The sequence below is a fragment of the Toxotes jaculatrix genome, chromosome 12 (assembly GCF_017976425.1).
Source record: "Toxotes jaculatrix isolate fToxJac2 chromosome 12, fToxJac2.pri, whole genome shotgun sequence".
NCBI classification, from domain to species: Eukaryota; Metazoa; Chordata; class Actinopteri; family Toxotidae; genus Toxotes; species Toxotes jaculatrix.
Window position 1 is genome coordinate 12,163,902 of NC_054405.1, and position 60,948 is coordinate 12,224,849.

At 41.7% G+C, this 60,948-nt stretch overlaps 3 protein-coding genes across 5 annotated transcripts; 1 reads left to right on the forward strand and 2 right to left on the reverse strand.

Moving 5' to 3' along the window:
• Positions 1-7,138: 7,138 nt before the first annotated feature.
• Positions 7,139-39,097, reverse strand: ltbp3 (latent transforming growth factor beta binding protein 3). Of its 3 annotated transcripts, none has more exons than XM_041051645.1 (29): positions 38,500-39,097; positions 23,496-23,774; positions 23,225-23,388; positions 23,030-23,135; positions 20,870-20,956; positions 20,598-20,714; positions 20,327-20,482; positions 19,292-19,399; positions 19,144-19,157; positions 18,992-19,058; positions 18,724-18,801; positions 17,653-17,778; positions 17,170-17,301; positions 16,937-17,065; positions 16,638-16,757; positions 16,230-16,352; positions 15,928-16,050; positions 15,621-15,740; positions 15,055-15,183; positions 14,554-14,724; positions 14,304-14,384; positions 13,940-14,068; positions 13,666-13,803; positions 13,442-13,582; positions 10,574-10,702; positions 8,939-9,100; positions 8,734-8,823; positions 8,489-8,617; positions 7,139-8,318 (listed from the first exon to the last, which is right to left on the reverse strand). In XM_041051645.1, the coding sequence occupies exons 1-29, from the start codon at positions 38,735-38,737 to the stop codon at positions 8,167-8,169; spliced, it is 3,738 nt and encodes a 1,245-aa protein (XP_040907579.1). In that variant the 5' UTR covers positions 38,738-39,097; the 3' UTR covers positions 7,139-8,166. The 3 variants fall into 3 exon arrangements, with proteins under 3 accessions (XP_040907579.1, XP_040907578.1, XP_040907580.1); XM_041051644.1 differs by having other exon boundaries at positions 17,653-17,781; XM_041051646.1 differs by lacking the exon at positions 10,574-10,702 and having other exon boundaries at positions 17,653-17,781.
• A 4,316-nt stretch (positions 39,098-43,413) lies between these two features.
• Positions 43,414-47,893, reverse strand: si:ch1073-224n8.1 (zinc finger protein 70). The gene is made up of 2 exons (XM_041052292.1): positions 46,783-47,893; positions 43,414-46,659 (listed from the first exon to the last, which is right to left on the reverse strand). Exons 1-2 carry the CDS (start codon positions 47,492-47,494, stop codon positions 45,692-45,694), a joined length of 1,680 nt encoding a protein of 559 aa, XP_040908226.1. The 5' UTR covers positions 47,495-47,893; the 3' UTR covers positions 43,414-45,691.
• A 3,404-nt stretch (positions 47,894-51,297) lies between these two features.
• LOC121190228 (leucine-rich repeat neuronal protein 4) lies at positions 51,298-54,064 on the forward strand. Its single transcript, XM_041050783.1, has 2 exons — positions 51,298-51,421; positions 52,173-54,064. The coding sequence occupies exon 2, from the start codon at positions 52,181-52,183 to the stop codon at positions 52,913-52,915; it is 735 nt and encodes a 244-aa protein (XP_040906717.1). The 5' UTR covers positions 51,298-51,421; positions 52,173-52,180; the 3' UTR covers positions 52,916-54,064.
• The last annotated feature ends 6,884 nt before the right edge of the window (positions 54,065-60,948 follow it).

A 60,948-nucleotide genomic window follows, 5' to 3' on the forward strand; every position in this document is an offset into this window, starting at 1 on the left:
ATGACAAAACCCCACGCATTGCAGCACATGACAAAACCCCACGCACTGCAGCACAGCACAACACAACACAACATGACAAACCCACGCATTGCAGCACAGCACAACACACCACAACATGACAAACCCACGCATTGCAGCACAGCACAACACAGCACAACACACCACAGCATGACAAACCCACGCATTGCAGCACAGCACAACACAACACAACATGACAAACCCACGCATTGCAGCACAGCACAACACACCACAACATGACATACCCACGTATTGCAGCACAGCACAACACACCACAACACATCACATCACAGCACAAGACAACACAACATGACAAAACCCCACGCATTGCAGCACAGCACAACACACCACAACATGACAAACCTCACGCATTGCAGCACAGCACAACACACCACAACATAACACGACAAAACCCCACGCATTGCAGCACAGCACAACACACCACAACATGACAAACCTCACGCATTGCAGCACAGCACAGCACAGCACAACACAACACAACACATCACATCACAGCACAACATGACAGAACATAACACATTACGGCACAACTCGACAAATCACAACACGTGGCAAGACACAATGCAGGGCAGCACAACACAACACAATACAGCGTATCACAACAGAATACATCAAGCCAACACAATGCATCAGGTTGTGATGCGCTGCACAACACAGCACGACATAACACAACACAACACATGACGTCAAAACACAACACAGCACCGCAGAACACAACAGGCCAAGACAAACATATTACAACACAACGCAGCACAGCACAAGATAACACAACTTATCACAACACAACACAGCACGGCACAGCACAGTGTGGCACATGACAAACATGACAAAACACAACACGACAAAACACAACACATGACAAAACACAACGCAGCGCAGCTCAAAACAACACAGTGCAACACAGCACAGCGTAGCCCAACACAACAACACATCAGGTTGTGATATGCTGCACAAAAAAACACAGCACAACACTTCACAACACAACAAAACCCAACTCATAGCAGCACATTAAAGCACATCAAAACATCAAAACACATTAAGGCCCATCGCAACACAACACAACACAACACATCACAGCACATCACAGCACAAAACAGCACAACACAACACAACATAACACAACACAACGTAACACAACACAACACAACACAACATAACACAACACAACACAACACAACATCAAAGAACATTCAGGCACATTAAATCACATCACAACACATCACATCATGGCACAATATCAAAAAACGTTAAGGCATATCACAACACAACACAACACATCACAACATTAAAACACATTAAGGCCCAACACAGCACAACACAACACAACACATCACAACATTAAAACACATTCAGGCCCATCACAGAACAACACAACACAAAACACATTAATGTCCATCAAATCACGTCACGTCACAGCACAGCACATCACAATATCAAAATATATCACATCACAACATCAAAACACATTAATGTCCATCAAATCACGTCACGTCACGTCACAGCACAGCACAGCACATCACAACATTAAAACACATTAAGGCCCAACACAGCACAACACAACACAACACAACACAACACAACACAACACAACACAACACAACACATCACAACATTAAAACACATTCAGGCCCATCACAGAACAACACAACACAAAACACATTAATGTCCATCAAATCACGTCACGTCACAGCACAGCACATCACAATATCAAAATATATCACATCACAACATCAAAACACATTAATGTCCATCAAATCACGTCACATCACAGCACAGCACATCACAATATCAAAATATATCACATCACAACACCTAAACACATTAATGTCCATCAAATCACGTCACGTCACGACACAGCACAGCACAATATCAAAATATATCACATCACAACACCTAAACACATTAATGTCCATCAAATCACGTCACATCACAGCACAGCACATCACAATATCAAAATATATCACAACACCAAAACACATTAATGTCCATCAAATCACGTCACAGCACAGCACAGCACAATATCAAAATATATCACATCACAACACCTAAACACATTAATGTCCATCAAATCACGTCACAGCACAGCACAGCACAATATCAAAATATATCACATCACAACACCTAAACACATTAATGTCCATCAAATCACGTCACGTCACAGCACAGCACATCACAATATCAAAATATATCACATCACAACACCTAAACACATTAATGTCCATCAAATCATGTCACGTCACAGCACAGCACATCACATCACATCACAATATCAAAATATATCACATCACAACACCTAAACACATTAATGTCCATCAAATCACGTCACGTCACGTCACAGCACAGCACATCACAATATCAAAATATATCACATCACAACACCTAAACACATTAATGTCCATCAAATCACGTCACGTCACAGCACGTCACAATATCAAAATACATCACACCACAACACCAAAACACATTAATGTCCATCACAGCACAAAACACTTCCTCAGGGAAGTTGACCTACAGCCTGCTCAGCTTACTTATGCCGCTTACTGCCACACTGCATATTTCTCTCTCTAATTATGGCCTTTATATTTTTCACCCACCTCTGTTGTGATAAGATTTTGTTCAGTCTGGACTTGGCGTGTGAGGAGCCAGGGGCGATCGTGGGGCGGCTACGGGGTAACCTGGAGGAGGAACCAGAAGAAAAGGTTAGAGATGAGCTAAGGGCTGAATTTGAGGAGGAGCTTAGGGGATAAGCAGGAGGTGGGTCAGGTGCTGACCTGGGTGTGGAGCTTTGGGAGGAGCTGCTGGAGGGGGCTGGGACTGTGACAGGCTTTTTGGGTGGCTCTGTTCTCTGAGGGGAGCTTGAGGAGGAGCCAGGCAGGAATGTGGGTCGGCTACGGGGTAAGCTGGAGGAGGAACCAGAAGAGAAGGTTAGAGATGAGCTAAGAGCTGAATTTGAGGAGGAGCTTGGGGGAGAAGCAGGAGACGGGTCAGGTGCTGACCAGGGTGTGGGGCTTTGGGAGGAGCTGCTGGAGGGGGCTGGGACTGTGACAGGCTTTTTGGGTGGCTCTGTTCTCTGAGGGGAGCTTGACCTCTTGCGTTTTTTCAAGATGATCTTGTGGTCATTAACTACCAGACAACTCCACTGGTCGTCTTCTGGAACTGGAGGGGGCTGGCTGGCTACAACCTGCTTCAAAAAGTCACAACCTTTATTAGCTTTTATTCTAGAAACAGGCCTGATAAATGTGCTGTGCTGCTAGAAGCACCTGCAAACATCTGTATCATCAAGTGTTAAATCTTATAAATAAATCAGCAGCATTGGCTGTATATCTACTGAATATATCTGTATATTTTATCTGTAGGATAAATATGTTTAGACGTTTATATTAATTTAAACTATTCATTAAGTTTAAGAAGAAGCAATAAAACAACAGGAATCTGCTGGATGAGATGTTAACTACTTGCTTTGATTAATTTAGTGTTGGTCATTTGTAACAGTATTTGAAAATGCAACATATATTTTAATAATATCAGCATATGCTGGTAATATGCTCTTAAATAAGGTTGTCTGTGCTAATCTTATGAGGTTTAATAAAGGGTTAGTCAGTCTAAATTGATTAAAAGAGAAAAAAAATACATACATGTTGTGGAGGGGGCTGGCTGGGAGGAGAGCTTGAGGAGAAGCCAGGGGGGAGCGTGGGGCGGCTACGGGGTAACCTGGAGGAGGAGCCAGAAGAGAAGGTTAGAGATGAGCTCAGGGTTGAATTTAAGGAGGAGCTTGGGGGAGAAGCAGGAGGTGGGTCAGGTGCTGACCTGGGTGTGGAGTTTTGGGAGGAGCTGCTGGAGGGGGCTGGGACTGGGACCCTCCGGAGTATTAGCCGTGGCTGCTCGGGCCGCTCGGGGTTTGGAAGGAAGAAAACCTTAAACTGACAATCAGAAACAAACTCAAGCTGTAAACTTCTGCTGCACATCACATGAACATTCACGGTCAAACATGAGGTATGACAGTAAAGTTATGCTGTTGGAGTAGGTCTGAAAGCAGCTGGTCAGATATCAGTATGTTAGTGGTGTAATGTGAATGGAAACTGACACTGTGCTTCTCTTTTTGCCACCAAATCACAGAGCACACTGATATAGACTCAATGTACAGAACGCAGATTTGAATTACAGACTGCCTGTCACACTCATACTGCTGGAAGTCAGAAAATATTTAGAGAAAATCAAAATTCCTTCAGCAAATGTGCTTTCAACCTTGTACAACCTGCTTCAAAATGTCACAACCTTTAGAAAAATGCATACATGTCCTAATATATCCTAAATATTAACAGGTTTATTTCGTTTTGAGTGGAAATAAACCATGGTTTCAAAGGTGAGGCCAAAGGTGTTTACTTTGAAGCACTAATCCTCCTTCAAAACTTTAATAAATCTCCTTCAAACCTGCTGTAAACTGTGCATAGTCACTGTGAAGTCTTCATACAGTAAAGTTTTGTCAAATTTCTGCTAAATTTGATGAACTGACCCTGAAATTTTTTCATTTAACCAAGCTCCTTTCAGACCATCATTTCATTGCATTGTGGAATTTTGGGGATTCTAAGTCCCTCAATGGTAAAATGCATTGCAAAATAAAAATGTATTTTAAAACAAAAAATCTTACATTTTGCGAACTGGGAGCACTGATGTCCATGGTGATCAGTCAGTCGGTCGTTGGCAGTACGAAAAAGACCGTCGATGGAGGTCGTATGTCGCGAAAACGTCGACTGAAAGTCTGAACCTGGTGTTTCTGTATGCTGAGTCTCGGTTTGTTTATGTTTGAATGATGACCGAGATGGAACATTCTGATCTGAAGAGTGTGGATTCATACAACAACATCAGGGTTCAGGCTTAATATTATTAACATTACATTAATACATCAATACAGCTTTTTATTGTGGACAAAGAATAAAGAAAATAGCCCGTATCAGCAAAACATAAAGTTAATTTACTGCACACTGTTCACTTGTCTCCTATCTGAATCTATAAAATCACTCTCTCTCATATAAACGTTAAAAAAAAAAAGCGAAATATTTTTTAGCTGGTCATTTCTGCCTATGTGCTTTAAATCAATTTTCCATAACGTTTTAGCCTTCAAATGTTGTAGGCTATATGTAGACCTTTGTGTACTTTCTCTGAAATCGCTTCAAAAATTATTTTTTCTCGTCCAAACAATAATTAAGAAAGAAAAAAAACGGCACAAGATTTGCCTAGCATAATTTCAATAAACAATATTCAAACAAAATCACCCTAAAAACACACTGAGCTCATAAATTTAAGCCAAAACTGCTGCTTATTTTCCACGGAAATAACGGCAGAAGAGTGCATTAAACACAGATACTTTGAATAAACTATTTTTTTCAGGTAGAAGTTGGAAGTGAATGAAGATAAAATATGTAAGGTTGAATAACATGATGCCTGAAATAACAACAGTAGCACCAGAGGTTGAAATGAAGGCAAACAAATTACAAACAACAAAATAGTAAATAAATAGAAGAAGTGTTGGGCTGTTTAAAGTTCATAACAGAAGAACCTGCCAACATCTGGATCATCTGATTTCTACTGTCTCCTCAAATCAGCTGAGTTTGCCTCATATTTGATAACAATACATTACAACTTATTTATGAAATCTAACAGGAATCAAATGTTCCATAAAATTAAATAACACTAGGATAATTCAGACAAACCAGCCTTTAATAAACAGACCTGATGATGTAAAACACAATTTCAGTAAACACTGAATCATATTTAGCTAAAATCAAGCTAAAAATACAATCAGCTAACAAATTAAAGTCAACACTGTATATTTTTGGATCATCACATGATTTATGAGCAAAATAAAATCTATTTCTAGAAAGGGTATGTGCTTTTTGTTTCACGGAGGGATGTCACAGCTGCACAGTTTACCGTTTCACTACACCATATCGCAACAATTCTTACACAGTGTATAGGATTTATTTTATTAAAAATCTTACTCTGGTTGGAAGATAGAGAAACAAGTGTGAATCTAGTGTGGTCCACCATCATGTGACCCTCCCTGTGCAGGGGTCAGCCACCATAAATCCAATGTCCACCTGTGGGAAACACTGTAACTGTGACATTGTGTTGTCAAGGCTGAACACTGTGTTTAATGGGTTCCTGGTAGGAGCTGTAGTAAAACAAAGAGGCCACAAGATGGCGCTGTTCTTCAGGTAGGTGGTGTTATCTGTGGGCTTTGTTGTGGACTCTCTCACATTTTGCCAGTTTTGCTTTCCTTTTGTAACAGCTGTACTTGTCTGATAAAGCCGAACTAAAATCACACACTCTGCATCTGAACAAAGAAAACCTTTTAAAAGGTTTACTGAAGTTCTGAAAAAAAAAGAAAAAAAAACATCCACCCTTCACTCGTCAACACACCACCGTCAACACACCTCAGAGCAGATAGATTACACACTACTTTCCCCTTTTAAGGGGGAAAGTAGTTACTGTCAAGGCCAGTGAACTTGTTCTGCTTTTTAATCTATTTATTTTAGTTAAGCTCCTTGGTTACTGAGTATCATACCAGTTCAGCTGTTACAGCTGTTTTTTGTATTTTGAAACAACAGCAAATCTTTTAGTACTTTTTTTTGGTGACAACAGAATACAAAAATTAAAGAAAAATGCTTCTTTATGGTGCAGAATAGCTACTTTAAAATATCCATATAATGCTATAAGATGTATGCAAAAAATAAATAGTGCACTCACTTTCAAAAATACAAATGTCCTAACAACCGAAATTTGATAAATAAAAGTTTATGAATGTTACACATTTGGACACTGAAGTAACAAGGAAAAGAGTAAAGAAAAAAGCTAATGTGAGATCTGTGGAAACCCTGCCATATGCTGTTTTTATTTGCTTTTGTTTATACTTGAAATTTAACACTAAATCATCCACAGTACTGGCCCCGATACTTCTTAACCTGAGTGCATGAGAACATGTGCTTCACTGAACGTGTCTGTCTGCTCTGATTTCAGTTTATATCGAACGTCTTCATACTTGCAGCGTCACAAAGTATTCAGACCCCTTCATTTGTTGCACACTTTATTGTGTTGTAGATTTCTTTTTTTTTTTTTTATGAATAAAACTGTCATTTTTACCCATCAGTCTAAACTCAATGCTCCAAAATACAGGAAAAACAAATACATGACCGGTTGGCATCATCTTTTTTTAATTAAATTCTTCTCATCTGAAGAGCGTCTTTGGTTTTCTAAATACTTTGATGCAGCAATTTATGACAACAGGTGTCAAACTTTCTTGGTTTTCTGGAATAAGCAAATATTCCCACTATATTTATTGCTAAGTGCATGACCTTTTTTTCTAGCTTAAAGTCCACTTAGGTGCACATGTCAAATTATACAAAAACTTCAGGTTTCTCATATCAACAACAACATCAGCAAATAAACAGGGGAAGGTCAAGGACCAGGGATTAACAGAAACTGTTAATTCACCTGACAAACTGTACAATAATACAAAATCAGTGTGCGGTTAGAAAATACAATTCAGAGGGAGTCAATTTAGAATTAAACATTAAAGACTTGTGGACGTGGACTTGTGGGAATGTAAAGGGGAATACCTTAACATTTAAAAGTTCTTGTGCCATTCAGTATACAAATATTAAATGGGCTGAAGTAGACAAGTAGAAAACCAGACTGATCTTTGAAACATATTTCCTCATTAAAACGAGGTGGTGGCTTGAGATCAGAGATTCAAAGTAAGAGTAGAAAGATCAATGATGAAAAGTTGGAAAAAAAAATCACAAAAAAGCAAAACTTAAACTTAACAAAAACAATTAAAAAAAACTATAATTACAAAAAAAATGTTTAACAAACAAACATATTCCTTGTCTGTATTGATTATTTCTTTAAATGTGAAATAGGGAGTGACAGAGGAGCTGACAATGATATGTTTTGTTCCATCACATGAGCCATTCCTATGATTTGGCTGTGGATGAGAGCATGTTTTTAAGGTTCACTGCGTACACACAGTCCCATATTTGTACTGTGAGATGGACATGTACGTACAGCATGTGTGGGGTATTTGTGTGTGTTGCATATTTTAGGTATAAACAGAGCGACACACAGAGGTTACCGAGCTCTGCGACGCATGCATGTGTTTGGCCTGCGTGTGGCCACGAAGCCGTGTTTGCAGAAGCACTTGTACGAGCCAGCAGTGTTCACACAGCGAGCATTCTTGCACGGACTGACACGAGCTCCTGCTTCTGCACACTCGTCAATGTCTGAAAAAAAAAAAAATACACAGTCATCAATGAGTGTCAGCTGTAAAACAGGAAACTAAACAGGAAACAAAATGTTGCTCAACAGTGCTAAATACACGCACCACTACCGGCTACTGTATATTCCTTGAAGTGCAATAAGTAAATTCATGAAAAAAAAAGCGAGTGCAAACCTATACAGCGGGTGCGGGAGTGGTCCAGCCTAAAGCCTGTGTTACATTCACACATGGTACCCAGGTAGGAGCGGACACAGCGGCCATTTGCACAGCTACATTCATCTGAATCCTCCTCTGAGCTGTCACCTTTTGTGGACAAACATGGGGTAGTTGTAAAGAGAAAATGTGAGAACTGAAAAAGAGAAGTAAATAAGGGCGACATGTGATTGTATATTAACAGCAAAGATGGTGTAAGGTTCTACCTGGGTTGTAGTTGGCGAAAGCAGCCAGGAAATCCTGCTCCCCATCGGACTCAGTCTCCAGGTGCATCTCACACAGACGACTGAACATCTCTGAACACAAGCAATAAACAAATTCAGATACTATCAGATTTTAGTTCAAAGGAAAGAAAAGCTGCTAGTCTGTAGTCAAAGCTGAGCAGGCCAGTCGGGTCTCCAGCTCGCTCACCTGAGTTTCTGGGTGGACAGGTGTTACACTCGGGCCCCCACCCACGACCGTAGTGACAGCAGCACTCTGAGTAGGTCACCACTATGCCACTTCTCGGCTCGCTGCAGATCAAGCCCTCATCAACCTGCAGGAAACACACGTCCTTGTGGGCTGCAGTGCGATCTGGGTAAAAAAAGAAGGATAAAAAAAAAAACAGACATGAAATTTAAACTATAGTCAAACAATTAAAGGTAAAATGTAGGAATTCAGACACTATCATATTCACACAAAGTTACTTTGATTTGCATTACAGTATAGTACCAGTACCGGAAGCCACATTCAGACAGCCCTGAGTTCTGTTTTCTCAGTAAAACAGTGTTATGCAAGACAGTGGAGAAAGTCCACACACAAAAAAAACCCTCTGATATTTATAATAATACAACTTCAGAACATATACAATGTTTGGCTTGGAGGAAAATCTTCACTTCACACTGTTTGTTGGTTACATGTTACAATATCTCAGCAGCTTTTAGATTATGAAAACCATTTATTCTTAAGTGAAAACCAATAATCGGAGGTAGCAAGAACTAGTAACTAGTACATAAAACATTTCCATCCATTTATTATCTGTGTATGCTTGTTACAGTCGAGACTAAGAGAAGTCAGGAGCCTGTACATGTATGCAGCAGCCAAAATGCACAAGTTGGTCCACCCCATATTACACTAGGTACCTGTAAAGCACACACTTTTTTCAGCTTGCTATGTCATACGATATAATCCCTCTGTAAGTAATAGATACAGTGAAAGAACTAAACTCACTATATTGAAGTTGTATATAACTTACAACTATTAGAATCTACAGACAAATGATAAAGTTAGCAAACTCAAATGTATGTATGTATGTATGTATGTATGTATGGGTTTGTATGTGTGTACTAATATATAGTTAATCTGGGAACCTGATAATTCTCTGCAGTGACAGGTTGATCGGCTGAAATTCTTGTGACCTCTCTGTTTCCAGTGACAAATGAACTGCTGCAAGATGATGATATGAGGAGATGTAAATGTAAATATAAACACAAAGAGAGACTTAGAGTCATATATTTTTGCAGAGCAATTCTGGGCAGAATTATCAAAGGTCTGATTTCCTTTGATCAGTCTTTTGTGCTCTGTCCTTACTTGTAAAACATGGGTGCTAGTGGTCATTTGTTATCTGCTGGTTACAAGACTTCAACAGTGGCATAACACTTGTAAAAATGAGCTCAGGTCATTCTCCACTAAATGAGCAGTTTTCAATTTCCATGTCTGTCTTTTCTCTACCAGAACAAATCAGTTTTATTATCTACATAAGATAAACAAAAGAGACACAAATTGGTTTTGAAAAAGCAAAAACATGCAGGAAAAAAAAATGCTAAAAGTAGTCACTTATTCTCACACTGAACTTTTGTTTTGTGTGCATATTTTTAACAACTACACAAAGTGGCATCTCTCCAAGAATGGGAAACTGTACTGTATAAAGTGGGTAAAGAGACGAAATGATGTGACACAAAGCCAGTACAGGCCGAATGGGGACACAAATTGGGAGGAATTACAACACGAGTGGCAGATGTCGAGATAAGCCAAAACTCATTTGGACCGGACGCTGATTTTACCCACCGTCATAGACGCACTGTTTCAGCGCTGCACTGAAGGTGAGGGGAGGGTCGCAAAAACAGTGAAAGGAGCCGGGCGTGTTCTCACACCTCCCATTCTTACAGTACGAGGGGTCCTGGCACTCATTCACATCTGCAAAGGGCACCACAGACACTGGTTACAGTATGAACATCTGTTTGGGGCCAGCACTTACTGACAGGTGGTGGACACAGTAACAAAAGCGCCTGTGCAGTTTAATTCAATTCAATACAATAATCCTGAAATAAATACTCCCTTTGTGAGACTGTGTCAGACTGTGTTGTTGAAGCTGTATCCTGTGGTGTTTTTGCTCTAAACTGTATCGTATCCTCATGAGTCAGGTTTAAAAAGTAGCAGAAAGTTGAATTAACACCACTCAGACACAATCTCAACAAAAACTGAAAATGTTAGATTTCAATTGCAGCATTTATTGCATTGATATTGTATTGGCTTGGATAATAATGTACAGTGGTTCCTGTTATTGTGTCCATCACCTTTATATCCAGTTTGCCTTCTATTTAGGCTTCTACCATAAATGTCGCATGCAACGTATTTTCTTCACCTGTAATACTGATGAGAAACTGAACTTCAGTCATGCATCGCACTGCAGTTGGTCTCTAGTTGACATGCAACCACACTGCGCTACATGCAAAAAGGCTGCAGGGAAAAACAGGAAGCTTTTGTTGCAGCAACACATCAACTGAGGAATCGTAATCTGTCACGATGTTTGCAGGCAGTTTGCAGAGAAAATGAATGATAAGGCCGTGTAGATCTGTGCAGCGGAGTGAAATTCAATGGACTGATGAGGGACATTGGCTCAGCTTTGCTGTTCAGTGCTTTTGTTCTTCACTTCACTGTCTTTTTCTTGGTTTGTGTGTCTTTCTTGGAGACTGAATAAAACCAAATCTGGTGTCATTACACTGAAACATTCTGTAAATAATGAGTGAACAGTGATCTTCCTTATCATAGGTTTTTAGAAGACATGTTCATAATTAAGATCTACTGGGTTTTCCAGCTCTTCTGTGTGTCCTGCTGTTCCAAATCCAGTTAGAGGTCTAGGTCAGCCCAGAACAAGCCATATTCACATTCATTCAGTCCCTTCAAAACAGCTAGGGCTTTGTGGTGAGTGCACAGTTATCACCAAACCATTTTTCTTCTGTCTGCATTATTACAGTCAACGTGAGCTGTTGGCTCTCCTGTCACCTGGATTCAGCAATCCTCCCTTTCATGGGACAGAACCAGTCTTAACTTGGAGGCACTCATCTTTGTCCCAACTGTGCCACACTGTGAATGCAAACATTGGAAGTCACGGACTAAAAGGTCAAAATCATCTGCAAATAAAAGCAATGGTGCCTCACAGTCACCAAACCAGACACTTTCCTGACCTCGGCTCAGCTGTGTCCATAACTATGGCAAACAAAAGAGTTGACAAGGACACAAGAACAAGTTGAAAAGAGAACAAAAGGATTTCCACACAGAGCTTCCTACAAAATACCTCTGGCAACACGGTCATAAAAAAGTCATTCGAAAGTCATTCTTCACCGCCACTGGATAGTACTGTCTCTCTATCTGCCTCTGCACGTCCTGCAGCTGCAGCTTTCCTTTGTTTAAACAGGGCACAATTTAAGTGCACGTCCCCGACCTCTGGGAACGAGGAGGAAAATTTTTCATTCCAAGATTAACACAGAGTTCTCCGTCCTGACGCAGTGACTGGGTCAACCTGGCCTGTCTGGTATCTGATGCAGCTCAGCATCACATGGCAACCAGCTGACAGCCCAGTTTCTCTTTTCATCCTAACAACCAGAACACTGGTTCCAGCTTTTTTTTTATGAAGAAACAACTTACTACTACTCCTTTGTTCCAACACAGCGTTTGGCCAACAACACCCGCACCACATGGATTCTGAACAGTACACCATTCCTCCATATCACGTCTGTCAAGGTACCATCCATCACCCACCAAGAGGAACCCAGCTGTGTGGCAGGCATCTCCACACTCTCACCCTCTCACAGTTCATGAGGGGAGCGACCAATCCTCACAAAAATCTTCATGTACTTTGGATCAAAGTAAGCACTTTCAATCAGGGGCCACTTGTGGATGTAAATAAAGACGTCTCCTTGCTAACAACTAATGCACCAGCAAATCAGGCAGAAATGACAGTAACTACTCACCTAGCATTTATAGTAGTTAACAGAATTTGTAAGCCTTAATAAAGCCTGAGCTACTCAGTTTGGGGGTATAAGTGCAGCACTTTAACATCACTATTTGACTCCAGCATTCATATGTAAAAAAAAAAAAAAAAGCTAAAATAAATACAAGGACTGAACTGCATAAACAAACACATCACGTGACAGAGGATACAGTCTGTATATTTTATTTGTCCGCTCACTATCTGTGGGTTAGACCTTGATTTGAAAGGCATGTTCACAATTGGTTTACCTTAGACAGCACAGAGATGTATTAATTCATTTCTTTCTTTCTATTTTGTCCATTTTAGCTCAGAACAACCACAATACAACTTTCAGCATCATCATCCTGCTGTCACTGTTTTTATATGTAAACTGATTCACTGTGCGCACATAAATTGTGAACTTCTTAAATTGTGATTACAAAACATTATGAGCGTTATGTTTCATCTGTTTGTTCAGTGTGATTTATCTGCCGAGAGGCTTGTGGATTCCTTAACCTTCTTTGGCACTAAAATCAGCTTTGTCTCACATACACTGCCGCCCACGAGTGCAGACAGCTAACACTACGATTTCTTTGCTGTGCTTTTCCCAGAGTAATCCGCTGTTTCCTACCGCTGCCTTGTTGCTTTTCGTAAACCTCTCACAGCTGAGGGTCTGCACTCACCAGCCTGTTCCTCAGGAGTCACACAACTGTTACGATCGGTGGCCAGGGTCCAGGGCGGAGAGCAGATGCAGTAGTACGACCCTGGAGTGTCCACACAATGCCCATTCTTACAGTTGGCTGGGTCCTCACACTCATCCACATCTGTACAACAAAAAGGTCAAATTAGTGTTCAAGGTAATTCCTCTAGTAACCAGATAACTGGGAGAAGATAATAGTTTACTCACCTGCTACTGTTGCCATTACACACTTCTTCTTGTTGGAGTCTGGAATCCAGGGTCGATTACAGATGCAGTAGAAGGACCCCTCTGTGTTGACGCACTGACCATTAGTACACTGAGACTCGTCGTGGCATTCGTTCACATCTGAGGGAGAACATGCAACCAGAAGGAGAAACATTGTTATGAGGCATCTACAAAACCGTTCTGCCTTAAAATGCAAACAGAGCATTGGTGAGAACCTTCTGAAGTGTTATTCTGTGGTGTGTATCCTGTCACTCACCAATGCACTCGAGAAGGTTGCCGTCATAGTAGAAGCCCTGCTGACAGTAGCACTCATAGCCCGGCAGCGTGTTCTCACAGTGACCTTTCTTGCAGATTTCATCAGCAAACAGAGAACACTCGTCGATATCTGCAGACAAGGAATAGTTTATTCTCAGTTGCAAACTAGCAGCTGAGGGGTTCATTATGGGAAGTGCTGTTCGATGCAGGGAACCAATCTCATGAGTGACCACAACTGTAAACATCAGGAACTAACAGGTATTGTGATCATGTTAATGGGCATTTTCATGCAAACACAAGAATATTTAAGCACTGTGTAGCCCTGCTGTGTGTTGATATGGTGACCCATGTTACATAATATGTACCATGGAAGGCAGGTAGGCTGTACTGGAGTCCTTGTTCATAGTAGAGACCTTGCCCATTTGGACACAGGAAGCGGAACTCATCTGGGTAAAGAAGACCAGGAGGAGTTAAAATCATCATCATGCATTATCGTCCAGCCCTTTAACACGCTATATATTCAACTCACCGAGCTACAATAACCATCAATAACCTACTGTATGACCTGAATGTGAGTTTATTTGCATGTGTGAGCACAGCACAATGTAAATGTACCTGAGTGGGAGACAGGACAGGGATAGATCTCACAGTGGTCTCCCCATCCCACTCCAATGGAGCAGCAGCACTCCTGCTTGGTGACATTGGTGGCCAGGACGCTGTCGCAGAACACAGTGTCATCGAGGTTCAGGTAGCACTCCTTCTTCTCATCTGTCAGCATTCGAACCACTGCGGTAGCAAAGACGGTGATTGTTAGGGAAACAGAGGATTTGGCGCACAAATCCAGTGACTGGACTGGATCTTACATGGGCTTGCCAAGACGGCCTTTCTTTTAATTCACTGCTTTAAAAATTTGGGACTTGGTTCATATAGAATACAGGATCCGGTAATTTGTGACTATTGACTATAATTGTTTATCTTTTAGGCCTTGAGGTTTAGTTTGAATTCAGAACTGAAATATTCTGGGTCTGGAGCATGCAGGAATCAAATGTTCAGGCCTGGTTAAAGCTCTGGGATGAATGTGAGTCTGCTGTAAAGCAGAAATGAGAGCAGGCTTACCCTCACAGCTGTGTTGGTCCTCTGAGAGGACGTAACCGTGATTGCAGACACACAAGTACGAGCCCGGTCTGTTCTCGCAAGAGCCGTAGGGCTGGCAAAGACTTCTGTCTTCAGCACATTCGTCGATGTCTGAAATCACACAGGCTGCTCTAAGTATTTGTTTCAATCCAAACACCATCTGAGCTGCAAGCAATTAGATTTTGTGCTTTTCTTTTCTTTTCTTTTTTTGAGCAACTTTCATTTTTTTCACAGTAAAGTGTAAGAAGTGTCTAGATTATATTTGTCCGAGTGTTTAACATGTTGGAAATAGTGAACGGGGGAATGAGAGAGTGGCTTTCAACACAGCCTGGACTTTATTAATGTTATTGCAGTACTTTGTAAATAAGAAAAAAGGCAATGTGGGCCCAAATTACTCTATATTAGTCTATATAAAAAATAAATATACTGGAAATAAACCAAAATCATCAATTCCTGTAATATGTGTTAGTTACTAGTTACTGGCAAAATGGCAGACAGCTCCCTTTTTTCCGATAAAGGTCTGACCTTAAAGATTTGAAGAGACTGACCTTGACACCTCCTGCCTCCGACCAGTACGTAGCCTGTCTGGCACTCACAGCGGTATGAGCCCATGCTGTTGATACAGCGGCCCTTCTGACAGTTTGATGGCCGCTCACACTCATTGATATCTGAAGGAAAGAAAATAATTAAAACAAATAAAAACAATTTAGGAATGTGAAGCATGAGGTGAGCAGTCTGTTCGAACTCAGTCACACTTTATCTGGACATGCTGACTAGTTAACAAGTGACCATAATACACCTGTTGTTTTTAAAGGTGTTAAATAATTGCCTATCAATTTGTTGAATAATTCATGCCTTCACAGTGGCTGCCTTCCTGTGTGCGCTGGTATCCCGGGTAGCATTGGCACTGGAAGGAGCCTTCTGTGTTGATGCAGAGGCCATAAGCACACAGCCTGACATCCTCACACTCGTCAATGTCTGTTTGGGAGAAAGAAAAACAAACACAACCTGTGTGAATCTGCAAGACACAACTACTTTAATGATTAAGGGTTCCTCTTTACATTTTCATTACCAAACAGCCATCAAATCACCCAACTACATTATTAGGCAACTTAGTCAAAGTACTGTCATGTAAAAGTTAGGTTAGCATTACTCACCACTGCACCCTTTGCTGTCTGCAAGTGGAAGGAAGCCCTCGTTGCACAGGCAGCGATAAGTACCAGAGAGGTTCTCGCAGCGCCCGTTAGGACAGATGCCAGGTTTCTGACATTCATTAATGTCTGTTGAAACACAGAGAAAGGATTAAAAGAAGCTAAATCTCAGTGACACAATGACATGTTTGCAGTAATGGATAGATGTTGCTTCAATTCAACTCAACTAAAAAGTTCAACTGTATGTTACTGACTGGTTTTGAAAGGTTGGTTTTAACAAGGCCTGATGATATTTTTCAGCATGATAATTACTAATGTGTAATAATGCCTCAGAGAAACACACCAGACAGAAACTCCGATAAAACCATAAGTTAATAAGTGATGAATTTTGCCGGACAGCAGGGCTGCACTCACCATAGCAAGTGCCGGCGCGTGCCTCGTGACCAGGCAAGCAAGGAACACACTCATAGGAGCCCGGTGTGTTCTCACACTGCTCATTGGGACAGGTGTCAGGATGCAAACACTCATTTATGTCTGGAGCAAAAGGGAAGAAGTTTTACATATCCATGTTTGGATTTGCGCAAGAATACACAAACACACATGTACAGAACAGATGCAAGCATATTATAGCAGCCCACACATAATAAGTGTTTAGCCGGTGGAAAACCTGTGCAGTAATATCCACAATGTCATAATAATCAGCGTCTTTGTACCTTCACAGACCGGATGACGGAGTGACTTGCTCCTAAACCCGCTGTGACATTCACATTTATAAGAACCGGGCAGGTTCACACACTGGCCTCCGACACCACAGATGTCTTGTTTAGAGCACTCATTCAGATCTGCAAAACAATAAGAATAACACCAGTGCAGGATCTGAAAATGTAAAAAAAAACCAAAAAAAAAAACAAACATTATAGCACAGAATTCATTCAACCTAACTTACCTACACACTTAAGTCTGCCATGCTGCACCATGTGTTTATATCCGTGACGACAGTGGCATTTGTAGCTCCCTTCTATGTTGACGCAAAGGCCTCTGCCGTGGCCACACGGCTCTGACTCACATTCATTATCATCTGCACAACGGGAGAGAATAGTGAGAAAGGTACATTAACTCCATATGATGGTACAGATGGAATTGTAACAAATAAAACGTGTGTCTCAAATGTATGCCAAGGGCTACTCCAGATCCAAAGTTAATATTTTTAATGATGATCAACTTTAAACCAATTAAGTTGTGTACGTCTCTCTGTGCGAGGAAAGGTTTGCTTGACATAAACAACAAAAACATACAGAGACTTGCTGGAATCAGAGTGTCTTGTCTCTCATGCATAAGAAACTTCATGAGAAATTTCTTGTCCATAGACACAGCCAACCGTCCCATCCCTGCACCTCCTCTAACCCCCGTCTCTACCATCGTCTCTTACCCTCACAGATGTTCCTCTGCGGGTTGAGATGGTAGCCAGGGTCACAGTGACAGATGTGGCCGTTCAGGCTGTTCTCACACGCTCCGTGACCACAAATGTTCCTGTTTAGCCTACATTCATCTGTCTCTGCTTCAAGGAGGGAACACAGAGTGGACCAGCATCATATATATACATGCATATATATAGATACACAGAGGTATGTGTGCATATATATTATTATTTAATACATATATATGTATAAAGCACTGATAATTTCCATGCCATATACTTAAGTGCCTCTATCTGTAGCCATGTTCACACTATTCAAGTTTTTAATTTACCTCTGACTTCACATCAAAGCCAATGACAGGTGTAGTCAGACATACAGAGACAGGCTGTATTAGATTTCTTAAAGAGTAGTTTCTAATAATCACAAATGAACACACAAGACAGATGTTACAGACTGAGACTGAGAAAGCAGTAGAAGTAGAAAAAAAAATGCAGTAATGTTTTCCCAAGGAAAGACTGCATTATGATTCTGGTCAGTGCTTTTCCCTGATATCTTTTTTTTAAACATATGATAATGAAGTAAGTATCACATAACCTGCTTTTAAACAACAGCACAAAATGTAGTTATGGCAACACTTGTTTCCATCAAACACAAAGAGTGTGAACATAGCCTTAAGGCTGGTTCATGGTTGAATGCACACAATATCCAAAGTGTCTAAGAGAGTCAGTTAACCATTAAAGAGGCTCAGGTCTGAATGGACTTGGCTTAGTGTTAAACTGAGCTAATCTCTAGTTCTGTATTTCTAATACCATAGTAGTAGAAACATAGATTGTCTCAGTGTAAAATAACTTGTGTGCATGTTGTAATAAATTAAGCCAATTACATGGAGAGAGCCAACGTGTCAGTCGTGAGTGGTGGACCCAAAGCTCACCACAGTATCGTCTCTTACTGGGCAATGTGGAAAGCTGGAATTTCCAGTTTTGAGGTGCATGAAGCATGAACCACCGTTTACAGAAGAAACTCTCTATGAGTTTAATGCAGCAAAGGTGTTTGAGTCAGTTTGAGGTTTGCAGGGAACTCACGCAGGACTTTTGTCTGTGTTTCGAAGGGGTCATTGCCTGGGGTCATTCGGATGATTGGCGGAGGGGTGGGTTTAACAACTGAAGGCAGATGAAGCAGACAGACTTTAGGAGGAATTATGACATGTTGAACTTTAGTCCTGATGTTTGTGTCTTTGCCAAGAAAGAAACGTTCCCCCTCCCTGACAGCTGAAGTACACTAAGTACCACAAGCGAACAAATCACTGGACTAGAGTATAAATCTGACTGGTTATATTGGAGGTGTGTTTACCAGGCACACGAGGACCACTGGTGCTGGTGGGAGCCTGCACATGGGTCGTCGTCTCTGGCGGTCTCTCCTGATTGAAAGAGTTACCCAGATCTTACAACCACAAAAATTAACCAGCTATTATCACTGCATTAAAAACAGAAAGAACACCTTACCGGCCGCTTTGGCTCTGAAAGAAAAAGAGACAGAGGTGTATTAGAACTGAGGGAATCACACGAACCGTACAAAGACTCACAAGCAGAAAAATGTTGGAAATGTTTGATGCCTCGGAGAAATCCAGAGTTTCAGCAGTTTTTGACTCACCCTCCTTGTCTGGCTTACGGGGGAAGATGATGGGAGGGAAGGCCACGGTCTCTCTAATATTCTGGAGAAAGTAGCCTTTCCCAGCAGGGCAGATCTTACTGAAGGCCACTGAGCACCACATGGAGAAAGAGGAGAGGATGTTACCTTATTTCACCATGTTGAAATCTCACTCGTTGCAAAACACATGCACAAATTATTTCCTCGACTCTAACGGCACATACAGTCGATTGTGTATAGAATGTATGAACATCCTAAAAACAGTTACTTATTGAAGTGAAAAGGAATACAGCCACTTCCAAAGTGTTATTACAACTAGGCAGCACAGAGAAACATAGACATTAACTATAGTGTGTCAGTAGCTGAAAGGGAACCTGATTTATTGCAGCATCCCAGTGTTTAACTATTAATTAAAAACAAACAGAAACCTCTTTTTAAATAGGTTTCCAAGTTTAAAGGCGCAACTGCCAAATTTATAAACACAAATACAGGGCAACGCATGGAGTGGCCACACCTATCATAGAGAGCGTGTTCCCAGGACTGGCCTCACTGGCCAATCACATCCAAGTTTCAACCCCCACCCTCACACTAAGCCAATGTTAGCTTGAATGAATCCTGCAAGGGGTAGTCGTTGACATGTTGCCAACCCATCGACTGGGGTATCCCATCGAGCTGGTTAGCATGCTAACTTAAACAGGTGTCTCTGCAACACAATGCACAGACGTCTCTGACATGATGTCAAAACTGTCATCTCTTCACATTCTGCTGATAATCTTAATCAAGAAAAGTGAGAAATCCTTCTCATGAGCATTAACATGCACTTGAGCTGCGTAATGACTCGGACTGATCAACTCGGTATATCAAACTTAATCATCCTGATAAAATCATTAATTAAGATTAAACCACCAAAGGGTGAGATATGAACGTTCCATTTTAAAGCAGTAAAAACTCCTTAAGACATAAATTTGTGAATTCTGAACATTTCAGTTTTTGAAAATCATTCGGGCATGTTCTCAGTCTGTAACTCCGTCCACTCACCTGTGCCCACCTGAGGACATCTTTCACAGTAACGGCCCCAGGCTTTGCCCACCGTGCAGCAGCACATCTCCTGGGTGAGGTGGGTTGGCAGCGCGTGCTCGCAGCCCCTGGCCTCAGACGCCATCAGGAAACACTGAGCCTGCTCAGCTGGGGACTCTGGAGACAGAGCAGACGCGTACGGTTGCATTTGGGAACAATCCACCTCGACGGAGCAGATGAGAATCTCATTTTGAAACGAGAACTGGAAAACCCAGAAAGGGCTCTCGCTCACCAACGCATCGATTCCTGTCCAGCACCAACCCAGTCTTGCACAAACATTTGAAGCTGCCCAGCGTGTTCACACAGTCTCCGTTCTGACAGACACCCTGCATGGTGCACTCGTTGATATCTTCAGGGTGGAGAGGTGAGGTGCCAAAAATGAAAAGGTTATTTTGACATCTTTTCAGAATGTACATGATACTGCAGCTTTATCACATGGTAACTGTAGTTTTACAGTACAAAGCTCCTTTGTCCTTGTTATAAGCTACATCCTGTCTGTGTTACCTTGACAGTGAGTGCTGTTGAATCTTTTATAGCCTTGTGGACAGGTAGAACCGTAGTCTTCCACAATGGTCTGTTTGACTGATGCATCTGAGGGAGGAGAAGACATGGTAAAGCACAGGGGGAAATGTATGAGAACAGCATGAGTGAAACACTGTTTATGGAGAGAGATGAGCTGCAGACGGCTAATACAAACCAAAACATATCTGGAAAAGTCCTACCCAATAATCCAGCTGTAGAAGAAGTCTGAACACCTAGTGTAGCAATCGAGTTTAAGCTCCTCTAAGTATTTAGTCTGTATAAAGTGAAGAATTCCCAGTACTAACTGTTAAAGAGTAACCAATATAAGAAAACTTTGCAGGATGTTTAGCCATTATCTCTAAGCACCCGCAAGGTGTTTCCTGAATCCACAACTTAATCTTTGCAAAACTACTTTTGCAAGTTATGCAGTTCCCCATTTATAAGACTCATTGCTTTGACACTACAAGGACACGTAAATCTTGAAGAATGATCAGCAGCCAGGAGGAGGCTGTGATGGCAGGGTTCTCTCCCTGCCTTTGAGGGTTATCATTCTGAATGGGTATTTAATAATTTTTACCTTTAAGTCGTCATATCATTTAAAGAATAAAGAGGCCTATGTGGGTTCAATTATTACTGGAAAACCACCAGTAATAAGGTGGAGGAGCAGATCGACAGTTTTGGATCTACAGTTATTTGATTTTCTTGCTGATATTTCGATGAGAAGATTGATACCACTCGCACGTCCGCTCTATGGAGCGAGAGCCAGGAGGCTTAGCTTACCTAAGCATAAAGACTGGAAACAGGGGAAAAGGTGTTTAAAAACAAAAGCTACAAGTGCTTCTAAAATGGACAAATTTTCACACTGTATCTCCGTTGTTTAATCTTTACAGGAACTGAAGTGTAAAATGACAAGTTGTGGTTTTTGGCAAGAGAGCAAGCAAATCTGTCAAACTACACCTTTAATAGGCATCTTAATATTAGTCTGTAGAAGCAGTTGTCGCCAACTCTTACAAGTGGAACTGGCAGGTGAACTTTGTTTTTCAACCAGTTTTTGCACTAGGCTAAGTTTAACCTCTGGCTGACTTTTTTACTTACAATTAATCGGCCCTTTAACACTTCTTCTTCTCTAATGACAGTTGTTTTTATGAGGACTATACTGAAGTCTAGCTTGTCACAGAATAGACTGGAAAAGTCTTTCATGAGGTTTTAACTCTATAACAATGCATTTTTCTTTCCCTAAAATAGCCTTGAACCTCTAATGGAAGAATGTCCAATTTTCCAAGAGGGAGTAAGAACATGTAAGACAGTTTTATTAGAGAGCTGTGGGAAGACTGTACTTACACAAACATTTTTGGAGGGACAATGAAAAAAAGGCAAGACCATGGCTTACTTTTGTCATTTTCATTAAAAAAAAAAAGGCGCTTATAAATCTGTATGAATGTAACAAAACAGGCAGCATTCTGGGCAGGAATCCAGTTGTCCAAAGACTAACCAGATGCCCAGTATCAGGGTTTTTTTTTTTTTTTTTTTTGTCAAAGGCTGCATTGTCTGAGTCAGAACTGAGAGGCGGAATAATAGCAGAGTGGAAAAACGTGAGTAGCCAACATTTTCTTGAAATTCAATCTTCGGCAATGTGATGACAGTCCTGCACTGGGCAGGCCCATAGGAACATGCTTAAGTAGAGGGTTATTTTCCACATTCTCTTTTTCTGTCTCACTGTCTGTGTGTAATTCCCGTAATTTCTTCCTTTCTTTTTTTCCTCCCCAACTTTTGACACACTCCCTACCCCACCTTACCACTAACTTTCATGTACACATTCAAAACACATTTTTATAGAGGTATGAAGTGATTGTTTTAATCTAGGGCCATAATTTCATAAGGTGGAAGGTATAAAATTGCTGGGAATGCCTGACATTTTTGGCTTGATAAACAATAATTTATTGCCGGGAACACACAAGATGTAGATCAGAGGGATTACTGTAGGAAAGCAATTTGTTGCACTTTTACATCTGAATATAAACACTACAGACGAGTAAACGCAGAGTGCATGAAATCTACAAAGATGGAAAAAGTGATTTAGAGCTCCTTGAAAAATGACTTAAAATGAACGTTTAAAGCAGAGGTTTGCACACTGTAACTCACTTGGTAGTTTGGGGCACTGATAGCACTTGTTTTGTCCCCATGAATTCCCCACGCTGCCGCAGCAATCCTCCTGATTGGTCAGAACAGGAAGTGGGGTGCTATTGCACTGAAGCAGGACAAGACAGAGAAATGTCAGCAGTGAAAATAAATACAGACAATGGTTCAACGTCCATCAGCATGTGACTAAAAACGCACGGCTTGTTTGGGTGTCGTCTCCTGGAAGCAGCGCCCCTTCGGTTTGTGTCTCTGAGGGATCAGACGCGGCCCCGTCTTGTGAGGAGGCTTGACATCCGATTGGTCGAGCGGGTGAATGACTACAGAGGTGTCCGGCGTGTGGCGGACATGCACATTGATCTGCACTGAAAATAGAGAAAAAGTAGAAATCAGAGCAGTGAATCGTATCACAAAATACATTTTCACCATCACTGTGAACCAACCGAGAGACACTGAAGCAAAGGATAGGTACCTTCAGACGAGTGGTGCCCCACTTGTGACAAAGGCAGGGTGAAAACTGAGTGTGTTTGTGTCAGCTGGGTACGTCCTATGCCTGCCTGCTCCACTAATTTCTGGCCGTCTGGCTTCAAAGATACAGGGTAGACAGGCTGCTTGTTGCCTCGCGCCGCCTGAGCTTGATGCGTCTGCTGGAGTGGAAACTGGCAGAGCCGACCAGTGAAGCCCGGCGGGCAGAGGCAGTGCTTCCTTGAGCTGCATACTCCTCCATTCATACATGTCAGGGGACACACAACTGTGGAGGGAGACAAGGAGGAGAACTGTCATGCCCAGACGGGCCAACACTCCCTTAGGTCAACAGTTCATAGCCATGAATCATATCAGATGAGTGGAAGAGGAAAAACTTACAAACATGAGCAATGACAGACTGGAATAATGGATCCATTTATCTGATCACGTGAACATCCTGATGATTTCGTTTTATTAAACATAAATTTGGCAGACAGACACAAAAGTTTGTGGCATGAGCAGGGTCACGTAAAACATTCGCTCTGGACTGTACCACTGTAAAAGTCACACCAGCTTGACGGACTAACAGGTCCCTCCAGCCAGTCAGCAGCAGTGTCTGAGCAGGAAAGCAGGTAAAGTCACTGATGTGTTTAACAGCTTCGCTCTGACATATGGGAAAGATCTGGAAATCTATGGGAAAGCTGCTGGCTGGAGAGACGTTCATGGCATATACAGTATTCACTGTAGTTTTATTGGGTCTCCCATTGTGTTTATTTTAAGTCCAGTCGGTTTTCAAATTCCCACAATAGAACAATCAGAGGAAAGAGAGAGAGACAGAGAGAGACGGAGCGAGACAAAGAGAGAGAGCAGGACTGTGGGGAAAACTGCAAGTAAGTGATGAATCCAAAGAAAGACCTGAAAGAAACCTGAAACCAAACAGTACCCCTTGTAGTACTAATACAGCTAATGAATAAATAGTTGAAGTTCAGCCAGGACCAGCCGGCCAATATCCCTGAGTTTCACTATCACTACCAAAAATATGTTTTTGCTATCTCACTGTTTAACCATGTTTAAGCATATTTTTCAACAAAAACCTTTATCATGCCGCCCGGTTAGCTCAGTTGGTAGAGCATGAGACTCAATCTCTCAGGGTTGTGGGTTTCAGCCCCACTTCGGACGGCACCACCTCCCATGGGCTCACCACCTGTGGGAGGTGCCGTAGGACTTTGGTGCAGCAGCAGTCGCCCCCGCAACCTGGGCCTGGACCCAGATAAGCGGCAGATGATGACATGACATGACAACCTTTATCATTTAATCAAAGTAGCCAAACTCCTTTAATGCTGTAACCATAAACTAACATCCTTAAAACAAAAACCCATACAACTATTTTTAAAAAATGCAGAATAAACCAAGAACTTTATTTCAATCAGTAAATATCTGATTAAAGCTAAAATGAATAGAAATAAATATACAATTATACAACAATATACAATACACAACAACAACTTTCATATTTAATTTTAACCAAACAATTAATCCAGAAGATAACAGATTAATCGAAAATGAAATTGTCAGTCGCAGCCTTAAATCCAATCAAATCAGACACGTACAAGACTTATAATAAAGTACGTGAGAGTAGTGTGTGACAGTTTTTGATACAGAGTGCCATGATCCCATTTCAGTTCAATAATCAGCCCAGCTGCTTTCATAAATGCATTTTATCCAAACAGTTTACTCCAAATTATTCCATCTTGTACTATGGTTACAGTCAAAAGTTTTGCCCAGTCAGCGCAGCTCTCTCTTTCATCGTGGTCTTTCGAGAATTATTTCACCCATCTCCTTGTTAGCCTCTTCTCCTGAGGCTGCATCCTGTTTAATTATATCCTCCTTGTCAAATACAGTAGAAACATCATCTACGCCCAAAGTTGTATTGTTGTCATTCAGTGCAGTGGAACGTTCCTCCTCCTCCATCATGCCATGACCTTGCTAAACATCAGGTGTTACAGCCTTTCTATATTTCCATCATTCATCGACTCTGCATAATCAAGTATCATTAAAATAACCAAAGTGACATGTTCTTGTTGGTCTCTTTGCACTGAATAACCACTTCTGCTTCTGTTGCTGCTAGAATTGCAAAGCAGAGGGTAGTTTACGAGAGAACAGTTCACTCATGGTTTTTTTCCCTTCTGGTACATTTGGTATTTTTCACTATAATCCATGACAGACCTCCCTGACCAGTAAACACAAGCATACATAGCATTTTGCTATCCTGATTTGGTGTTGGCTATTAAGGTTCATGTTTTTCAGTTACACTGTAGTGCCTTTTGGAGCCACACTATGACCATTTAAGATCCACTGAGCACTTTTCCGACACACACAAACTCTCAAAAGTAAAATTGGAGTTTGGATATAGAAAATATCCAAAAGAAAACAAAGGAGAGGAGAGTAGAGGAGAGGAGGCCTCTTTCTGCTGCTGCTGAGCCAAGTGTGCACACATGGAAGTAATTAGCCGCAGACTGCCAGGGAGTCTGGGCTGTGGCGTAATTAGGGGACGAGATCACTTTAAACACAGCAGGGACATCCTTACATAGTGAAAGTCAGGCAGAAAAATTAAAGAACTTCAATAAAACAGCCAACTAGTGGGGTACAAAATTTTAAATGTGAAGCAAGATGGATACTTAAGAGGCCGTCTTCCACCACCTACCACCACGTGATAGTGGTCTTTAACCGCTAGGACTAGGTGCAGGCAGCAACATGCAGAGCAAAGCTGGGAGGCTCAGGAAAATGCAGGTGAGCCGCACAGACTGAAGAAGTACTACTCAACTTTGTTCGACTTCCTCTGACATAAGAGAGTTTCCATGGTTCCGATTTCGTCTCAGTGCTTGATTTAGAATGAGAGGAAACTGGGAAAGATGCGGGGGCTGGAAATCGGCATTGCAGACAGGAAAATAACCTCTTTCCAAATGTGATTACACAATCTAAACCCACATGATGTAGGGAAAGTCTGGGCTGAGGCGGTTGTCTGGCTGGGGAGGTGTCTGAACGAGACCTGGTGCTCTGATCTAGCACAGTCAGGGTCAGTGCCACACTAATGAAACTCACAAACACAAAGGAAGAGCAGGGAATCATGTTACACATTTTGGGTTATGTTTCTGGGCTGGGGACAGGGGTGGGGGTCAGGTTAATGAAACCTTTTGATGTTAGAATAAGCCCAGTGTGATGCCATACAACACACAGTGCTTACACAACTCTGTCGGCAGTCTTGACAGGGTTATTCCAGACTCAAAGAACTTCCATTCAGATGTTTTGGCACAAAGTCTGCACAGGTTTTGTCTAGACTAAAATTATGTCAATTCCACATTAATCATTCAAAGGCAAAGGGAGTGATTTCTGTTGAAAAATAATAATAAATCACTGCAGTTAGAGCTGCCTCTACTAAGTTTACTCCCACTCTACCGCATGCATCGATCCAGCTTTTCTCTCTGATACCGATTCAGATAACTCAACTCAGGAGGTGTGTACATAGAGTACAGCTTCAAAGCTTGGAGAAGAAAAACGAAAAGAGTGGAGGAGACAGTGCCCTCTCACTGAAATTATTTTTATGCGAGGTAACATCAGGTCATCACTAAAACAAAGTCTGCAGCTCATTGCAGAAGGGTACACATTAAGACGACACCGTGTTTCATGTGGACCAGTCAAACTGAAATGTAATCAAACTTTATTTGTGTAGCACCTCGTACAGGTTAGTGCCGATACAGAAGTGCCGATGCTTTACATATGACTAAGTGATAAGACAGAAAAATATATGTTAAAACATAATATAATGATGAATATTTAATAATAATGCCAAAAAATTACTTAAAAACTTAATCAGGTGAGTGTTCTTGTGCATAGTGTGCCTGTGACATTCAGTTTACTGCATAATAATCTCACATTTTATTTATAGAGCACTTTTCAAGATAGTTAAAAACACTTTACACAGCAAGTTAAATAAAAGACCCTATATAAGTAAAATCACACTAAAGCCTTTGTACAGTTAATAAAATCGCAGTGCTTTGTCTGATGTGATTGTTCAGCATACTTTCAAACTGCACACAGAGCTATTGGAAACAGCCATTAGTTGGTCTGCCTAAGTGGAAAAATAGTTCAATTTCCCCAACCTTAATGGCCCCTCTTTTTTCTTTCTTTCTTTCTTTTTCTTTCTTTTTAAATCAGAATTAAGGCCAAAAACTGTATTTTAGCTGCAGTGATGATAATAAACCTTTTGGCAAATCCAATCAAAATCACTGCAGAAGTTTAAACTCATCCTCACACAGGGAAGGTTTTCAGGGGTCATCCCAGCACCACACAGCATCAGACTTAAGATCTCAACAACAGGTGGTATTACTGCTCTTCATGCCCATATTATCCTGATTGTTGGATTGTGTTTAAATTAGTTGTCTCATTTCTGTTTGTTTTCAGAGCTCCAGGAGGTCTGGATAATTTGTATGCCGTAATAATTCCTCTCCTTCACATCTGTCTCCTTCATTTAAGCTCAAGCCATACTGGCTTGAACGCACTGGCTAATGTTTTCTGCAGATCTTGTATGCAAACGGGTGTGTTCGTCTGTGTGTGTGTGTGTGTGTGTGTGAGAGAGTTATTAACTGGAGGGTGTAGTGTCTCCTGGAGAGCCGCTGCGGTTAAGTGACTGCACCGCTTCACATGCTGAAAAGAGCACAAAGCCTTTAAGTTGAGATCATAACATGGATTTTACTTTCCAGTAGACTTTCCCTTTAAATCGTCACCTCTCAGTTCATTAGCAGAATTTATGATCTCAAATCGCTCACCGACTCTCGTCCTCGGTTAGCTTAGCGTCGCAGAGGCAGCCGCCCTCTGTTTTCTACCACACCTTTGTCTTTATGGATCTAACACATTCCTGAGACTAGAGGTGGTGTGTTATTAACAATCAAATGCACCTAAGAGTAATCTGGTGGTCTGAATGAATGTGAAGCATGAAAGGGGCGGACTAGCTGAGTGGTGTGGGGGTGGGACTTGTGGTGTGAAGCAGTTATGGTATCATGAACCTCGTTTTCCACATGGCTTTGTCAAAGAAAATGGAGGAAGTGAAGAACTATCCAGGATCCCATTCAAAGATTACTCATCTATGGCATTTAAATCTGCACAATGACTATTCACGGTAAATAACAATTTGACTGTAGACACACTGTATTGCCATTAACTATATAGCCACATTTTTCCCCATATATGGCTTCAGTTACACTGAGAAAACATTCAGAGTTGACTTTAGCCTTTGCTGCCATGCCACTGAAACCTAATTTAATATTGAACGTCAGCTTGCAGGTACGTTCCAAGACAGTTGGGAAGCATATAATTTTCCCATGCAGCGCTCACTCGGGCTGGAAGAGTGAACTGAACTGAATGAAGAGACCGAAAGAAGGGAAAAAAAGTCTTTGTCTTCAAGCCTTTCTCGTCAAGGTGACATACGAGTGAGAGCTCCTTCTTCATAATGTCATGATTCACCCCATGAGGAGAAAGACAGATCTCTTCACAGCAGGAGAGGGCAGATATCATGTATCTGGGAAAGTGAGGGAATAAAGAGGCAGAGAAGAGAGATGAAAAATCCAGAGAGTAGAGAGTGTGACGTTTCAGTGGGATTATTGTGATTCCCAGACACTTTTTTTTTCCTTTAAGGAAAAACATACTGCACGTTCCCCAGCTGCTAAATAAGCGCCTGGTGTAACTAAAAGGACATACTTAAAAAAAGAAACCATGTATGTCCATGAAAAGACAGATGCCATTTTTCATATTTTAAGAAAATTACAGGTAATAACTGGAAGTGGGAAAATTATACTAGTCTGTCCTGTTTTTTTGCAAGCTGAACAGAAAAAATGTCTTTGCATAGGCATGTATATGTGTGGACTGACAGAAAGAAAGAAAGAAAAGGTTGCCCTCTGGGTGCCCTGTGACCACCCACCCACTCACTCCTGTCTGTCTGGAGATGACGCATCGTCAGCCCCCTCCCTCCACAGCGTCCCTTCAGCCGCAGCCGCACCCTCCTAGCACAAAAACAACAAATTACAGCCCTACAAACCACAGTTGAAAAGCCAGCCCAGCTCACTGAACCGAAAGCTACTGCAGACATCATCTCTCACCATACAGATGATACAATGGCCTGATCTGTGCTTTGTTTTTGGATTTTTTTTTTTTTTTTTTAAACACACTCATATTCTGGCAGAACTGCAAATAACAATTTACCCAGTCGGCAGGATTCAGACAGCGAAATCAGTGGTGATGCTCACTGAGTCACTTTCACTATGATTCAGTCCCAGTCTGAATCGGCCCACTCAGAGATGTAAAAATGGATGCCACAACACTTTTTTGGTCAACAAGCGATCATTTCCATGGTCTCGTCGGCTGACTACGCGCTGTGACACCACCTCCAGTCGTGTTTCCGCAAATGGACTTTTCAAAATTCCTACTATAACTGTGATACATGGTGCAGATTCAGGCTTGTAACACACAGCAGCTTATTACTAAACTCTACATCACTGGAGCATCAGTGGAAGAAATTATCACAAATAACATCAGATTAAACGCAGAACCAAATATATTTTACTCAAACATATTTTCTCACTTTTTATTGGGTCTGGCAACTCAACTGGGCAAGAAAACTATTCCTTTAACTTTTAACTCTCACCAGCTCCAGGAAAAATATCTACCTTTTTGATTAACTAGCGGTTTGACCCCTTGTCTGTTTTGCTGGACACAAAACATATGCTGCACTCAAATTTGGTTTTGTTTACAGTATTCACGAGATGAGTCCATATGAACTGCCCCCTCTTGTGTTTTTCACAACCTCGCAGGTGTAAATTTTCTGAAAGCTCTGAGTTCACGAGTTATGTGTTTGCTGGCATTTTCAGTTATGGCGGAAACCATGGCAGTTCATTTTTCGGTGGCTGGTAAGGAGTCTTTCGGCATCCATGTTGCTGTTGCCTAGCAGCGGTGTTCTCACGATTTAACCACGTGAATGTGAAGAGCATGCTGTGTACACGACTTCTTGTGTCGTAACCACGAGCTCACGAGTTCAATTTGAAGGCAGCAATGAGCTCAACTTTTCCAAGCTTGTTTGTTGGAACTGGATACTTATGGTGCTATATGACGGGGTACATGAGCGCAGTAAAGCTCAACCATATAGTCTTCGTGCAAGCTGGGAAACCAAAACAATGAGCTACAAACGGCTAAAAGCCACACAGAGCTTTAGAGTTGGGTGTTTATTCTCATTGGGTTTGGCACTTTCACATCACAGTCATTTGATTAAATGTTACTGTGAAAAGCTTCACTGAATCTAGGTTTAGAAAGTATTTCTATGAGTATGACTCCCTATATATTGTTTTATTTCTCTCCAGTATCATCATGACTAAACAACATTGGGTCACATAAACTGTAAACACATGCCGGTAGAGCCACTGTTTATAAAGAGAATAGGGGAATGGCTCTGATGGTCTGACGTGCCTCCCTTTACCATCAGGTCCAAAGCAGGAAACCACATCCCCAAATACGCCTACCATCAACTGGCAATGTGAGACCACATACCACACTCCTGCAGCTGAGCCTGACGTTGGGAGTAAATGACATAATCACTGCCCTTTGAAAACAAAAACCTACGTATGCATTCCTCCTCCCCCCTGCAGAACTCTCCCTCAGACCCCCACCAAAAAACTCAGGAGCCTTGGCCTCAGCTATCCAAACAATAGCACCGCCTCCTTTCCAGAGTCGACCACTGTCACCAGAGGCATTCATTACCTCGCACAGTCAGCCTAAAACAACAGTTTGTTAACCCTACAGAAACTGACCAGTGACGACGAGCAGACTCCTCCTGAGAAGATGAAGCCGCCATTGTCAGGGCGCTCAGGATGGATCTCAGCGAGGAGGCTTGCAATTATCCAAATCTAAATCAAACCTGCCTTGCACAATGTGATTTTCACATGTCATGGAAATATGTGGTGCGGTTTCCATAGTTCTTGGGTGGGCACAGATCCAGCATTACCCTGTCACTCCCCTCTGGCAGAGATGTTTGTGGAAAGAGAGCCAGAGAGTCAGACAGGATCTTGGCATAAATATGGATGATGTCACATAATGACTGTCTAAAAGCCTGGGCTATAGGAACTAGAGGGCAGGCAGTCAGGTAGAGGAGTGCTGACAGTGCTCTGCTGAGATTATGTCAGATACCTGCCCTGCGGGATACTCAGCACTCAGCACTGGAGAGCGTAGCAGGTAATGTCTGTAGGCTGCACACTCTCTCAGGCCACGGCAGCAGGCAGCGCTGGCAGAGGCTGTGTTATTCTGTTTACCCTGGCTAATCACTACAGCTACAGGGTCCTGCATGGTGTGGGTGCAGTCCCTAGCGCTCGCATTCCTCTGAGCGGCTTTAAATAACTGCTCCGTTTCTCCCCCCTCGCTAAGCAAATGGGAGGAGAGTGTTAAAGATGGCAAAGAAGGCTGTTTGTTTGAGCTGGATTCGGTACACTACTCTTGAGCACCAAACGCACTTAGGTACACACACATACACACACACACACACGCACCAATGAACACACTGTTCCCTTGTGAGGTTCAAAAAAAGCACCTCTAATTGCTGCTTTGTTTTTCTAAACTTAATTTACTGTGATGCTTTTTGCAACCTGCACAACCAAATTGGCTTTTTTTTTTCACAGAAAGTAATGACATGGAGGAGTCTGATTCATGGGAAACTCCTGGTAAGATCATGTGGATTTCTGCTCTGAATGAGTGTTGTGGTGCAACCTTGACAAATGTAAATACAGAAAGAAATTGCTGTGGCTTTAACCATTTAAACAACCACTCTTCTTTTGGATGTGGTTGTCTTAAATTAAAACAAATGGACAGTTTTAAACCCTTGTGATTGATTTGGACATTAAGTTTTCACATATTTATCACATTGTTGGACTCACTGACTACTTCCATAGTAGGTAGACACTATGTTTTATCTGAAACCAGCTATGAATTGTATCTGGTTTATTTTCCTGATTGGGTGTTCTTTTTTAAAGTCTCATCTATTAATACACACATATTTGTATTTCAAATTTAATTTCACTCTGTGAAAGTTCTACATGCTAATAGTGTGCCACTTGCGAAACACTGGTAAAAGGTTCATGAAAGCAGACCCCAAATAACCCTATGTATTATTTCCCCAGCATGCATAAATAGACAGGGAGAGGTGACAGAATGTGCATCCAAAAATATTAAAGCACATCCTTGACAGGCAGTTAAAGATCAGCCTGCAAACACCCATGATGCACATTTCGCCAAAGGTGAGAACCTTTCTTGATAAATAAACTACACATGAATGTGCATGAGCACAAGCGTGTGTGTGTGTGTGTGTGTGTGTGTTTATGAGGGTGTGAGCATAGGAGTCGTGCCCAACTTTGCCTCTGAGCTCAGTCCAACCTGTGGCAAAAATCCGGAGTGCTGCAGGTTTTTGGTTGCCTGTGTTAGACCGCCTTCTCCAAGGTTTGGCACAAGAGACAGAGGAGTGTGTGGGTAAGAGCAGAGGGCTTTGAAAGGTAAAATAAACTCACCTCCTGAATAGAGAAAAAGCAGAACCTGCTCCTTCGACTGTATTTGACTGACTTGTCTTCATTTTCAGGCTCCCATGGACCTCTGACCCATGCCAAGGGAAAACCAAAACAAACCACTGGACTACTACTGTCACTTCACTCTAAATACAGAACCACATGGGAAATCCTGAAATAGCCATATCCACTTCTCTCGATGCCCATTTTAGGTGAGACAAGCCCAGACTATGATATGATAAGACCACTTCCTGTCCAACACGAGCTCCTGTGCTTTTAGTTATCCCAGAAAAAGACGAGAACCAAGAGCAGCCGGGACGTCTGGAGCCCTATAAAAGATGAGACGCTGTGGAGATGCAGAGGACAGACGAGGCTCATAGGACTGTCTGGTAGCTGAGCAGCTGCTGTCAGTAAGGCTGATAAATGGGATGCTTCTGTGCTAGCAACAGCAGGGAAAAATTAGAGTTGGGTTAATTCTTATTGGAAAGCACTTCAGTCAGAGCAACCAAAGCATGTGTACGGATACTATTTTTATGCAACCACTTTATTTTGAAAGAACATCTTTTGATGACTACTGAAAACATAACTCTTCCTTCGACAAGTAGGCAAAGTGTGAGACAGATGCACACACACACACACACACACACACATATACAACACAAAAACAACCAGTCTCCAAGGAGTGAAACAGCATCATCACATTCTCTTCTTCTCCCTGTCCTACAGTTTTCAGCAAGCTTTCAAGTGCTGAGGATAAAAAAAAAAAAAAGTAAGTTGGATATTTTGTCAGCCAAACACATGGGGATAATTACAAAGGCATTCTTCATCTGCAGGTGAACAGGTTCAGGTTCAACAGAGACATAAGAGGCGATGCAATCTGAGCAACATGCAGAAGTTCATTCAAGATTTTTGCAATTTTGCAATTTACAAATCCAACATTGAACCATTGTTACAAGCAATCCTTTCTTCGTCCTTTACCTCTCCTGGCTCTTTGTGAATGCTGTGCTGCATAATAAATTCAACTGTAATAAACAAAACAAGATGCCCTCATTCTTTTCCCCCTGACATTAACAATAACAATGCCTCTGCCTCCACCACAGCACAGCCTGATGACGACTTCAATAGATAGGATGTGGAATCCCAGAAAGAAGCATATCAGGCTATAAATGTCAACCTCTCTCTGCCTGCCAATATTTGCCTGGGAGGCTTTCAAGTATCCAGGCTTTCATCACTTCTAGGAAGTGTACAGAGAAATGTAGGTCTATCAATGACATGTGGATTCCCTGGAAACCTCTGACCAGAGCATATCTAGTACAGTTGTACATTAATTGCAGAGGAGTTTGCGTCATGCACATTTAAATATGTCGAGTAAGTGTTCAGCTGTTGATGATAAAGTTTCTTAATCTGATAAGTATGCGGTGTATGAATTGTGGTGTCTGCCGGAGCTCAGAGAACATGTGTAAAATAATGGTTACACAGGTAGACTGCTATGATTTTTTTGTGTACCCTGTACATTAAATAGACCAGTACTGAGTCTAACTGCCACTTACTTAACCATGACAGATATTCTATAATCATTGACTGTCTGTCTAACAATGAGTTCAGTGTTAGTGCTCAGTAGGAGCTCTCTCAAATAGGTTATAAAGTACAAAGGTGTCTGTCATTCGGGTGATTTGTCCTCATGTACAGCAGACTGAGAGGATCTGCTCTGCTGAACATCTGGGTGGTCGCCTGTCTGTCTGTCTGTGTGTGTCTCCCTCTGTCTCAGGCTGGGACACCATAATCACACGCTGCTCAGATTAAACAGGTCATAATTTAAATTTATGACCTATTGAAATTTAGATGGTTGAAGTTAAGGAATAAACTATTTTTTTTCTTAATAAAGAAGCTCGTTCCTCTAAGCAAACAACAGCTTGGAACAAGCTTTAATCAATATGGTTATATTAAGAATCAATCAATTAATAATCTAAAGTCTACATGTAAAGAGAAAGGTGTTGCTCATATTAACGTGCATGGAGCATTTTAACGTCTTCCAGCTAACTGTTAAGGTTTTTCAGCACACTAACGCACTGTTTCGGGTCACTCTCACTACTCCCAGGCTGCTGTTTTAAGTGAACAATGTATCCTGTGGAGGAAATGAATGAATGAATGTCTTTACCAAATTTCATGGCAATCCATCCAATAGATGTGGAGATATCTCACTCAGATATCACAAATGACAGAAGAAAAATCAGAAGATCAGCAAATTCCTAATGATTCATCCTCTGGTCACCATGGTCCTACCTCTTAAATCTTTCATTTCATTGTAACTGGAACGCTTTTGGTTTGAGACAGCTGGTCAGAAAAAGTAAACAATGCCAGAACACCTCCTTGGAAGCACAAACATCTGCCAACACTGACATGTTCTCCAGTTTGTTCTCCAGCTGTTTAACCAAACATCAGTCGCTTATCAGAAACTTTTCATTAAATCAATTTGTAGTCCTGTAACGTTCCCTTAGGATTTAGAATGTATGTTTTCTGAGTATCTCAGTGAAGCAGACCGAGGCTATGCAATGTCCCCAGGCCCATTTTTCAGTCACTTCATCATGTTAACCTACCCTGTGAAGGTTAAAAAAAAAAAAGTCATTTTCAAAAACTTTCTCTCTCTATTACTTTCAAAGTTATCGCTATAAAAATGATCCTCGTCTGTTGGCAGAAATCCCGGATCCAGATCACCACTAAAACCTGACTGTTCTTGGCCTGTCCACCAAACGCCAGCCAATTTCCTACAAGTACTTTACTGACTGTGAAAATCCTTGCGCATACTGAAGCACACATACCAAAAAGGTATTTCTGAACTTCCACACACTGACGGGAACTACGTTTCTTTTGAGGAAAAAAGGTTTGGGTTTGGTCAGGTTTGCTCAGCCTCGCTGCGCCGACGTCATGACCGCTCAAATATGGAAAAGTCTTCATGTAGTTGCTGCTATAGCCATAGCCGTTTTAACACGGGAGAGAGAAATTTCCACTTGTCCAAACCACATTCCAGCCCTGACACTGAACATCACACATCTCCTCTCCGAGCTGAAGTCAAACCCACCATCCCCTGCTGCAAAGACAGCGAGCATCTGTTTTCAGACACTCTGACTGTGAAATCCAGGAGACAGGTGACTGTAGAGTAGTTTCACTATCCAGATCAAACGTGAAGCAGCGTGAGATACTCCTGGAATTTAAAATATCTTTTCTTGAATTATTTCCCAACCCCCGCCCCCCCAAAAAAACATGACGCAGCACAACGAAACTGGAGGAGAAGAGGGAGTCCAGGTGTCCAAGTCAACTCTCTGAGTCCACATGGTGTTGAGGAGGAAGAAGAGTACTGTCATGGTGCTACATGGTGCTACATGCTACATGGTGCTGGGATTCAATTGACCTCGATGTTATCCAGCCTGCTCACTTCCACAGGGGAATACCAAAGCTAACAGCTGGAGAGGCTACGTCTCTTTTGAAAAGCTGTGTGTGTGAGATGTCTGTGTGAGAAGCACAACAACCACACAACTTAGAGTCAATAACTTGCATTTGATTTATTCTTACTGACTTCCTCGTTGGCTCTCTGCAGCACACAGATGAAACTGAGGCCCTGCTTAAGAGCCATTTTTCATTGAGGAGTACTGCATCTAAGCTTTGACTTCAAAATCCAAACAAAAAAACACACGTGTGTAATCATCCAGAGCAGCTGGTAAACTCTGGACAAAATCACAGCTAAGAATTGGGGATTTTAAAGTTAGAAGGAACGGCTTGGTTGAAAGTGCCCTATTTCTATTTAAGACAGAAGAGAATGGAAAATAGTTCTGGCACCAATGTGATAACCACAGAAATATGAAGCCGTTGCATCACACGCTGCTGCCTCTGAAGTGCTGTTATCATCTATAATTTATTATTTTAGACTTGTGCTCTGGGGTTCATATCAACCTACATTCAGAAATTTTGGTGAAGCAGAGACAAACAAAGTGACTAATAATTAACATGTGAAGAAAGACTGAAATGACTTGGACAAACATTTATGGCCCAACACCACTGTCCACTACGGTGACGTCATCCCTTATCTTTTGTCTTGTTGAGTATCTTACTCTCTACAGTGAGCGGATAAGAGGAAAGCGGACCAGCAAGAACCAGTTCTGGGCTGGAGACTGACGTAGACTGCAAGGCTCCATGTCTCACCACAGCTGATCTGATACAGCACAGAAAGGCTCCACTCATGCCAACCAGACACTGGAGTCGAGGGGGGAAAAGTATAGATCTTAAGAGAACATTTATATGCCATGTAATGAGCCATGCCTCACTAATTAAAGTGTAATATGGGAACATTTTCCAGCACTGCAGTGGAGGGTAAACCCACCTCTCCTCATCTTAACCACCTATTTATTTGGGAACCAGAGTTTCTACCCACTTGACATAAATCTTAATGCCAAGAATTCATGGCGGACATCAGACACTGGTAATACATTTACATGTAAGATATAAAGAAGATGCCACCTTTTCATAGTGGATATAGTTGGGCTTGTTGTAATCACTAACAGGAGTAGTTGGTATTTCTTGCAGTTCAGACAAAGGCAGTGCAGTTACAAAGACCCTTTACTTGTGTAATGTACTAAAGAACCAATTTAAGAAACAGTATTTGTTCCTTTTGTGATGATCTCTGTTTTGAGAGACGTTTTATTTTACTCCATTACACTAAACGGAGATAAAATGTGTTTTTACTCAACTACAGTTAACTGATCTGACAGCTGTACCTACTGGTTACTTTGCAGGTAAAGGTTTTACATAAGAAAGATATGGTATGAGTACAAAATATGCTGCATTGTTAGAAACCACAAAGCTTCAATTTTAACCCTGAAAGACGCTGTAAGGAATGAATGTAGTAGTGAGAATTTTTAGTAAACGAGCAAAAAGCCACTTTTTACTTAGTTTGTCTTAATACATTTGCCCCCAGTGCCCAGTAAAAACATTATGAATGAGGTAAGTAATAAATCATTCAGTGCCCCTTTAAGCATTTCCTGGAGGTTCATAATGATCATTGGCGATTTCATTGTCTAAATCAACAATTCAAAGTAGTTATTCTCCCTGAATAATGTCTGAAATCCTACAGAATGGGAATTACCATGCAGTACAGTGTGATAATTAGTTAGATTTACAGAGCTAGTGAAGATTTTTTTGATTCTCCTGATAGGTGACTTTCTTTCATACCATGTGATATTTACAGATACCTCCACAAAAAGTCTTTTATGCGCAACAGGCTTCCCTCCACCCCTGCTGGGGCTCTGTAGAGGAAAAAAACCTATAAACCCTGAGGTCTGGGCAGCGGTATTAGTTAATCGCAGCGGCCTAGTTATATCCCCTCATAAATAAACAGCATTGTTTCAGCAGCCCTGCACCGTCACTCACCGACCCTGAAGCCCTGTCCGATGAGCGTGTCTGCCCCCTGCCCGTTCTCCGCGATCAGCGTGGTGTTGTTGCCCTGCTCGCAGGTATCCTGACACTGTCCCTTCAAGCAGATCCGCTTGCAGATGAGAGGAGCGATGACCACCTTGAAGCGCTCCCGTGTGGAGGAGCGCTCCGTGCACCACACCAGCCTGTGGACGCTCAGCCAGATGACAAGCAGATGGGAGATCAGAGAGGGCATCCTGGCATCCTTCACTGCCCTCCACAGAGACCCGGGGACATTAAACCACAAGCTGAGGGGTTCAGCTCCAGCTCTGAAGCGCCTGCTTTGTTACCCGAGGCAGATTTTTGACGTCTCATACGGCGGAGGAAAAAGAAGAAGAAGAAGAAAAAAAGCGCGTCCTCCCTCCTGTTTTCTCTCCTTAAGGAAAAAAAAAATCACTTCCCTCGCGTACCCAAGTGATCCGTCCGTAAAAACGACGCGTTTGGCATCTTTGGAAGTTTCTTGTTGCGCCTCTTTGCTGTTGTTTCAAAAGTTGCCCCCGCTTTTGTGGCTCTTCCTTCTTCTCGCCTGTTGCTTTGGAGAGCTGGAGAGAGTGCGTATGTGGGTTTGGGAGAGAAAGAAGGGAGGAGAGGAGAAGGGGTGAGCCAACCCTCTCTGGAGAAACCTGGCAGCGGGCCAGTCAGGCGGCGCAGGAGCAAAGCTTAAAGTGGTTTCCTTGTTGGTTATTTCTCCTAACACCCCACTACACCACCACCTCCACCACCTCTTCTCCACTGCTGCCCCCGCGCAGACCCCACTCTGCAAATCATAGCTGCACAGCTGCGTGTGTCACTCTGAAAAAAACAAAAACAAAAGCACTGACATATAATATATGGCTGTATACACCTTTGTGTTAGGTGAGTGTTTGTGTGTGAGGTGTGAAAATACAATGTATGAGCATGTGACTGATACATCAATAAACCCTTTTAACGAATGACTCTCCCTGAGGTGACTATGACCTGTGGTTAAAAAAAAAAAAAGAAAAAAGAAAAAAAATCCCTTTGATCAGTTCAGTGTCAGACATTTTCAACATGTGCAGACATTTCTGATATTATATGCAGGTCATTGGGGTCAGTATCAGTAGCTACCCAGGACCTGAGGCTGCAGTTAGTTGGATATTATTAGTTTTTGTCTCATCATAGTTCAGTGTTTAGTTTTTCCTCATAACCAGATAAAAATAAATCAGTGGTGTAAAACACTGTGCGACAACTGTGCCACAGTTTTACAGATGTGTGATCTGTTTATTGCATCCTGTGAACAGAGTCAGTTTATCTGATATCACACACCAGATGTCATTTTATCTGTCGCAGATTTCACACATGAAAAATCATTTGTGCGGCCCCTTGTCAGCATGCCTCAGGGATCACAGACGTTAAGACAGTAGATGAGGGAGATGACAAACTATTCAAAAATTCTTTGTTTGAGAAAAAGTCACAACACTACAACAGAAAAACCAATTTAAACAAAAGGTCCTGTGTTCAGATTAAAGGTAAGGACTTTGACTCTGAAAAATGGTCCTTTCATTGCTTTTATAAATGGAATCATGATCAGTATAACTCACTTGCCTGCTTCTTGCATGGTCACTCAGTTTGTGAGGACGGCCTGCTCTGGGCAGATTTACACATGTGCCATTTTCCTTCCATTTCTTAATGATGGATTTAACTGAACCCCAGGGGATGTTCAGTGACTCGGAAATATTTTTGCATCCATCCCCTGACTTATACTTTTTAATAACCTTTTATCTGAGTGCTCTTTTGTCTTCATGGTGTAATTGTAACCAGTAACAGTGATTAACCAGTGAGCGGACCTCCCACACACAGGTGTGTTTATACCACAATCACTTGAGAAACATTCACTGCACTCAGGTGATCCCTGTTTCACTAATTGTGAGACTGCTAGCAACAGTTAGCTTGGCCTCTGTTGAATTATGTCAGTCACTTTAAAAGGTTTTTTAAAAAAAAAAAATTATATTAATTGTATTGCCCAGAATTCCATTTATAAAAGCAATAAAAGGGGATAAATACACTGATGGTTGGTTTAAACTCCAGCAGTGTATCATGAACTTCCTGTCCAGTTTTGCATTTGAACTCTTATTTTTCAGAGTAGTCAATGATTGTAATAATCAGGTAAATGCAATGAAGCAAAAAGTAAGAATGTCCTTCTGACGTTATTATGGTGTAAGATTACAAGTACATAAAAGCATAATGTAATGAAATAAAGTAAAAAATAATAAGTCACTGACAGAAACAACTACAAAAACCTCAAAACTGGCTTCTGCAGCAAATCCTCTTACACCACTGTAAGAATCTCATGAGCCAGCCAGTGTTTGGTGTGTGTGTGTGTGGGGGGGGGGGGGGGGGGGGAGTGGGGGTCACACGGGCAAGGGGTGAAAGTGAGAAAGAGACAAAGAGAGTTGAGTCACTTCCTCTCCAAAAAGTGAGAGTGTTTACTTTCAGTCGCTGAGGAAATGACTGCATGGGCCCACTGAGAATTCACAGGCCGCTCTCACATTTCTCTCTGCCTCTGCTACTCCCCATCACTGCATCAGCGGCTGCCAAGACACATACACATACACATATACACATACATAATGCAAATACGTTTCAGGTCACTCTTAAACCATCCCTGAGTATTATCAGCACAATGTAATTACTTCCCTTCTGAAAACTGAAGCCTTAGCATTATTCACTGCAGCAGATGACGATGACAGAAATAAACAACTGTATTACACAAGCCAGAGATAAAACAGAGAAGGAACGTTGTCTGTTTGAAGAGGGTAGTTGACATATTTACAGCCTTTACCAAAATAAAAGCATCAGTACCACAAAGTGGAAACACTCCATTACAAGTAAAACTCAAAACACACAAAATGTACTTGAAGTGTCAAATGTAAAAAAAAATTAAAGCTCTCTCAATGCAGTCTTCCAGAAAGGGAAAGATAATACAGGTGACATTTATTCTTTATTAATGAGAGAAAATAATACCAACTCTTTATCTACATCCCATTGTCTTTAAGTGAGTTAAAGGTCACAGTGAGAGGGGGATGTGGGTATAGAAATTTCCATCTGGTCAAAGATGAGAGGGGAATATATTCATCATACTTTAATGCGGTTTAAAATTTTCCATCGACTGCACTGGACCAAAGTTAAATTATTCTAATTCACATCCAATATAAGCTCCATGTGTTACCGCTGCAAGCAGACCCAGCACCCAGTTTACTGCAGGTGAAGTGTATTTTGCAGTAGTATTTTCTGTGGGGTTTCTTTTTTCCTCTATCTGAGGTCACTAAAATAGCTGTTGTGTGACTTGTGTAAATGCACCTTTCTCTCTCTAACCACTGAGGTGATTCACTGTGTCATTTTTCACGCATCATGTGCTCGTACACTTTGTGAACTTCCATCGACGCATTCAGGGGAAATATTGTGTTTCAGTGCCCTGCTCATAACTTGCTTCAGCTTGATGCCGGAGCTCCCATTTGTGGTCTGTTTTGTCGAAACAAGTCTGCATCCTTCTTTGGTTACCTTAATCCAGTTTTGCTGCAGGGAGCAAAATCGGTTTGTGGGCTTGCCGCAGGATGAATCTGAGGGATTCGCAAGATGATCAACACATCAACAAAGAAGAAGAAACACATTTTTCTGTTCCATAAAATCATGAGTATTTTGGGATAATAATAGCTGGTTTTACTCTCTCTCTCTCCAGGCGTTTAAAAGTCATTCAGATGAAACAGTTTGTGAAGGTTAAAATGGGAAATATGTAGATGTATAAAAGCTTTGAGACTTTTGACCTTCCATAGTTTTCAAAAGGCACAAACAAAATACTAGAAATACAAATCAGTATTACTATATATTGATATATATATTGATCATGGTCATTGAAACATATCTATACATCAGTAATGGTAACAGCATTTATATACATATTTATATACAGAAGTCACATTCACCCATTCACACGCACATTCATACAGCACCTATTTCTTTTTAAACTAAGCATACAGTGCTTTAACTAACACACATTCACACACCAATGGGCACATCAGGGGAAATTTGGCGTTTAGGAGCCAGGGACCAAACCATCGACCTTCTGATTAGTGGGCGACCCCCTCCACCTCCTGAGACACGGCCGCCCTGAATATAGTGGTATCAGAGATACTATCTTCTAGATATGTTATTTGAGTTCTGTACTTATACATACCTTTAATTTTAAGCATTTCATATTAGGGAAAAACAGGAAAAGACCAGGACGATCTAATAACCTGAAGCCATTTCTCCATCATATATATACAGCTGGTGCTGCGAAGCATCACAGCACCAGCTGTATATATATATATGGAAGATTTGTAAGTTATATTACAGATGAAATGCCACTAAAGGTTCAGGTGATTTTTTTTTTTTCTCAGATACATCTAACTTGTTAAGCTTCTGTAATCACATCGAAGGCCACCTCAAATAGCAGTTTGTGCGTGTGAAAACAGCTGTCATTACTCAGCATTGAGAGAAGGGTAAGGTGTTATTTGGGATCTGTCTTTGGGCGTGTCCACAGCACCTACGCAGTCTGTTTGGCAACGTTTCAGATGGTGTGGAAACTCTCCTCCAGGGTTAATGTGGTTTTCCTGCCACGAAACAATGAAATGTAATAAAGCTGGGATAGACAGACGGGATTTGATCTAAAATTAGACACTCGTGGCTTCATCTTGGAGCGAATTGCCACATCACTAGGCTATATTACTGCGGTTTTAACTTTTAACTTGATCTCAAGTAATAATCTTCTGAGGTGCTTTTGACTGAAAGAGTAAAAACAGGTTATTTCAAAGAGACCTCTCCTTAATTTCATATATTGAACGGACAGCCACAGAGAGAAAAGGCATACAAACAAGGCCCTTTAATATAGTAACATTTACAGTAGGTAACATGATGAATGTGATGTGAGGGAATATATTTTGAACACAGAAGCATAAAAATGTAATTCACTTCACATTTAACACTGACCTGTTAAGGAAGAATGCCATTTCAGTTTAAACCTACATGCAAAGGCCCCCCTGTATGTATCAGCAGAAAACAATAAATATGATTATCTGGGGTAAAGACTACCTTGGCATACAGTGACATATCTTTTGAGTGCCTTGTAAAATGACTTACACTTGTAAATGTACATAGAGATCATTATAGTAGTATACATGGTAAATGACACCAGAGACCTACAGTATAGCTGAGAAGGCTGAGAAGTATAATGCTCTCCGTTGCTAAACCTGACGCGTCCGTCGTGTCACATCGGGGCGTCGGGAAAAACATCAGGAAGAAAATTTAATAAGATTTTATATATTTACATTGCCTGTTAGCATACTGATGGTTACAAAGCACACTACGTTTAAAAAAAAAAAAAAAAAAAAAGTCAATGTTGCACATTAAACTTTTCCACAAATGTTAACCCTTATTAAACCGGAAAAAATGGCTAAAACTACATTCTTATATACAGAAACACCCAGGAGGCATCGCTGCCAGCGGAGGAACAAATATGCACATGCAAGCACCAAAAGTCTGTCCCCTAGTAATTGCTAGTAACTGGGTGGTAACATTAATATAAGTCCAGAAAGGGAAAGGCTTTCTAGACATACAGTAGCAGCTCGAACGGAATGAGAAGACGTGGTCCATAAGAGAAAGAGAGGATCATGGGACAGTAAAACTGTGTTTAAGCTGTTTCTCTCTGGGTGGATGCTGATGTCCTCTGTCCTATATGTCCTGTTTTTTTGTTTGGTGAGAAAATAAAATGCTCGTACTACTGTTTTCAAACTTAAACACACTTGACACAGGTAACTTCAGCTCGACAAAGATTAACGATTGCGTAACGGATGACAGCTCTGCGCGGTGAAAAGGAGGGATGAGACAGAGCAGAGCAGGGCTAAAGAGGAAGAATAAAACTTGGTTCATGTCTCATCAAGCCACACACTGATGACAGTCAAAACCTAACAGGTAGTAACTATTTTTTTTTCTCAGTTAAATGTTTTTAATTGTATTTTTACAGTTGTTAATTATTAGTTCAGAATAATGGTGGCTTTACAGCAATATTTTAAAATGTGCTTTGGTTTAACAGAAGCACTGGGTCCTTAAAATGTGACTGCATCCACCTGCAGTGTAACAGTCATTGGGAAGAACCATTTTAACAGACTTTTTCATTAAATAATCTCAATTGTAAGTCAAAGAAGTCAGAGGACTGTAAGTAAACTAAAGCAGGAGAGTGAGTACTGAGGTAGACCAGGGAGACACATCAATATCATGTCCACATCAAAATCAGAGCCAGGCGTCATGTGGGATTTTGGTTAATATCGTGAAAGTTTAAATGCCTGACTTTCCTGGTTTTATAAAGGATCAAAGTGGAAAGGATCTAATATTCTGACCAGCTTTAATTTGCAGTTCCAGCTGAGTGAAATGGTGTTGGTCAGTTTCTGTTGTAGATTCATGAATGCTGCGTGTGTGTGTGAAAGCACCAATGGTACAGACCCAAATGTGAACACTTGAGATCAAAGAATTAAACCACAGTACAAGGATATTTGGTTTTGGCCAAAAATACCCAGCTACACAATGTACATGGTTTGTCCTACACATGAAGCATGAACCAGCGCCATGCATCTATTTCTGTTTACAGTATTTGAGCAGCTCAGTGTGTGTCACCAAAAGCTTTTAGAAAGTCATCAGTAATAGTTTGTCCTGACTAATATCCAGGTGCGGGTGATCTTAAACAGCAGCAGCAGCAGCAGCAGCAGCAGGGGGACTCAGCTGATGGTTGAGTGAGTGTTCAAGGCACTTACATTTTTAAAAGTGGGGTTAACAGATCTTGTCCGCTTCTGCCATCAATTCCCCAAATTATTGCTGGGAAGCTGGCAAACCAGCAACTTCCTGTGCCAAGAACAACTTGTACACTGCTGCTGCTGCTGTTTGATAAATGTTTGGGAAAACAAAAGAAAGAAAACTTGCTGCTGACATGAAAACATCAGATATAAACACAACTCAAAGGCTAGGGTTATATGTAGCCTGATTCTTCACTCTAACAGCTGGATGGAACAGAGATGATCTTATCCATCATGTTAAACTACAGAAACACTTTATTCAGCGTTTTATAAGATTACAAACCGACAGTTTCTCCTTTAATCGTCTCCTACACACAGTCCACGACCGAGCTGTCGTCTTCCTCCGCTCCCCACTCCCCAAACCTCATCTGAGGGGACGGAGCTGCTGGATGGAGGTTGTTTATGTCATCCATGGCGTCTGGGTCTGTGTCATCACTGGCAACAATTCCCATGTGACCTCCTTCCTCCCGGTGAGTGCGGATGTGCTTCCGCAGCGCCGCGGGCTCCTTGAAGCTGCGGTTGCAGAAGGGGCAGCAGCACGGCCTCTCTCCGGTGTGGATGAGCTGGTGGTGCTTGAGGTGCTGCAGGCGGCTCAGGCGCTTCCCACAGATGGCGCACACGTAGGGTTTCTCTCCGGTGTGCGTGCGCCTGTGCTTGCGCAAACCGTCCAAGTGGCGGAAACAGTTTCCACACTCAGAGCAAGAGTATGGCTTCTCACCCGTGTGTATGCGCAGGTGGGTTTTGAGAGCTCCCGACTCGCGGAAGCGGCGGCCACAGACTCCACACGGGTAGGGCTTCTCTCCTGTGTGGATGCGGATGTGCTTCTTCAGGCTGGAGATCAAGCGGAAGGTCTTTCCACACTCCAGGCAGTGGTGAGGCCGATCGCCGGAGGGCTCCACTGCTGTGTCAGGGGCCGAAGGTCCTGCAGAGTCCTCAGCTCTGCCCGGAGACACACTGTCTACTCTCCCAGTTCCAGAAGTCCTAGCCAACGCTTTCTGTCCATCTAGTCCGTCCGGCTGCAAGGCACCGCTGCATTCTCGCACAGGCCTTTGGTGCCGCAGGGGGTGAGTAAAGGAACGATGAGAACCTCCCTCCCCAACTTGAACGTAACCGAGGTCACCCACGCTTTGGGATGGCCGCTCTCCGTCACCAATTCTGCTGTCATTACGCAACCCTTGCTCCTTCCTGCTGGGCTGACCAGAGACTGAAGCTGCTCCCTGCTCCTCTTTAATCTCAAACCTGGATGCTCCTCCTGGTCCCTGAGACTGCCTCTCATCTAAAGACAAATCAGAACATGCACAGATGGTTAACATAGGAGCACTACTACACTAAAACACAGAAACAAAGGACACCCACAATATGCAGTGCAACAACACAACAGCACACATTGTGTATTTACCTGGCCTGCTGGAATCGGAGCACATATGAGATGTGTTGGATGTGAAGGAGTCCAGAGCGTGGTTAGTCACAGAGCCATCTGGTTGGATTGAAAGTTGACACATTTTGTAGTCATCTCTTGGCTCAAACCCATGAAGCGATTCATCCACAGCGCCACCGAGTCCCAAGTCTACACCGGCTCCATTCACGCTTCGGGGGTTCTGGTGGTCCCGATCCAAGCCCGAAGTCAGAGAAGCCATGGAAGACAGCGACGGGGCGAAAACCGACTGACTCACTGTCTGAGGGCCCGAGTATGAGATCTGAAGCTGGTCTATGAGCTTCTGAGCGCTGCACAGGCACTCCTGTAAAGTCTTCAACTCCCTCTCTGACACTTCAAGCCGCACTTTGAGTCTTTCGTTCTCCTGCTCCTTGTGCAGCAGCTCTTGTTGCGTCTCATTGAGAACCAGCACCACTTCGCCCAGCAGAGTGTCCACTGCAGCGGACATGGCAGTCTGAATGGTCGGGGCCAGACGCGACTTCAGCGACGTTACAGTCATGTTGCCCTGCGAGACTCCGAATAAAGACTTGTCTGGTTTCCGATCAAAACAGGACTCTGGTCTGTCGGGAATGTTAATTATACTCTGCTTACGATTTCCACTGTGGACCGAGCTGCCGCCGCTATTTGTCGTAGAGGAATCCATGCTACCAGCATAGCCTGTCCTCCTGGAAGTCATTATTAATTAGTTAGCTAGGGTTTTCAGGCTATTCAAACCTTTAATGCGCTACTAAAAAACAGTCCAGGTATCTGAGAGACTGGGCTTTGTTGTTTGTTGTTGCTGATTAAGTGTCACCAGTTACATCTGCCTCGTTAGCACTTTGACTGGCGTCGCCCACAAAAACACAGTAGTGAACTCTAGGCTGGGCCTGGCTCCGCTCGCTAACATTAGCCTAGCTAGCTTTAAAACTAATGACGGCAGTCGGTCAAATGACGCGCCCTTGCAAACGCCGTGTCTCTGCAACAGAAGTGCGCCGATGGTGTTTAACTGTGTCAATTAAGCCCGTACATTATTGTTTAAAGACTCTGATACCACGGCCCTCAGCGGCGACTCACCCATTTCCAGCTTCTGTCTACAGGACTGCACTGTACCGAACTGTACGCTGAGGCCTGTCGCACCGAAATGATGTAAACAAAGCGGCTGATGAGATGGTGATTTTGCCCTGGGTGTGGACTTGAAGGGAGTTTCATCTCCTCTTCAGAGCATTACAAAGGTTTGGTGTCCAATCCCAGGCCTCCAACATTAGTCCCCGGCCCTTAACCTGAACTCAGTCTTCGCATTTGTCTTATGATACCTACCGTAACCTAAACGGTTATCTCTGCCTACTCCTTTGTCTTGGAACCTAATTCTAGCTGTCTAGCCATTTTTATTTGTTGTACAGATGAAATTCAGTCTCAGCTTTTGTGTGGGCACATGTAAAATACATTTACCATTAATTTAATTTATTCCTCTGACAGCCTATTCCGTCCGATCAATTCTCTCCAGTTGGCCGAAGTGAGGAAATAAATAACTGCCGCTCCTTTTCCTTTGTAAGATTTCTGTGATAAAAGTGGTCATTACTTTGCTTACTGTGATAAAAGCACAGTCATAAAAGTGGTCACAAAAGACTCCAATCATTTAAAATTGGATAGTAAGAAACTGATTAATGGTTGTTTTATGAAATAAGTTAGACAAGAATATTTTAATCGACCAATAAATGAGGTCCACCAAATGCCAATCCTGTCTTGAAGCCTTTAATGATTTATTCAGTTGTTTATCTCTTTTTTTAGGCCTTTAACAAATTTATTGTTAAAGTGTCAGGAGAGGAGTCAGTGCACAAGTCTGATGTTCAGCCTGTTTGTCAGCCTGCGAGTCAGTTTTCGGGGTGAAATGTGCTTCATCCAGCGCGGTAGACCAGCAGCCATTTGAGGAGAAAAGCTGAAGTTTGCCCTTTTCAGTTTAAAACTCCACTTCCAGGGTTCATACCCTGTTGTACCCGTAGGCCATCGACCTCTCGGTGGGTTACACAAACTCAGAAACTGGCGGAGGACAGTTTACAGTTTACTCCTCATTGACAGTCAGCAGGAGGCTGCGCTTTAAATTAAGGATGCTGGGGCCAGATAATTTCAGTTTTGGAAACTGACCAAAGGTATGATGAACTTTCCAATGCTTTGCAGATGAACCTCTCATAGCAACGCAATCCATCATGAAAACTAATTGATATCACCCACACCCAGTTACATAAGCGGAAAGTCACAGGCCCAGTCTGGCTCTTTGCTTGATACACCCGGGTCATGTTTTTTCTTTTTCTTTTTTTTTTTTTTTTTTTCAGCTGTTGCTTCTAATTATTTTGTCGGCTCTAGGAGGCAGTATAGACTGCTTCTGTGGAGGACACTGAGGTCAGATAATGAGACCCACATTAAGCCTGATCATTTCCCACTGGAACAGCTCTTTACAAACGTGAAAATACTGAGCACTTGTTTCATTTAAATTAATGGTTTTCTTCATCACTTTATTGCTGGTGGTTCAGAAAGATGAGGTGAATCAAAAAGTGATTCTGTCCCCTGAATGCTGCCTGCAAAATTAATTTAATTGTCACTGAAAATGTGTTTTCCAGAGCCTAATCCCTGCATTTGTTTAAAAATAAAGTAAATAAAGAAAAACCTTGACTTGTTTACACTGGTTTTATGGATCACATTTGGGGGTCAGTGGGCCAAGGCCTACACCACAAGGAATTACAGTTTGGCCTCTGGCTGTTGGAAAAATCACAGCAAATGTTTTACTTGAGAATAATTTGTGAAAATAAATAAATAACTATAAGCAGCTTTTTTCGTTTTACAGCACATGTTGAAAATCGAACACTCATGCTGTTTGTTTCGAAGATTCTTGTTCTGCTATAACAGGACCTTGTAGGATTCATTTGGGCTGCTTCCATTTCATTTATAAAAAAAATAATAATTTCTTCCTTATGCAGTCGTTTTTGATGGTGAAAGCAGACCCTTCCCAGCCAGCCGCTGTGGTTGGGGGAAAAAATGACGTGGTCCATGACAAAGAGGGGGAGTGCATTGTGGGCTTATGTAACAAGCCATCTAACAACTACCACCATCTGCCCGACTTTGTGTAATTTCTAGTGAAATATGTCTTACTCAGTGACTTCATCTGCATCTCTTTAGTAGTTCATTTTGTTTGCCACACCTTATTTGGTCCTCTGAACTTAAAAAAAATGTTTGTGACTCAGTTTGTTCCTGGAAAAACGTAACTGCGGACATTAACACTTCACAGACCTGCTGCTGAGTCACTCTACAGGAGCTGAACAGGTACTTTACCGTGAACACGAATCACTGTGAAACAAGGCCAATATGGAGGCACATTTTTCAGTATTAGATCCAGATATTATACATAATCACAACCCGTATTACACAACATGTAAACATAGCATTACCCACACATATTCTCGACGCACATGTACTGCATGCATCTATTTCACACTTCACACCCACACTCTTCTCTGTATGTACTTAGACCCAAAATGCACTCACTCACCCACAGATAGATGCATATACAAGGAAGAAACAAAAAAAAAAACAACAACTGATAAATATGTGATAAAGATATAAGAAATAAAGATAAATTAAAAAAATGTCATGTTGGGGAAAAATAAGATATTCTGGATATTATACCTGTGAATACACTGGTTCCTTCAGAGCTACACAAGGGACAGGAATACAACACACCAGTTAATACAGCTTTTGCTGAGCTGTTGTTTCTCAGTCAGAACTAACTAAGAATTTCTCTGGTACAGTGAACTCAACAAAACATCTCTTTCAGTTCCTGTCTTTCCCAGAAAATAAAAACGATGTGTGGAGTTTACTTCTAGCAATGTCGGCGGTGTCTTATCTGATTTACCACCACTTGTTATTTTACCTCTTATTATAATCCATTTCAGCTTTGTGAAGAAAAGAGGGAGCTTCGCATTTTCATACTTCACAGGCAATGATGTACGAAAGAACGAGTCCGGTCAGGTTTGTTTCCGGTCTTCAGGGGAGCAGCTGCACCAACAGTTCAAGTCCTTTCAGTTTTGCTGCAGTGTTTCAAGTTAAGGTATAAATTTGATTTAGGTGAGAGGTTAGGAGGCTAAGGAGATGTCTGCAGACACTAACACATGTCGGGGTGACACAGTGCAATGAATCAAAGCCCTGATACAGAGAGCTTACCGTCTTATCTGAGTTTCCTCACCCGTAAAAGGAAAACAAGAGTTCATTAACAAGTGAGACATGCTCTGAAAAGCCTGCCCACTGCAAAGGAATGCAACAGGAATCTGTGTGGCTCATCAGAAATTAGACAACAGTGATCAACTAATAGCATGACTATAGTTGCACCACTAACAGCATGCACACTCACTCAGTCATTCCCATTACCAGACCATTTAGCGAGAAGGGAGGTGGAGCTGGTGCAGTAGGGCCGGGAATAAGGGAGAGGGGGGACATAAAGAAGGAGGTGATTGTTGGGGAGAAGGAAAACATATAAAAGGGGAGAGAGCAAGAGAGGGAGCAAGTGGAAGAAACACAAGGAGAAAGGAGCTCCCTCGCTTTTTGGTAGAGAGCACACGTTTTCAGCGAGCAACAGGTAAGACCATATCTTTTAATATTTCACACATTCCACTCTTTTACACAAGCAAATGGAGTTAAGCTGTGGCAAAATACCAAGAGCACAAGGTACATTAGTATTCAGTGGAGGCTCTGGCTCTGTTTTTCATGCAGTTAAACACATTCTTGTGTTAGGAGTTTTTTGAATGGACTCCATTGTTATCTCTCTCCACATGTTCACCACAAAGCATATTTCAGGTAGCTTTGTGTGGATTCTTGTTGAAAATCACACATGTAGCTTTCCCGTAACTCGATCCAGCTGAGAGGGCTGCTCAGTATCTTGGGTGTGTAGGCATTTGGACCTGTTGTGCAATAGTGCATGGAATGCTGAATTAGTGTGAAGTACCTCCAAAGTTTAACAAATGAGGATTATTCCAAGCAGCTCTGTGTACAAGACCATAAATCACTGACAAACATGTCACAGAATAGTAAATTTCAACCAATTAAGTGTCCACATTTTCTTTTCAATAGCTTATTCAAGAGTTAAACAGTGTGCTCTAGTTTTAAGAAAACAATTTATGATTCAAAGACAGGGATTTTTTTTTTAATCTTCCAACTGAAACTTGGCTCACACTTAAACTATTGTTTCATTTGACAGACTTTTTATTTTTTTACTCAAGACAACAAGAAACTTAATGTACACATAACTTAAAACCCAAGGGGATGATACTTTTTCCTATGTGAAAAACAGATTTTCCAACATACTGAATTTCATTTTCCATGTTCTCCAGAGGGCACAATGGCTGCCAGCAGAGACTATCCTTTTCCCCTGCTGATCGTCTGCCTGCTTTTCGTCAGAGGTTACTCTCCCCTGCCTACGACATCACTAGAGACAGGGACGAATCCCATGAGACCCATGGGCCCAAGTGGGTTTTTGACCGAGGCCCTGGTGCTTTCCACAGAAGATTACGATCAGCTTGAGGACCCAGTCACCCCTATTGTCCCCAAGGTAGTGTCTCCACATGGAGGGATTCCTCAACGATGCAACTACAATCCCTGCCTGGAGAATCAGGTTTCCTGTACCCTGATGGCAGCCTCCACTGGCTGCCTGTGTCCAGGGTCCACGTTACACAATAGGGTCCCAGATGCTCCCGACTTGAAATCAGTGTCCTGGAACGGGTCTGAGGTTGTAATTCAGTGGTGTGCACCTTACTCATATGTCACAGCTTATGTTGTTAAAGTAGGGGGGCAAGAGAGGCAGCAGTTTGGAAATCACCAAAGGAGCGGCGCTGTGGGTGACATAGACCACATTACAGAGGTTTGTGTGTTTGCGGAGAATGACAGCGGAACCAGCGATGGGTCATGTATGATGTACAGTCCCAGAGACAACAGCCTGCCCCTGAAAGCAGGGCTCATCGGGGGGGCTCTGGGCTTCCTGCTGCTCCTCTTGTTGGCCGTCTTGCTCTGGAGGCACCGGAGGCAAAGGAAACAGGAGGCCAGCATCTCTATGCATGACACAGCTGAGACACAGTGAACAAAAAATAGAGCAAGACTGGACACTCAGTGAGATAAGACTTGGTCCCATGAGACGTCTCAGCGTCACTGCAATTAATTAACTTTAATTTCATTATAACGTCTGTGGTTTTCTGCACAAAAAGGCTTTCTGAAAGCGAAGGAGGAAACAGGTTTCATCATCTCACATAAATAGTCTGTATCTGACTGGTCATGTTCAGTGCTACAAATAGAGTCTATTTTGCAAATCCCGTGGTAGTGCTTTGAAAACCAGCTGCAGAAAAAATATATTGCATTCAGCCGCTATGTCTTTTGAAAAATATACCCAGGAGACAAACAATAAGAATGCCGCAAAACAGAGAATGGTGAATAATGTGGTCATATTTTTCCATTTCAAAAATTAGCTGCTTGGTGGACAACTCTGAAAAGATCAGGAGTCAGGATTTTAAGGACCATCCCAGCATGTAGTCTCTGCCCAGAACTGCTTTTACTGCGGCTCTCCCAGACATCGGTTATCCATGAGCTGAGAAAGCCGTCTTGTTTTCAGTTTCGTCAGTGCATTCTTCCTGTAATCCAGACAGTTTTTAGCTTGGGAATTAGTAGAATTTTCTCACTCATGATCCTTAGGGTTGTTTTTTTTTTCCTCCTGGTTTTCTTTGAACATCTGACTAAAAATGAATTGATCAAAATCAGACACAGCCACTGATACTAATCAGAAATGTATGAAACAGTGAGACTTTTAAATATTTTAACAGTTGAAGCACAATGACAGTAACAAGAGATTTATGCCAGAGACGACAGCTGGGTACAAAAATGATGGGGTATTGTCTGTGGTCAAGTTGGAATTATTTATTTATGGCTATGTAGCAGTTATTGACACATTAAAACATACTGTATATATGAATCTACAGTTAAAAAATACACACACACACACATATATATATATATATGTATGTTATGTTGGTATGACGTTCCTCAGGTTATGTATTTAATTAAAGAGTGAGAGGATTGATTGTGGTTTGACGGACTAAAAGTGAATGACGAGCTGTGTTATGTACTGTATTTATGATCATATTTTGGTTCATTGCTATTTCTGGATCTACTGTACATGTTTTTGTTTAAAGGTTTGACTGTTTAAATCCAGTAAAACATTGCCTCAATGGCCACTGGACCCATGTGTCAAACTATGAAGTTATTTTGCAGCTTTTTGATGGGTGTGCTTAACCATCTGTCTTATTGTCGGAAGTTGTGTCAGTGCACTGGATGAGCCCGAGTGTTCAGTGCTGTTTTTCCAGCTGTCATACAACACCCTTTCAGCGGATATGGATTTTGTGAGTCTTCTCTCATTCCAGCTGAGACTTCCAGTCATCCAGCACTGGGCTGGTGAGAAGCTTCAGGCTTTCTTTTTTCTTTTTTTCTTGCCATGATAAGAAAGAGAAGAAAGTTCAATATTTAAATCCTCTCAGTTTATCTCATGTTCGAGCCTCCATCTGCACGTCTCCGAGCCATGTTATAATTCCTTTTTACTCTGGTTGCTGCCACGGAGTTGTTTCACTGCTTCTGGCATCTTTCTTATTCCAACTGCACTGCTGCACAGCTTACGCCACACAGAGCTGTATGGAAGTCATTTAACATCTGTAATTTGGAGACACTGCAGACTCTTAATTTCTGCCACTAAGATGGCCTCAAGATGTTGCTTTTATGACACACATTCAGCCTGAGCGCAGCCACTTTCAAACTGGGAGGGGAATCTTTACAAGAACAGAGGCCTGCCTGACAAGAAATGCAAAGATATGGGTGTACAGTATCATGTGGTAGAAGCAAACCAAGATGTAATGTACTTAAGGCAAATGCAGAATGTGTTTTGCTGAAACCACACACAGTGACAGAGCAGTGGTGTTCTGGTGATGACAGCAGAACAGAGCAACATGTAAACAACATGTACTTATGAGAAGATAAATACATTTTGATGTGGTTTGCCTTTTTTAAAGAAATTATTTTTAAGAAAACTCAGAATATTTTTTGAATAAACATGAAGAAATCAAAATGTACGTATTACACAAGGTTAAAAAGTTTTCCATGACCAAAACTGGAATCCAGTCATACAGCTGAAAGGAAAATGAGGTAGTTGGGTGTATCTGAGGCTGCCGCCAGAGTTTACATGCATCTGAGCTTCTTGATCATAAGAGTGCACAGTCAAGAAATCTATGACGTCAAGGTAAAATGAGAAAGTTTACTAAAGGCCACCATTTTGTCTTTAATGTGCCAAATACCAAATTTATAGGAGTGAAATATTTTAATTTGAAAAGCATCTTTCTGAACTCATGTTTTAATTTTCCACTGAAACTATAAAAGAAAGATAAAGTGACTTCATGTCTTTCTACATTTGGTTTTAATAGTTTAATTGCTTCCAGTGGCGCATCTGCACTTTTATCCTCATTTTTACTTGACATTTTAGAACACAACACTTCAATTTAAAAAAAAAAAAAAAAAGATGCCCAGACAGCTACATGATTTGCTAATCACTCGATGATGCTGATTCTTGGGGGGATATTTTGTGCTTCTAATGAATGATTCTCCTGAGTTTTGCAGTGGAAAAAGAAAATCCACAGTTTTGCAACAGATAGACCACACACCTCCCCGACAGGCAGCCTGCCCCTCCAATCAGCTTTTGACGTTGGTAGGAATAAAGTGGATGAATCATCTGGAGGAAGCACAGATGTGAGGTGCAGAATGGGCTTAAGGAGAAATATATCATTAAGTTTTCTGCTCTGGTGAACCGTTTTTAACATCTGAAGTGAAAGCAGATAACAGTTGTGATGAATCTCAAATGACGCTGGTATTGGTGACTCTTTTTTTGTAACTGTCGACGGATGTTGCAGCAAGGTCAGCAGAAAGGACGTGTGTTGACAGGATACTTCTCCTTCAAGGCCAGTCATGTTGAATCACTACTATCTCACTCAGTGACTCATGTTGCTTTTCTGGTGAGGAGGTCACCAATGAAACACTGAATCGGCTGAATTCAGGCTGTGGGGTATTATAAGAAGCTCCTGTATAAAATACCCCGTCTGCCACCTCTACCTGCCACTGAGATCCACAGGTTTAGTAAACCTGTTACTGTACCTGTGTGAGTAGCAGTGAAAATAATCACTATGAGTATTTGTCTAGTCTGAGAACTGATGCTAGTCATGTTTTCATTTGTATTTATGAAGTTTTGGATTCTGCCCGCAGGTATTGCATTATGTTATGTAGCTAATGATGATTAAACAGACAGAAAAACTGACTCACCTAATTAGCTCTACTAAATATGAAAATGTCACGCAGGCCCTGGAGCAGACACGACATTTTAAAGGGATATGAAGTAATCCAGGACTTTCATCTTTTTGCTTTTTTAGCATCCACGACTTTTTTTTTTTACAACAGAGACAAAGGTATTTCATTGAAGCAGACACCCATGAACTGAGGAAGTATATACAGTATAGCATGATGCAAAAAAGCTCTTTTCACAGGCCTTTTAACTGCCTACAGGCCCTTTGCTCGCCCTGTTCAAGAGACCTGACTGTACTAAAAGGGGGAAAAGGATGTTAGCACAAAAGAAATGTAATCACAACAATAATTATGTCCACAAAGCTGGATCATATTAGGCTGAGAGCCAATTAGAAGGCTTTGCTGGCTGGCAAACAGCACTTTGAAATGTCGGGTTTCAAAGCAACATGAGACAAAACAGGCCTTCAAAGGGGCTAAGTCACCTGCACTCAAACACTGCAGGTGCACCAGTCAAACGTACTGCAAAATTAGAGGTGTCAGAAGTATTTAGATACTTCACTTACAGCTGTTCTAATCAATATTTTATATGAACAATGGATCAAATGACTATGTGTAATGAAAGGTTGTTGTGTTGTTGTACATACTGACAAATCCAACTGTCACCTGAGTCTGCAGTTCCCCTCAGTTCTGTGGGGCAGTTTTAGCATCTTTCAGCTCATTGTTTTGGTTTTTATACCTGCACCTACTCAGTGTAGTTTCCACATGTCAGCCGTTTTCATTTAACATCTATAAATAAATGAATGAATATCAAGTAAAGTTAATAATACTACACTGTTAATACTTAATTAAAAGTAAAAAAAAAAAAAAAAAAATTCTCTTAAGTTAACGTCTACAAATATTATAAGCAAAATGTGGGTAGGGTATCAAATGAAACAAAGTTCTCCTTATGCAGAGTTATAACTGATGCAGTAGCATGGAAGCAGCATTTTAACATTGTGGATGGTTGACATGGAGGTAACTGTAACTGTGTCATTTCTCTGAGGTAGTTTATTAGTAGTAGTATATTCTGTTTTAGAAGATAACCATAGGTTTGGTGTGTAAAGTATGAATATATAATAATTCTGTATACAGCATGAAATGGGTTGAAAAAAAGTAAAATAATTGCCAACCTAATTTGATCCACTTTTGTAGCAGCTTTTGCAAAATTGAATTCTTGTGTTTACACTATTTTGTCCACCCTCTGTGTTGTATATGACATTACATTGAATGAGGAGTGATTATCATTTCATGTCCATATAAAAACTGTCTCCTTTTACTGAGCGTGTGTTCACTTTGTAGCTGAGGCTTTAAAGAGGCTTTACTGCAATGAAAGTGTAGGTTGTAGCATTATGTTCATCACGTAACATTATACTTGTACCTATTCAAAACCGTCATTCATTTGCAGGCAATTAATTATTCATGAAAAATTAATTTGCATTTGGCGCTGGGAAAATTAATGTTATTTTTTATCATTAGTATTCCACCAGCAGGGGCACTAATGACTGCTTTCTCTGCCCGCTGGGGTCAGCTTTTACAGGACATAAAATGTTCAAAGTAGGTCAGCCATCCATCAGTGCCCATTATTGGAACTAAACCATCCTCTACACCCAGCCAAGAAATCTGAACACATACTGGTTTAATTCACATGTAGAGAGGTTTCCGCTTCTTTGGTCCTCTAAGCATTTTGTAGACAATGCAGTGAATCTGAAAGAAAGGCAAATGAAAAGGTGTCAGTCACAGAACTTCTTGCAGAATGAGCCAGGTGTCATTCAGTCAACAGCTTTTTTTCTTTTTTTTTAAACAAGGGGACTCTTGGCCATGCTGTGGCCCTCATCAGAGGAAACTACGAGTCTAAGTGGGTGGTGGTAGAAACTGATCCCCCCCCCTACCCAACCCCTCCTCCCGCAGGCATCTCATCCTGTTTACTCCTGTTATGTCTTAGGCTGTGTCTGTCTGTCTTGGCTCAAACCGCAGCTCCGTAAATAAAAAGATTAACTTCAGTCTCTGAGTCTGTGATGTTATAGGAAGGATGATCAGGGTTTATGTAAATGCAGCATGGCGTATGTTAGATTACATGTCCTCTTTTGGCATTGTCACCGTTGGAAAAGAAAAAAACAAGAGTGTGGTGTGAAGAGATCTCTCATCATCCAGACACTCTTCCAAAAGGGTTCAGTGTGACTCAGAGCTACTTTTATTTGTCTTCACGGGGACCACTAGAGGTCATTATTGCAAAGAGCACTGAAGAAAGCAGAGCCACCTCTGGCATGCACTCAGTGATAATGTGGTGGAAATGGAAATGAGTTGCTCTAATAGGGATGAAAATTAGTTTGCAGAAGTAACATCGGCTCAGCCACGTTGCTACATCACAGGGGGAGAGCAAGAGCTTGTGTTTGAAGAGGCTGCTAAATGTTTGCTTTCTGTCACTGCCACTCCCCCCCCCACAAAAATTTCTTCATCCACTACGACAGACGGGTCATCGTTCTCCTCTCAACTCCCCGGGATAGCTCAGCAAGAGCATTTCATAAAGGAGAAGAGGAGAAATTCCTTTTTTTTTTCATTTCCTTGTATGAAGAGCTACGGTAACCATGGCAACCTGGCTTTATACAGGACAGAGCTGAGGAGATTGAAACTGAGCTCAGCTTGGAGGGGAGAGTTATCAATCACTTTGGCATCAGCACTGTCACACGCTCGCGTACATGCACCTGCTCTTTCGCCCTTCACGTGACTTCGCGTGGCAGAAATCATGAGAGTTTCCCTTTTCATCCAAGTGAGAAAAAAAAAAACTCCTCCTCAGTGTGTCAGTGTCCGGTGGATGGATCTGGATACATAAAACATGCTAATGCTTTATGCAGATGCCCAAGACACACAATTCACAATTTTTTTTTTTTTCTTACAGAAAAATCATAGGAGAATATGATTTTTCTGTTTTCATTCCTGCTTTTTATTTATTTTCTATTGCTTCTCTTTGATTCACAATAGAATGACACAACTCTTTTTGATTGAAAAATTTGTTGGACAAATTGAAGATCTCTGTGATTTACAGGCTTATAATGAGGAAGAAAAGAATTCCAATGTCTGACTTTTGTAACAACAAATGTGAATAAATTTTGTGATTTGCAGCCCTTTTATCTAAGGACATGTCCAGTAATTTAATTATAATGTTTAATAATTAGATGAATAATCTTAAGAGTGGACCTTTTTAATCTGATGTTTGATTTATCATGTTTTAACAAATACTTTTACTAATTCCCTATTTAAATTACTGTGAATTACCCTTTCCCCTCCTTTAGGTTTATTTCCCTATAATAATATATAATATCATCTCGTCAAACTAGCAGGCTGCATATGAAAAAGGGATGTTTGCACATTTTTAGACTCAGCACACATCAGCTTTACGTGCAGGTTTGTTTTGAGTTTGTAAAAGACTTCAGTTCCAGCTCAGGTGCTGTTCACTAAATCTTTAAGAGCGCAGGAATCCTGGAGGGACGTGGAGCTGGAGCTGTATTTAAGCATGTGAGGTTAAGTAGTTTTCCCAGAGCCGCTGCACTGTTCCAGTTCCCCTTTCTTCTCAACTGATGTGGAGGAAGTGGCTCCTAATTCACTTCATAAAATAACATGTTGTTTGTTGCCTCAAAGGAGAATCTCACAGTTTGGAGCTGACAGCGTGCGGCCTGAATAGCTCTGCCTGTCCAAAGTGTAGGAAGACATCTTGGACAGGCTGCCAGCCTGTCATCAAGTCTCCGCTTCAGGAAACTTGCATGAAAAACTGGAAGTGAACTCAAGAAAGCTTCTGGTTTGAACACCAGTCCCTCTTACTCAGCATCACTACAATATATAAATATGACAACTTAGAATTTTTAAATACTAGACGCAGAACATTAGTTTTGTGCACATAGATTATGGCAAAAAATTGTAAGCTCTTCATCCAATAAAGTGTTGGGAGCTTTAATCCAGTACAGTTTGCACACAGAATAGCTTTGGATAAGATACCGGGCTGTAAACTAAAACCTAGGACTGATACATGGCCAGATGTTGAGTAAAACAAATCCCAATTACCCCTCCAACCTCTGCAGGAACAAGCACTGGAACAAGAGATGAATCAGGGACAGATTATTCAGGACACAGTCGCGGGGGATGGCGAGCTCGAGAGGAGAGCAAAGACTTGACCTTTTCTGAATATTCATGACGACAGAGAAAAGAGAGCTGTAAACTCTCTCTGACACCTAAAACCTTTGTGGAGTCTAATAACGGAAGGCAGCTTGCGATTGCAAAAATAAATATATCTAGCAGGAGTAACATCAGGATACGTTGGCCATTTGCCAGCCAGGAGGATCAATAGCCATTAACACCATCATCCGTGCAGTCAGAAGCCAGCAGGGATCTGTGGCTCTGCAGAGTATTTCATCATGATGAGAGGTGGATTGGAGCTTTAGTTACAGTAAGAGCATCTCTCTCCTCGCTCCTGTGAGCGATGCTTTCTGACTGACAATGTCATCAGTGTGCTGTGTATGTAAACATATCCAGCAGCCTGGAGAATCTAGGTCATTTTCTGGCTGGGATGAGATGAGAGGAGGAGCCGTCTAGAGACACACCGAGCCGCAAATGTGTGCTGTGTTCATGTGTCAAGAGCCGCGCCGTAATCCACACGCACCTCTCCTATCTGCTTCATGAATCAAGTGAACATGCCTACAGTGGTGACGAAATCCGCAGAGAAACACAGGTAGTGAAGCGGAGGGAACGAGAAGAGGG

Coding starts and splice junctions, on each gene's coding strand:
- ltbp3 (XM_041051644.1), bottom strand. CDS start 38,737: ATGCCCTCTCTGATCTCCCATCTGCTTGTCATCTGGCTGAGCGTCCAC. Junction 20,957..23,029: donor TCAGTGCCCCAAACTACCAA/GTGAGTTACAGT, acceptor CTCCTCCCTCAG/ATGCATCAGTCAAACAGACC. Junction 14,385..14,553: donor CTGTCCTGTCTCCCACTCAG/GTACATTTACAT, acceptor TTCTTTACCCAG/ATGAGTTCCGCTTCCTGTGT.
- si:ch1073-224n8.1 (XM_041052292.1), bottom strand. CDS start 47,494: ATGACTTCCAGGAGGACAGGCTATGCTGGTAGCATGGATTCCTCTACG. Junction 46,660..46,782: donor CTCCGATTCCAGCAGGCCAG/GTAAATACACAA, acceptor ATTTGTCTTTAG/ATGAGAGGCAGTCTCAGGGA.
- LOC121190228 (XM_041050783.1), top strand. CDS start 52,181: ATGGCTGCCAGCAGAGACTATCCTTTTCCCCTGCTGATCGTCTGCCTG.